We start from the raw sequence: 72,089 nt of genomic DNA on the forward strand, positions 1-72,089 counted from the left end.
AATTTTATTTCTATAGAAAATATTTTTCAAATATTTATTTCTAAAGGAAATTTTTACAATATTTTATTTCTATAGAAAATTTTTTCAAAATTTTATGTCTAAAGAAAAATTTGTCAAAATTTTACTGCTATAGGAATTTTTTGTCAAAATTCAATTCCATAGAAAATTTTGTCAACATTTTGTTTCTAGACAAAATTTTTGAAGTACCTCTTAGTTGGAGGGGAATATTTTGCTAAATCTACCTAGACATCAGGAATTCGACTAATCTACAAAACAGTATAAAATTTACCAATTTTGGTAGGGTTCTACCTACTGTGGCAACCGTGGTTACTACTCGTCCAAGATGTTGCCACACCAAACAACATCTGATCAAATGCATTGGTGTTAACCACCTTAAGAAATCAAAATAATGCGGTTGAATACCCCAAACCATATGACTGCTAAGATGAAGTCTTCCGTCTGGAATTAAAGAAGATTTTGTCTGCACATCAAGGATTGAGACGTCTGGCAATCATTCAAACACTGATGCCTCTATATGAAATCTCCTGTCGTTACCTCTCGCTTACCATCTCCAATGGGAAAAATATTGTCAGTGTGGGTTCTGAGAATGTGTCTACCGTTTGGAATTATATTTAGTGGATTTCGTCTGCACTTCAAGGACTGAGACGTCTGGCAACCGATTAAACACTGAGGTCTCGATCTGGCATCTCTAGTAATTACCTGTGGCTTAACAGCCCCTTAATTTTCTGTTCTTTGTGGTTAATCAACAATGCCCTTTGTCCATAGTGTTTGGTTTATTGAACAACCATTCCGCAGAAGAATACTAGCTATGTGGGTTCGGAGAGTGACGCTTTCGTCTAAATCTATAAAATCTCTCAAGTAATGGATTTGATCCTGAAAATTGTTTTCTTCATCAAGCTTTTGTGATATTTAAAGTAATAATCAAAAATTATTTCCTTTTACTGTTACGATAATAAAATTTTTTTGATTAATTTTAATAAAAATAAAACAATTTAAAATCTAAATTAAAAATGGACATATAATTTTTTTGGTCAAATATTTTTTTTTTGATTTTTTCTTGTTGTTGTTTATTTTTTGCAAAATTTCTCATATTGGAAGACTACAAATTGATAAATTATCTTAACCGAGTCTATAACAAAAATCCTATGGCATGGAAAACTTAAAATTAGGACTAACCTTAAGGTATGGTTATATTATCACGTATTGTTCGAACAGCCGCCGAAGAGGATAATGAAGAATTTGAATGACTTGAGGAATAATGATGGGGATCAATAAGGACACCAATACACTCATCATCGTCATCCTCAATATCCTCGTCATCATCGTCTAACGAAAGTTTACAAATTTCATCAACATCTTCCACTGTGGTTATTTGACTGGCCACACTCTGTCGTATTTCCAGTTTTTGGTGATTATGATGGATCTTATGGCCAGCTATTGTGCTGCTTGTGGTGGGGCTGGTACATGAGGAGCCTGCCAAAGGCGTTTCATCATAGACTTCCGGTGTTATTTTCCGTTCGGTAGGCGTTGTGGCTGCTGAACTCTTTGATGCTGAACTTGCCACTAGAGCGGTTGTGGTTGTAGTGCTCTGGGCGGCCATGGCGATATTTGAGGAACTATGGAATTTTGCTGTTGTCAAAAAGGACACCTTATTGGGCGGTGGAGGTATGGTTATGGGTGTCAAAGCAAATGTGCAATGTTTACTGGTGGGCGTAACAGCAGTCATGGGTGTTGTGGCTGCACTCAGGGATCCAGGCGAATTAATTGTGGTATGAGGCGAATGGCCAGAGTTCAAGGATAAACTTGTTATGGACGATGGTGTTAAGGCTGTAGCACTGGCTGAACCACCACCCCCGGATGGCATTGGAGGTGTTATGGTAACAATGGCTTTGGTTATATTGGCCATATTGGTGGCATTACCAAAATGAACACCCGATGATCTACGTCTTTGACGATGATTATGACGATGGAAACTTTGACAGCGAGTACAGGACCTTTCACGAGATAGCTGTGGATGATGATGGTGATGCTGCTGCTGATGCTGATGTTGTTGTTGTTGTTGCTGGTGATGATGATGATGATGTTGTAGAACACTGTTTCTACCGCAGTTGCTGCTCCCACTACAGGAACTGCAACTGCTAAGCTGCCGTCACATAATTGAGCGATTTGCATCGAATTGATTTACTGATGAGTAGCCAAAAGATGTTGAAGCAGCCACCATAGCAGCAGCCACATGACACTATAGCAGCAGGTAATGGAAGACAAAAAAAATCAATACGAAAAATTCAATAAACTTTTATTAATAAATTTCGCCATGGGCATATTTAATGGGAACAAAATATACACAGCAAAAAATAGACCATCAAAATTGATTTTTGTCTCTTTCTCATTCCATCATCCCCCCTTATCAAACACAACACAGGACTATTGGATTTTTTTACGATTGCTGAATGTTTAACAACATTGTTATGATTTTTATGGGCTATGAATAAATTTGATGGTATAAACGTGGTGCTGAACTGGGTGCTGTGATACAACAAGACCACATCACTCGTCGTTTCCGTTTCCTTCTGACGAGTACATTTATCAGTTTCCGTTTGAATTTTAACCACTTTGAAAATATTGTGGTTTAATTTTTCTCTCTTAATGCACACACAACGAATTTAAGGTCTAGTGTAATAATTGTTGTAAATTAATTATTTACCATTTATGGTTGGTGAACTATTAAAAGCAAATAGTTCATTGCCCAGTTATTTAATTTTTGGTTTTTTCGTTTTTTTTTATGGATAATAATTTGTCGTTGCCTGGTGAAATTATGATCGTGTGGTTGTTGTTATCTGCAAAATGTGTTTTCTGTGGTAATTTAATGGGCATTATGAATGTCCTATTTGTTTTTTTGCTATTGCTCAACCACATTTGGCCCAGTTTGCCAAAAGGATAATTGGCATTTTGTGTTCATAACAATTGCGCCTAATTGCTGTGTGTGGTATTTAATTGCGTGTGCATTTGTTTGCGTATGTGTGAGTTTGAGAGAGTGAATGGTTTTTTATGGTAAACTATATTTAGTTTCATTTAGTGGAATAATATGAAATGCAAAATACCAATTACATTAATAATTGCTATCTGTTTATTTTACAGCGTTGGGTTTGGTCGTATGGTAACGCTATACTAGATGAAAATTTACTATAAGAAAATTTGATTTGGCTAAACGGTTGGCCGGGTCATATCTTAAATACCCAACACCGTTGATCAAATTAAAGTAGATTTGATGAAACAGACTGAATCAAAACAAGTATATACGGCAGTAATTTCGGCCAGGCCGAATCTTATGTACCCTCCACCATGGTTTGCGTAGAAACTTCTATAGTAGGTAACGGATATAAGCACATCTCATATAAGAAAATTATGCATATAAGAAAGTCATTAAAACACGATACCCTTTTTCTTCTTGTGAATAATAATTGCCTATAAGAAGAAAAAACAAGTATATACGGCCGCAAGTTCGGCCAGGCCGAAGCTTATGTACCCTCCACCATGGATTGCATAGAAACTTCTACTGAAGCCGACGGCAAGGTATCTTAAAACTTCCTAACAACGTAATATATACCACATAGTCCATACGTGGTATATATTAAACTACAAAAGGGCCCATAAAATACGTATATAATTAAGTTTAAAGTTTCTTTAGAAATACAATTTTGACAAAATAACATTTTGACAACATTTTCTATAGAAGTAAAATTTTGAAAAAAAAAAATTTCTATAGAAATAAAATTTGGAAACATTTTTCTATAGAAAAAAAATTTTGACAAAATGTTCTATAGAAATAACATTTTGACAATGTTTTCTATAAAAATAAAATTTTGGTAGATTATTTTTGGCTCGAGTGGCAACCATGATTATGAACCGATATGGATTTTGTGTGATTGGGGATCGGCTATATATAACTATAGACCGATATAGACCAATTTTGGCATGGTTATAAGCGGCCTTATACTAACACCACGTTGCAAATTTCAACCGGATCGGATTAATTTTGCTCCTCCAAGAGGCTCCGGAGATCAAATCTGGGGAACGGTTTATATGGGGGCTATATATAATTATGGACCGATATGGACCAATTCTTGCGTGTTTGTTAGAGACCACATTCTAACACCATGTTGCAAATTTGAACCGGATCGGATGAATTTTGCTCCTCCAAGAGGCTCCGGTGGACAAATCTGGGGATAGATTTATATGGGGGCTATATATAATTATGGACCAATTCTTGCATGGTTGTTAGAGACCATATACTAACACCACGTACCAAATTTCAACCGGATCGGATGAATTTTGCTCCTCTAAGAGGCTCCGGAGGTCAAATCTGGGGATCGGTTTATATGGGGGCTATATATAATTATGGGTTGATGTGGACCAATTTTTGCATGGTCATTAGAGAACATATACCAACACCATGTACCAAATTTCAGCTGGATCGGATGAAATTTGCTTCTCTTAGCGCAAGCCAAATCGGGGGATCGGTTTATATGGGGGATATATATAATTATGGACAGATGTGGACCAATTTTTGCATGGTTGTTAGAGACCATATACTAACACCATGTACCAAATTTCAGCCTGATCGGATGAAATTTGCTTCTTTTAGAGCAATCGCAAGCCAAATTTGGGGGGCTATACGTAAAAGTGGACCGATATGGACCAATTTTTGCACGGTTGTTAGCGACCATATACTAACACCATGTACCAAATTTTAGGGGGATCGGATGAAATTTGCTTCTTTTAGAGCAATCGCAAGCCAAATTTGGGGGTCCGTTTATATGGGGGCTCTACGTAAAAGTGGACCGATATGGCCCATTGGCAATACCATCTGACCTACATCAATAACAACTACTTGCGCCAAGTTTCAAGTCGATAGCTTGTTTCGTTCGAAAGTTAGCGTGATTTCAACAGACGGACGGACGGACGGACATGCTCAGATCGACTCAGAATTTCACCACGACCCAGATTATATATACTTTATGGGGTCTTAGAGCACTATTTCGATGTGTTACAAACGGAATGACAGAGTTAATATACCCCCATCCTATGGTGGAGGGTATAAAAAAACGCATATAAGAAACAAAAATTGTGTATTTTACTGAGTTTCTAACACCCGTTATGGGAGCCACCGTGGTGCAATGGTTAGCATGCCCGCCTTGCATACACAAGGTCGTGGGTTCGATTCCTGCTTCGACCGAACACCAAAAGTTTTTCAGCGGTGGATTATCCTACCTCAGTAACGCTGGTGACATTTCTGAGGGTTACAAACTTCTTTAAGTGGTTTCACTGCAATGTGGAACGCCGTTCGGACTCGGCTATAAAAAGGAGGTCCCTTGTCATTGAGCTTAACATAGAATCGGGCAGCACTCAGTGATAAGAGAGAAGTTCACCAATGTGGTATCACAATGGACTGAATAGTCTAAGTGAGCCTGATACATCGGGCTGCCATCTAACCTAACCTAACCTAACACCCGTTATCCACTGTACTAAAGACTGCCATCCACAATCGAATCGGTAACACTTGACGATAGCAAGGTATCAAGGTATCTTGTTTAATATATATGGGGTATATATTAAACAAAAAACGACCGATTAAATACGTATATAATTCAGTTTGACAAAATTTTCTATAGAAATAAAATTTTGACAAAATTTTCTATAGAAATAAAATTTTGCAAAATTTTCTATAGAACTAAAATTTTGACAAAATTTTCTATAGAAATAAAATCTTGACAAAATTTTATTTCTTTAAAAAATTTTGTTAAAAATTTTATTTCTATAGAAAAAAAAATTTGTAAAGAAATAAAATTTTTCCAAAATTTTCTATAGAAATAAAATTTTGGTAGATTAATTTTGGCTCGAGTGGCAACCATGATGATGAACCGATATGTGACCAATTTTTGTATGATTGGGTATGGAGTATATATAACTAAAGACCGATATGGACCAATTTTGGCATGGTTGTTAGCGGCCATATACTAGCGCTATATACCAAATTTCAACCGAATAGGATGAATTTTATATGGGGGCTATATATAATTATGGATTGATATGGACCAATATTTGCATGGTTGATATAGACCATATACTAACACCACCTACCAAATTTCAACCGAATCGGATGAATTTTGCTCCTCCAAGAGGGTCCGGAGGTCAAAACTGGGATCGGTTTATATGGGGACTAGGTTAGGTATCAGGCTCATTTTGACTATTCAGTCCATTGTGATACCACAGTGGTGAACTTCTCTCTTATCACTGAGTACTGCCCGATTCCATGTTAAGCTCAATGATAAGGGACCTCACTTTTATAGCCGAGTCCGAACGGCGTTCCTCATTCCAGTGAAACCACTTAGAGAAGCTTTGAAACCCTTAGAAATGTCACCAGCATAACTGTGGTGGGATAATCCACCGCTGAAAAACTTTTTGGTGTTCGGTCGAAGCAGGAATCGAACCCACGACCTTGGGTATGCAAGGCGGGCATGCTAACCATTGCACCACGTTTGCGGCTATTTATAATTATGGACCGATGGTCCATGGCTGCATGGCTGTTAGATACCATATACTAACATCACGTACCAAATTTCATCCGGATCGAATGACATTTTCTCTTCCAAGAGGCTCCGGAGTTCAAATCGGGGGATCGGTTTATATGGGGGCTATAAATAAACGTGGGGGGTATACAATACCATCCGACCTACATCAATAACAATTACTTATGTCAAGTTTCAAGTCGTTAGCCTGTTTCGTTCGGAAGTTAGCAGAATTTCAACACACGGACGGACTTAGATCGACTCAGAATTTCACCACGACCCAGAGCAATACCATCCTATGGTGGAGGGTGTAAAAATTGCCAAAGTTTTCTTTATCACTCAATTTACCATGTACGAATATTAGTTATGAACAAAAAATTAAAATAGTTGCTTATTGTAGTTTGTAGTTAATTTATTTCATTAAAATCTATTTACCAGGTGTTGCAAAAACTTTAGGTTTTTGTTTCTTTTATCTTCAGAGTTTATGTAAATGTGTGTGTTACGTGTTATCTGTGTGTGCCTGGTGGTTGAATTATCAATGTAGCTGTATTAGTGACCCAATTTCCAAGTTGTGAAAAGTACACCTCAATAATTTGTGTTCAAGTCGAGCTGACCAAAGGCTAGTGACTCACTGGTAGAATAGGCCAAGGGCTTAAATGATTTCATAGAATAGGGAAAATAAAATTAAAAAATAACACGAAAAAGGTTGTTTTTGTTGAATTCTTTCAATTGTAACCAAACATCCATTTATTTTGCCAAAGTTACACGTAAAGCTAATTAACTTAATTTAGTGCAAAGCCAATATATCTTTTCACAAAAAAAAGCTACACAAAACACTCGTTGTAATTCAAATAATCGACAAAAGTTTTACAATAATTCTTGGAACAAGCTATAAAATAAAAATCACAACCATCAACACCTTTTGGCTATTGAAAAATAATCGAAATCATAAGAAAGAGGAAAACTGAAAAAGGAAGCAGAGTTAAAGGCAAACGAAAAAAAAACACGTAAAGCTATTTATTACATTTGTATATGGAGCATAAATGTGCGAAGGAATTTCTATTCCGTTCTTTTTTTTTTTTTTTTTGCTGTAATAACCTTGGTTGTGTGTGGTCATTCTGTAAGCAATAATTCAAATCCAATCTATACAAATCCCTCTTAGGTGGTTTGGTTTTTCCATTTCATTTTGTTTCTTTGTACTTTTTGCTCCCTTCGGGGTTTTTTCGTTTGATATACCTCTTGTCTCAAGTATCTGCCAAATACCATGGGTGGAAAAATTTTACCAACATAGGGAAAAACTTGTAGTTATTGTAGTAATCTTGTTACTTGGGGTGTAGCACATGATGCACAGTGGGTTGGTCAAGTGTATTTGGTCAATATTAAATTACAACAATTATATACGCCCAAAAGTTCGGGGGCATACCATCATTTTCTTTGAATATGTTACTACGATTTTTGCTGCGGATAAAACATGATGCCCATCCGGCTAATATCTAGCCTGTAGTAAATTTCATATACTTAGGGACTTTGTTAGGGAGCCACCGTGGTGCAATGGTCGATTCCTGCTTCGACCGAACACCAAAAAGTTTTTCAGCGGTGGATTATCCCACCTCAGCAATGCTGGTGACATTTCTGAGGGTTTTAAAGCTTCTCTAAATGGTTTCACTGCAATGTGGAACGCCGTTCGGACTCGGCTATAAAAAGGAGGTCCTTTGTCATTGGGCTTAACATGGAATCGGGCAGCACTCAGTGATAAGAGAGAAGTTCACCAATGTGGTATCACAATGAACTGAATAGTCTAAGTGAGCCTGATATATCAGGCTGCCACCTAACCTAACCTAACCTAACCTAGGGACATTAGAGACCATACATTTAATATAAGGAATTTAAAGCGAGTTTGATGGAATATACCCCTCTCGCAAGAAAATTGGTTCAAATGAAAGTTAAAGTTGGCAATTTGGTAGTGTCAAGACAAAAATCTGCTACTCTAATTTTTGGAAGAGGTTCTCCCCTCTTCACGACTGTTTTAATAAAATTAAACTTCTCCGAATTAAAATATATGTTACAGAGGACGTCGGCGGGGAAGTTATGAAATTAATCGGGTTCATTATTTTTTTAATATTTGCAATGGGAGGGTGACCTCCCCCTTGCCCGACATTTTAAAAATTAGACCAAAATTTTCCGATTCGCTTGATAATTTTCGGGGAAGATTGAAGGTGGCGTATAGACAAAGATCCGCTACTTTAACTTTCGTTATCTGGTCGGGGAGAACAACTCCCCTCTGCTGGGGGAGGTTATGAAGTTAATATGGGGTACCTGATTTTTTTTAATATTTAAAAGGAGAGGAGGGTTTCCTTCTTGTCCGACCTTTTTGAAAATTGGACCAATTTGGTTGAAAATTTTAGGGATGGCTGAAGGTGGAAAAATTGAAAAATTAGACCAAAATTCTCCGATTTGCTTAATCATTGTCGGAGAAGATTGGAGGTGGCGTATAGACAAAGATCAGCTACTTTAACTTTCGTTATCTGGTCGGGGAGGGGAACTCCCCTCTGCTGGGGGAGGTTATGAAGTTAATATGGCGTACCTGATTTTTTTAATATTTAAAAGGAGAGGATGGTTTCCTTCTTGTCCGACCTTTTTGAAAATTTCACGAATTCGGTTGGAAATTTCAGAGAAGGCTGAAAGTGGCGTCTGGACAAAGATCCGCTACGTTAGTTGGTCGTGAAGAAGGGAACATCTCATTTTCCCATTTTCTTCTCCTCCGATTTACGTGAAATTTGCTGAGGACGTGGGGGAGTATATGAGATTAATATGGGGTACCAGATTTTTTTTTTTTTTGAAAGGGAGAAGGATCTCCTCTTTGTCCGAATTTTTGAAAGTTGGACAAAGGTCCGCTAATGTGGGAGAAGGCGATAATAATTGAATATAGGGTACGTGGTTTATCGATATCTGATCGAGGAGTTGCACATTCTCCTTGCCCGGCTTTTTGAAAATTAAAAGTTTTCAGATTTTCTTGAAACTTCTCTACACACAAAAAAATTCTTCAACCACGAATAAATTTGATGTTTTAAATCACAGAAATGATTGTACACAGAAAAAAGTTCACGAAAATTTTTCCAATTAAAGTCTTAATTGAGTTTTAAAAATTAGTTAATTTAAAAAAAAAAAAAAAAAAAAAAACAATCATAAAAATTAATAGTATCAATTAATTTTCTTTAAAAAAAGGGCAAGGAGGATGTGCTCCTCTCTATCTTCCCAGTAAATTTCACATAAATTACACAGAAAAAATATCACCAACATTTTCCAGCTAAAAATTTAATTGGATTTAAAAAAAAATATTCAACTAAAAATTTAATTGGTTCAACACATTTTTTAATTGTAACAAAAATCAATCACAAAAATTGATTGTATAAATTAGTTTTTTAATTGGATCAATTAAAATTTTAATTGATTTTTGTGATTGAAGACATTTCAATTTAAAAATTAATTGGATCAATTAATTTCATGGTTGAATCAATTAAAAAATAATTGTTCGAATTAAAAGATTAATTGATACAATCAATTTTTGTGATTAATTTTTGTTTCAATTAAAAAAAATTGTTGAACCAATTAAATTTTTAATTGAATGTTTTTTAAAATCCAATTAAATTTTTAGCAGGAAAAATTTTGATGAGGCGATCCAGCGATAAAATCGGGGTAACACATTGTCGAAACAATGTTACTTTGAATTACCTAAATTATATTTTATCAAATTTTATTTTTAATAATACAATTCGGTAATTGCATTAGTAATACTATTTCCGTATTTAAAGTGGATTTCACCAAATACTGTCATGATTGAAACCAAAGAGCTATTTAATATCTGGGCAATGTAATTCCAATTTTGCCCATTGTGCAAAGGTAAATCAAGCAGAAAATCGAATGATTACAAGCCTTAAGTCATGTCCCAGATTATCGATAGCTTTTGTTTTTTTCTCCCTCTAGGATTTATTTTGGCAAAGTCATCGGCAATTCATTTGCAAGAATATATTTTGGAATCATCTCAGGTAAGCACAATTGAAAATGCTGGAAAATTTAATCACAAAGTAATATATCATTACGGCAATGATGATAGCAATCATGGAAATAAAAAAAATTTGTACTATATTTTGCTCCGAAATTATTTTGTTTTGTTAAAATAATAAAAATATTTTTTTTTTGTAGTAATCAATACGACTTTTCGACAAGGAAAAAAAGTTTATATTAGAGAATTACGTCTTCTATTCTAAGCAAAATATGCATTCATATTTTAAAGACATGAAATCTTTGACCTCATGACAATATTTTTTTCAGTGTATGTCAGACTCTTGACTTCTAAGAGCCTTTTATGTTTAAGTTTGAGAGGAATTTCAAACATTTCGTCAAAGCGTTCAAACAAGGTTTTTATAAATCAAAACTTCTTGTGAATTGAAAATTTGAATGTATATTAACAGTAATGACCCAGGAAAATTTTCTAAATTGTCTTTCTAGGTTCACTTTGGTGTTTTGACTTTGCATTGAAAAGGCGTCCTCAAGTATGATGGAATTATTGCATCGATATCCTTAAATTGCATCATCTTATGAGGATTTTTCAATGATAGCTACCCTCACAGTCATAAATCAATGATTTATTGAGTTTTAAATTGAGAACTCTTACTATACAAAGTCGAACAATGTAGTTTATAGTTTCCAATGGAAATATTGGTTTGGAGCCAAAGATGTGGTCACTATGAGAAGCAAGTAACCCAAATACCCAATAACCCATCCCAAATACCCAATAACCCATCCAGCTTCAGACACATAACCAAAACTCGCACCATGCACCTCAAGGATCTTTTTATGAGATTTTTATCCTTTGTGTAAGCAATACTTTTGATAAATGTGTGTGTGTTAGTCTGTGATAGTCACTTGACTAGTTCCTACTAATGAGAACTTGGACAATGTCGACAACTAACTACCCAAGAAAGCTCATATGAAGATGTATTCCTTCCTTCATTTGATGGATCGTTGCTATATTTTGGTCAATTTCCATTCCCCAATAAATGAAAAATTGCTTTTTAATGATGGGTTAAGTGGTGTAGTTAATTAAACGAGCTCTTGATGAAAATCCAACAAACATTATTTGAAGATATTCAAGCAGGATTGGGCAGACAATTGCGTTAATGGTTTTGACCTTGTGTGTGTGTGTGTACGAGTATAGATTTAATGTGCTCGAAATTGGAATAAGTGTGCAAGTATATTACACACTTGGCGCCGATAGTATTCATTTGAATCGTAGAAGCTAAGGTATTTCAATGGTCATAGAATTGAACACAATGAATAACTTTTTACAATGTACTTTAGAAACAATGGGTGAAATAAATTGTTGAAAATAAATTTGTACTCGTTTAATTAATTTCTTTAACTTCAGATTGACCTAGTCAGCAGAACAGGAGAATACTCCGTTCATTCCTTTCGTAACACATCGATTTCAGATGGTATAAAGTATATATGAATGTTCTTGATCAGGAAGATATTCTAAGACGATTAGACGATGTCCGTCTGGTTATCTGGATGTCTGTTGTAATGAGCCTTTGATAGTGAATTTATCGTGCTGAAAGTTTGTACAAACTCTTTTATCTGCAGGCAGATCGAAGATGGGTTATATAGACCGATCTAACCGATGGGACCGATGGGTTATATAGACCGATCTAACGATTTGACCCCTTCAGAGTATGGAAGCCCAATTTTCTTTGAATTTCGTACTTTAAACTCGCACATAGCTGTGCTGAATTTGGTAGATATCGGCCAATGGTTTGAAATGAGATCTTGATGGGAGCTGCAATTTTCATCCGATTTGTTTGAAATTTGCAATCTACAAATATTTTAGGCTCATATATGTAAAATAACCTAATTTATGTTGGACATATAAATGACACTAATTTGTTTTAAATTTTGATATAGCCCCTCTACCCAAAGGTATTTTCATTTTTGTTTCTTGAACGCTTAGACAGAAATTTAAGACTGCTTTAAGAAAGTAGAGAAATAATTTTTCTTGAAATCTAAAATCTTAAGTTACAAATCCACAATTGAACTTTGGAACCATATCCTATGGGAAATTGATGCAAATTGCCACTGACGGACCTATCACAGAACTAGTACCTGTGCTCCAGTTAGTTGCAATTTTTAAATAGTCGTAATTTATTTATTTCCGCACTCGTTTGATATTAAAATCTTAGAACCTTAAGATTTTAATATCAAGCATTTTCACATTTAGTGAAATAAAATTATCAGAATGACCTATTGTTCGACATATTTCAAAAGTTTTTTTTTATACCCTCCACCATAGGATGGGGGGTATATAAACTTTGTCATTCCGTTTGTAACACATCGAAATATTGCTCGAAGACCCCATAAAGTATATATATTCTGGGTCGTGGTGAAATTCTGAGTCGATCTGAGCATGTCCGTCCGTCCGTCTGTTGAAATCACGCTAACTTCCGAACGAAACAAGCTATCGACTTGAAACTTGGTACAAGTAGTTGCTATTGATGTAGGTCGGACGGTATTGCAAATCGGTCCACTTTTACGTATAGCCCCCATATAAACGGACCTCCAAATTTGGCTTGCAGACCCTCTAAGAGAAGCAAATTTCATCCGATCCGGCTGAAATTTGGTACGTGGTGTTAGTATATGGTCTCTAACAACCATGCAAAAATTGGTCCACATCGGTCCCTAATTATATATAGCCCCCATATAAACCGATCCCCCGATTTGGTTTTCGGAGCCTCTAAGAGAAGCAAATTTCATCCGATCCGGCTGAAATTTGGTACGTGGTGTTAGTATATGGTCTCTAACAACCATGCAAAAATTGGTCCACATCGGTCCCTAATTATATATAGCCCCCATATAAACCGATCCCCCGATTTGGTTTTCGGAGCCTCTAAGAGTATAAAAATTCATCCGATCCGGCTGAAATTTGGTACATGGTGTTGGTATATAGTATCTAACAACCATGCAAAAATTGATCCACATCGGTCCATAATTATATATAGCCCCCCTATTAACACATCCCCATAATCATGGTTGCCACTCGAGCCAAAAATAATCTACCAAAATTATATTTCTATAGATAATATTTTCAAAATTATATTTCTATAGAAATTTTTTTCAAAATTTTATTTCTATAGAAAATTTTGTCAAAATTTTATTTCTATAAAAAATTTTGTTAAAATTTTATTCGGTTCATAATCATGGTTGCCATTCAAGCCAAAAAAAAAAAAACTACCAAAATTTTATTTCTTTAGAAAATTTTGTCAAAATTTTATTTCTATAGAAAATTTTGTTAAAATTTTATTTCTATAGAAAATTTTGTTAACATTTTATTTCTGTAGAAAATTTTGTCAAAATTTTATTTCTAAAGAAAATGTTGTCAAAATTTTATTTCTATAAAAAAATTTTAAAATTTTATTTCTATAAAAAAATTTTAAAATTTTATTTCTATAGAAAATTTTGTCAAAATGTTATGTCTATAGAAAATTTTGTCAAACTGAATTATATACGTATTTGAGCGACCTTTTTTGATTTAATATATACGACGTATGGACTTACATACAATTTAGAAGACGGTGTTACCGCAACTTAAGTAATTCGATTGTGGATGGCAGTGTTTAGAAGAAGTTTCTACGCAATCCATGATGGAGGGTACATAAGCTTCGGCCTGGCCGAACTTACGGCCGTATATACATAATATACCCCATCATTAAATGGTGGTGGGTACAAAATTATAAACTATAGCTCTTTACTTTCTTACATTAAATATCAGCCGCTCTGTATTTTAATGCAACACTTAAGCTGTAGAAAATCCATGTTTCAAAATCTATAAGTTACATATGTGGTAGACAAATTTATAGAAGAATACTAATCCCCCAATGTGCTATCCGGCAAATTTTGGATAATTACTTCTTCTACTTAAATACTGACCAATTAATTACAGTATAGTAATTGCTTTTTTATCAAAAGAGTTTCATTGAATGATCTGATATGGTACCGTAGACATAATTAAAGTCCTATAAGTTAGTTCACCGCCTATACAGAGATGATATCTTTGTTAAATGTCTGATACATATTTGTGACATGAATTTATTAAAACAAAATGTCATGTGAGTATTTTAAATTAATTGCTTAGTAATCAGTATATAGCACATTATGATAAGGATGGCATAAGGAAGAGTTATAAGTGATTCTAAAGATATGTTATTGTGAGAATAAATTTTCAATGACTCATTTCCTCTTGCGAGGAATCGAGAGAAATACGCCAATAAAATGGTGCCCGCGCAAGCACTTGAGACCAAGTGCGCAAGCACTTGAGACCACGCAAAAAAATAATTCTTCTCCCAAACGAAATTTTAGACAAACAAAGTTCGTTTCTCATTTGCTTTTCGTTGAAAGGAAGTGTATTTGGAAGAAAAGTATATACTTTTTGTGATAAACGTTTATTCTTTTCCAGGATGTAAAAACAATTTCATAAAGACTAACTCAAAAAAAAAAAAAAAAAATTCTGGCTAATTGCATTTCCCCTCACATCTTTCTCACTTCCACGAAGTTTTTTAGTTTTTTGCACCTTTTTCTGTAATACAAACAATGTAGAAAAAATTATACGATTTTATAAATTTTTTATATTTTTTCATAATTTTGTTTTACCTTTCGCCTGGACGGAGAATCGAACCGCGGACCATGTACTTTGTAAGCCAACGCACTAACCACTGAGCTATGTACCTGTTATGTTATATCCATATAAGTTATATTTATATAGCATAGCTTGTGGCGCCCACGAACCGAATAAACAAAGTTTATTTAACAGGACAAACATTTAGTTTGGCACTGTGGAGCAGTGGTTGCTACGTCCGACTTGCATGCCAAGGGTCGTGGGTTCGATCCCTGCTTCGACCAAAGTTTTTTTTTTTTTTTTTAACATATATTCCAGATATGTTCGGAAGATTCCGAAAAAATGTTCAACATTACATTGTAGTATATTAAATTTTGAACTGTAAAATGTGTCTTATTAAAGACCTAAAGTCAGAAAAGAACAGTGTTTGATATAAACGAAATGGACTGTTTGTTGTTTCAAAAATAACTTTTTTTATTGAAAAAATAAAAATTTTGTAACAAACGAATTTTTTTGGTGATAAAAGTTTAAAATTTTCGAAGCAATTCAAAAAACTCTAACAAAAGAAAAACGTTTCCGGTACAAGTTTTCCAAACGTTTTTTTTTCTTTGCGTGTATATATTATGGGTCGTGGCGAAATTCTGAGTCGATCTAAGCTTGTCCGTCCGTCCGTCTGTTGAAATAACGCTAACTTCCGAACGAAACAAGCTATCGACTTCAAACTTGGAACAAGTAGTTGTTATTGATGTAGGTCGGATGGCATTGCAAATGGGCCATATCGGTCCACGGACCCCCAGACTTTGCTTGCGAAGCCTATAAGAGTAGCATATTTCATCCGATCCGGCTGAAATTTGGTACATGGTGTAAGTATATGGTCTCTAACAACCATGCAAAAATTGGTCTATATCGGCCCATAATTATATATAGCCCCCATATAAACCGATTCCCAGATTTGACCTCCGGAGCCTCTTAGAGGAGCAAAATTTATCCGATCTGATTGAAATTTGGTACGTTGTGTTCGTATATGATATCTAAAAACCATGCAAAAATTGTTCCATATTGGTCCATAATTATATATAGCCCCCATATAAACCGATCCCCAGATTTGACCTCCGGAGCCTCTTAGAGGAGCAAAATTCATCCGATCCGGTTGAAATTTGGTACGTGGTGTTAGTATATGATCTCTATCAACCATGCAAAAATTGGTCCATATTGGTCCATAATTATATATAGCCCCCAAATAAACCGATCCCCAGATTTGGTTTGCGGATCCTCTAAGAGAGCCAAATGTCATCCGATCCGGCTTAAATTTTGCACATGGTATTAGTATATGGTATCTAACTACCATGCCCAAATTGGTCCATATCGGTCCATAATTATATATAGCCCCATATAAACCGATCCCCAGATTTGACCTCTTAGAGGAGCAAAATTCATCCGATCCGGTTGAAATTTGGTACGTGGTGTTAGTATATGGTATCTAACAACCATGCCAAAATTGTTTTTTTATACCCTCCATCATAGGATGGGGGTATATTAACTTTGTCATTCCGTTTGTAACACATCGAAATATTGCTCTAAGACCCCATAAAGTATATATATTCTGGGTCGTGGTGAAATTCTGAGTCGATCTAAGCATGTCCGTCCGTTCGTCTGTGGAAATCACGCTAACTTCCGAACGAAACAAGCTATCGACTTGAAACTTGGCACAAGTAGTTGTTATCGATGTAGGTCGGACGGTATTGAAAATGGGCCATGTCGGTCCACTTTTACGTATAGCCCCCATATAAAGGGACCCTCAGATTTGGATTGTGGAGCCTCTAACAGAAGCATATTTCATCCGATCCGCCTGAAATTTGGTACATGGTGTTGGTATATGGTCTCTAACAACCATGCAACAATTGGTCCACATCGGTCCATAATTATATATAGCCCCCATATAAACCGATCCCCAGATTTGGCTTGCGGAACCTAAAAGAGAAGCAAATTTCATCCAATCCGGCTGAAATTTGGTACATGGTGTGCGTTATGTGCTCTATAAAAACCATACAAAAATTGGTCCACATCGGTCCATAATTATATATAGCCCCCATATAAACCGATCCACAGATTTGGCTTGCGGAGCCTCTAAGAGAAGCAAATTTCATCCGATCCGTCTGAAATGCGGTACATGATGTTGGTATATGGTCTCTAACAACCATGCAAAAATTGCTCCACATCGGTCCATAATTATATATAGACCCCATATAAACCGATCTCCAGATTTGGCCTCAAAGAGAAGCAAATTGCATCCGATCTGGCTAAGATTTGGTACATGGTGTTGGTATATGGTCTCTAACAACCGTGCAAAAATTGGTCCACATCGGTCCATAATTATATATAGCGCCCATATAAACCGATCCCCAGATTTGGGTTCCGGAGCCTCAAAGAGAAGCAAATTTCATCCGATCCGCCTAAAATTTGGTACATGATATTGGTATATGGTCACTAACAACCATGCAAAATTGGTCCACATCGGTTCATAATTATATATAGCCCCCATATAAACCAATTCCCAGATTTGGCTTGCGAAGTCTCCAAGAGAAGCAAATTTCATCCAATCCGGTTGTAATTTGGAACATGGTGTTAGTATATGATCTTTAACAAGCGTGCCAGAATTGGTCCATATCGGTCCATAATTATATATAGCCCCCATATAAAACGTTCTCCAGATTTGAGGAGCAAAATTCATCCGATCCGGTTCAAATTAGGAACGTGGTGTTAGTATATGGTCGCTAACAACCATACCAAAATTGGTCCAATCACACAAAAATTGGTCCATATCGGTTCATAATCATGGTTTCCACTAGAGCCAAAAATAGTCTACCAAAATTTTATTTCTATAGAAAATTTTGTCAAAATTTTATTTCTATAGAAAATTTTGTCAAAATTTTATTTCTACAGAAAATTTTGTCAAAATTTTATTTCTATAGAAAATTTTGTCAAAATTTTATTTCTAGAGAAAATTTTGTTAAAATTTTATTCGGTTCATAATAAAATTTTCATCATTGTCAAAATTTTATTTCTATAGAAAATTTTGTTCAAATTTTATTCATAATCATGGTTGCCACTCGAGCCAAAAATAATCTACCAAGATTTTATTTCTATAGAAAATTTTGTCAAAAGTTTATTTCTATAGAAAATTTTGTTAAAATTTTATTTCTGTAGAAAATTTTGTCAAAATTTTATGTCTACTTTGTCAAACTGAATTATATACGTATTGGATCGATCTTTTTTGATTTAATATATACCACGTTTGGACTTACATACAATTTAGAAGATGGTGTTAGGAGGTTTTAAGATACCTTGCCATCGGCAAGCGTTACCGCAACTTAAGTAATTCGATTGTGGATGGCAGTGTTTAGAAGTTTCTACGCAATCCATGATGGAGGGTACATAAGCTTCGGCCTGGCCGAACTTACGGCCGTATATACTTGTTTTTTTTTCTTTTGATTTGCAGTATGCCGATAAAGCCTTCGCGGGAACTTCCATCTAACTTCAACCGTCAGAATCATCTATATTCAGGAATAAGTCATCCGAGTCGGCACAATCTATAATCCTCCATCTCATACGAAATATCACATTCAATGGTCCTAGTCACTACGAATTCGGAGTTTGTAGATTTGGTTACTAACTCTACAGACACCGCATCAACCCGAGCTAATCATAACACTGAACAGTCACCGACGGATTATCAACGGATCGTCAACGACTACACAGAATCAACAAAACCGAAGAAGTACCGACTGTATCAACGAATCGACAGCGAACATTCCGATTCAAGGAACCGCATTATCGTTACTGAACAGTCACCGACGCATTATCAACGAATAGTCAATGGCAAACTTTAATCAACAACACCGAAAAACTTTTCCTGAATGAACAACATTCCCTACCAAGATCGTCAACAAATAAATTATTATCAACCGAGAAACCGACGACTTCGAATAGTGTTCAACTGTACCAAAACGAAAACTTCGCAGCAACAAGGCCCACACAATGAAAAAAACTAACTACCCTGAATATATTTTATGACAATTAAAACCATTATACGTATATAAGGCCAAATAAATAGAATTCGTACGAATTGTGTATTTAATTGAAGATTCGTGGGTCGTTAAAAATGATCCTGGACGACCACAGGTCTACCTCAGCCGACGACAAAACCACGGTAAAATTCCATCAAAGCAAAAACGTAAGCCAGCTACGTTTAGAAGATACTGGAATTATCACAAAAAAAGGTTGAGCTGTAAATAGATCAATATAGCATCGTACATATCCAGACAAGGAAACAAAACTCGACTATTGGTAATGACACAATTGTTTACAGGACATTTCATATGTTTGTGAAAGTATGAAAGATTTAATAAATCATCCGTGGCGACATATCGCCCAAAATGATTTTTGGGCGTTATGACCACCCTTGGGGCCGACAAATGCTAGTTTTACCTCTTCTTCCAGCATAAGAAATTAAAACAGGATTCGATATTTGTCAATAAGAAGCATATTTATCTATTAAATATTTAAAAAATTCCACAAATTGTATTATATGTAGAACCGTATATAGTTTTTAACAATTTAAAAAAAATATTTTTTATACCCTCCAACTGTTTGTAACACATCGAAAGATTGCTCTTAGACCCCAGAAAGTATATATTCTGGGTCGTGGGAAATTCTGAGTCGATCTAATGGTGATTTCGATTGGTCGAATCGAAATTTTTTGTTCGAAACTTTTTGTTCGATTGGAAATTTCAGTGCATTCAACCCAAAATGTGCACGTCGATTGACGGGGTGTAACCTATCGCAAGAGAAAAAGTGTAACCCATTTTACACCGTAGCTGATATACGGTGCACATGGTTACACTTTCAATCAGATGAATGCGCTTTTATTCTTCGATCTAAATAATAGCGTTGTTGAAAATACAAAAGAAAATGCGTGACGCGTGTATTGTGGTTGCTTTTCAATTTCTTCAATACAGCTGATTAATTTACCAAGAAGAAGAATATCAATTGTTTAGTGCCGCGGCAAAAAAAATGGATATTAAATATTTTTGATATAAGCAAAATGTAAAAATCAAATGCGTTTTATTTTTTGGCCGACACCATTGTAGATGCGCTATTGGAGAGTAGTTCTTCTGACGATGATGAAGAAGTTACAACATCATTGCTTGGACGAAACGACCAACGGTGAGTTAAAAACTTTGTTGAGGATGTAATTAATTTGTACTCTGAAGTAGAAGTAAGATCATTAAAAATATATAAAATCAAAAGTTTTAACAGTTTCCCTTAGTTCAAGAAAAATTTGCGTGTTAGTCGAGATTCAAAATATTTCCGCCAAATGTCTTTTGTTTTGATTTTATATCAGTGTTGCACCTTTTTTGTTCGTTTTCACACGCAAACGGTGTTGTCATTGCAAGGAGTTTCGGGAACACCATTAAATGTTCTACCATTTCTATGCAACACTTTTTTCCCAAACGGAATCACCATAAGCGTGTCCGTCCGTCCGTGTGTTGAAATCACGCTAACTGACGCCTCCATATAAACCAGCACCCAGATTTGCTAGATTTGTTAGTAAATGTTTTTTAACAACCATGCAACTACCATATCGGTTCATATTTTGTTGTTATTGATGTAGGTCGAATGGTATTGCAAATGGGCCATATCGGACCACTTTTACGTATAGCCTCCATATAAACCAACACCCAGATTTGCGGAGCCTCTTAGAGAAGCAAATTTCATTTCATCCGGTCGAAATTCGGTACGTGGTGTTAGTATATGGTCTCTAACAACCATGCAACCACCATATCGGTTCATAATTATATATAGCCTCCATATAAACCGATACCCAGATTTGATCTCCGGAGTCTCTTGGAGGAGCAAAATTTATCCGATCCAGTTGAAATTTGGTACGTGGTGTTAATATATGGTCTCTAACAACCATGCAAAAGTTGGTCCATATCGGTCCATAATTATATTTAGCCCCCATATAAACCGATTTGGATTTAGAGCCTTTTGGAGGAGCAAATTTCATCCGATTCAGTTGAAATTTTGTGTACGCTAACAACCGGGCCAAATTTGGTCCATATTGGTCTATAATTATATATATATATATATATATATATATATATATATATATATATATATATATATATATATATATATATATATATATATATATATAGCCCCCATATTTCAATTCTGGCTCTATAATTGCCGCGCAAAAGTTCATACCAGTTCGTAATTGTTTGTAGAATTCCCTATATATACCTTTTTTGCCTAGTATGGACTAACTTACCATTTAGAAGACGATATTAAGAAGTTTTAAAATACCTTGACATCGGTAAGTATTACTACAACCCAAGTAATTCGATTGTGGATGACAGTCTTTAGTTGAAGTTTCTACACAATCCATGGTGGAGGGTACATTAGATTCGGTCTGGTCTAACTTACGGCCGTATTTACTTGTTTACATTTAAAAACATTATTTATATTCAATTATATTCAAAGGGTCATAACACCCACATATCTTATGGGACTTTATGACCGCGATGCGGGATGACATAGAAGCCAAACTAAAATTGGGCGATTTTGCCGCCCCAAGAATAATTTTGGGCGATTTGTATGCTGAGGGATATGTCCGGTCGCCGACTAACGTTTATCACCAAAGAAAGTATTCCAGAGTAAAATCAAATTGTTCGCCATAGTTGTTATCACCAGAGTAAAATAAAATTGTTCGCCATAGTTGTTATCACTGGATCCCGTCGTAGTGGGGCCTTCGAAACTTTTCAATAAACTAGATGGATTCAATTCTGGAATTGTATGGTCAATATAGATTCATGTTTTTGTCATAACAACCATAAGATGAGAAACCATTTCTTTTTACATTTGCATTTGTTCGTTACCCTCTATATCCATAAGGTTTACACGAGTATGTTATGGCTGATGTCACTTGCCAAATTGTGTCTCTAAATAACTACGGTGTCATGAACGAGTTAGCAGATGATTTGTGTGGGTGCCACGGCAGGATATGAATTCGTGTTGGAGATACATTTTATTATAAGGTGAACGTTAATCTACTTGCTTAACACTACAAGAGCAACTTTATCAACAATCAAAACAACTAGAACATTATTAACAACAACAACAATATGAAGGTGAATCAAGGACAAACTCCACACCATTCAAATTTAAACCAGGAGTGAACGAAGTGCACTTAGCCAACAGTAGTGGGGTTAAAACTCGTACATACCTCATTGAAATACCTCAAGAATTTGTAGAAGTGGAAAATTCATGGAAACAAGTAAGGAGTTTAACCTCACTGGAATGACTTCTGAATCAGAGCGAATGATGTTTGCATTTCAATGTACAGTAGTAACTGTTCTAGGAAAGCAGCAAAAGAAATACTTCACAAATTCCATATTAGATGAAGTACCACGCAATGAGATACCACCACTTCACGGAAACAACAGTCAATGAACATTTCTGTGGAATTGTTTAAGTAATCAGCTTACATTTTCTCTGTAACATTCGCTACTTCTTCTGCCCAGGTTGCTATTGGGAGTAGGTGAACTGGATCGAGTACTCTTCTAAGTAGGAAACAGCATTACAGTTTCTTTCACATTTTCAATTAAACAAGTATTTCGTTAAATGCAAAGCAATTCGAAGATATGTTCCTTTGTCTATGAGGGAGAGAATTATGGAGGTGACGATGATAACTGTAAAATGTTCGAAGAGATTGTTACAAATGCAGCATTGTATATAGCAAGTGGAATGATTGTTGAAGTTCGCCAGAATTATTTTATAATTGCAACGAAAGTTCCATACTGTAGACTGATAATATTGGACATCCTCTTCTTATACTTTACCATCAATACTATGGTAGCCTCCCGAGGCGTAAAACAATCATTTAACATTGCCATTGTATTGTGGTATATATAACAACACACCTCTTCTCTTCACTTGATATGTTTCTCTTCAGTGCTGATGTTATTTTTTCTTCTCTGTTTGCATCATTATTATTAGATATAGGTCTGCTCACATGAATTGTGACGTACATGTTGGATGCCATGTAGAGAACATGTGGAGTAACATCGTCTGGTTGCAAATCTCTGTAAAGTACCATAGGTTAGAGATCAGTAATGAAATCAAGTAATGGACAAAAACACACACACACATATATAGTGATAAAGAAACCCATGGAGTTACACTCAATCAGGAACAATGGGACACAGACATATTGGTTTTTGGGAGAGAGAGAGTGTGATTGAGAAAATTGATAGGGAATAACGTTGACATCGTAAACATTTGGATGGTAGGAATCGAGAGACGTGATTTAATTCGGTTGAGTTATAAGTGCAGAAGAAACATTTAAAAATACAATTAAAAATACAAGAACTTTAAATTGCATAATTGTAACAGTTATTGGTATCGACGTGTTATGAGTAATTCCTAAACTTGATTGACTTTTTTTTAATCCACTATGCAGGCTGACGGACTCGTATCGGACTTATTTTCGTGAAAGAAATATAGCAATATCGGTTTGGTATTCAATTCTTCAAGGTAGGTCTGGTATGTGGCCAGGTTGCAAAGAGGTTTCTGGAAACCAGAGTTCTGGAATCTGGATCCAAAAAACGTAAAAATGCTGTTCGACTCCGACTGCGGCCAATCCAAAATTTCAAAAACATTTGTAACTAAATTAAAACAACATTCCATTGAGTTTTTCAATCGATAAACGAAAACGAAGTCGTGCACTTTCTACTTCCCATAAATAAGTTTCAGACGATATTACCGCATAATTTTACCCTTACAAATGCACTTTGTAGTAAGGGTGAAATTATATGGCAATTTAAAAATGACGAGGTGACACCACGATTCGTGCCAAAAATAATCTTCCAAAATTTTAGCAAAAAAAAGTTTAAAAAAAAATAGATTTTAAAGTTTTTGATGAAATTTTTGTCGCTAGTGAAAAATGTCTTTCCTTCAAATGAAATGTTTTATTATAATATTTCATTTTAAATTATGATATTAATTAAAGGAAGAGCCCACTCACAATGGATTTTTTTGTCACAATTTTATTTTTTTAGAAAATTTTCTCAAATTTTTTTCTACAGAAAATTTTGCTTGTATTGAAATTATTTGTCAACGTTTTATTTTTATGTAAAATGTTACATCTTTAGAAAATTTTGTCAAAATTTTATTTCTATAAAAAAATTTTTCAAAATTTTATTTCTATAGAAAATTTTGTCAAAATTTTATTTTTATGGAAAACTAGCGTAACCCGGACCGCTTCGCTGCGCCTTCCGAAGCGTATTTGTAGGAACATTTTGAGTTAACTTAGTCAACCATATCCTTCGTGTTGAAAACAAATTCGAAAAGATTTGAATTCTTTCAAACAAATCGGACTACGTGCTTTTTCGTTTAAATATAGGTACAAATACGGCGGTTCGTCTTAAAAAATGTCGGGGAGAGGGTGTACCCTTTCCTCCAAATTTTTTAAATAATGTTCCGTATTCAAGTAGTTGGACAATCTTCTATATTTCTTGTGAATTTTAAGTGTGGTTTGTCAAGGAAAGGTATCCTTCTCCTCAACATATCTGAAAATTAAGCACTATATTATAATAACATACAAAGAATTACTGTTTCCCATCCAATAAATCGGAAAAAGCAAAAGTTTTAAAAAATTTTACCACATTAACATTTGCTAAAATGTTGGAAAATGATGCACCCTCTACGTTGGCTGCCAATTTCATGTAAATTTAAGTTCTTTACTAAAAAGAAGTCTGGCAGAAGCCTGTGCAAAAATCATAAAATTATGTACCGAGTTCCCATTTACAGACAACCCTCTACTTTAAATTAAAAAAAAAAAAACGGACAAAAGGGAACCCTCTCCACACCTTCGCTCCACTCCGACCTGATATCGGACTATCACATACCCTATATTAATTTCACAACTACTCAATGGTCCCTATAAAATCTATCGAAGTAAATCGACAAAGTTTATTTCAATTTTCCCCTTCCCCAACCAGATATAGAAAAATCATATACCAATTTAAAAATCAGGGATAAATTTAATCACCTTCTCCCACGTTCCCTGTAAATGTCATGTAGATCGGATATGTGTAAATTTTGCTCTATTGTTTTAAAGGGACGTCACTTTCCCCGATACAATATCGAAAAACACCGTAGTAAATAGCACCCCTAACCTTCCCTGAAAATTTTTAAAATTTTCCAAGGAAGGTTGCCTCTTGATTCATAACCTTCCCCCACTGCCTTTGTAAATTTCATGAAAACTTAAGAATTTTTTTTTTTTTTTATAAGCCTATAGGGGCCTCTCTTCCGTCCAAATATCACAAAATCAGTTATCAACTGTTAATATCGTAACCTCTCCCCAGTCCTCTGTAAATTTCAACTAACTCGGTAAAGTTTAATTGTTTCTCTGTATGTACTTAAGAGAAGCGGATGTCTCCCTATGCCCTTTTATTTTTATTAAAAAATCAGGAACCTGATATAAATTTCATAACCTCACCTATTTTTTCCGTAACATTTCATTCGGGGGAGTTTAGTTTTGTTTTCACTGTACTTTAAATATAAAGTCGGTCAAAGGGGTGGTCCCCCTCCCCGACCAAATATCGAAAAATAATGTAGTGGATTTTTGTCTAGATGCCAACCCCAACATTCAATGAAAAGCAAATCGCATAAGTTTGTTCCAAGTTTCAAAAAGTAGGGCAAGGGGGAGGTCCCCCTCCCCATCCACATATGAAATCATCGGGTACCCCATATTAATTCCATAATCTTACCACATGTTCTCTGTAAATCTCAGATAATTTAAAGAATTTTAGTTGTTTCACTGTGCTTTAAAAAAAAGTCGAACAAAGGGGAGGCCCCCTCCGCCGCCAAATATCGAAATAAAAAGTAGCGGATCTTTGTCTAGATGCCAACCCCAATCTTCAATGAAAATTTCAAGCAAATCGGTCAACTTTGGTCCAATTTTCAAAAAGTCCGACGAAGGGGAGGTCCCCCTCCGCGACCAGGTGTCAACAAATGAGGTACCCCATTTTCACCGCATGAACGTCCCCTACGATCTCTGAAAGTTTCAAGTAAATAGGTTCAGCCGTTTCGGAGCCAACTCGGAACATACAAACAAACAAATAAACAAACATAGATTGAATTTTATATATATAGATTTTGGCAAAATTTTATTTCTATAGAATATTTTTTGTCAAACTTTATTTTTATGTAAAATTTTGTCAAAATTTTACTTCTTTAGAAAATTTTGTCAACATTTTATATCTATAGAAATTTTGACCTAATTTTATTTCTACAGAAAATTCGGACAAAATTTTATTTCTACACAAAAAAATTTTTGCTTTTTCCAACTTTCAAGGAGACTAATCGCTCCAAGTTCACTTCAAGATAACCTTCGATAAGAAGGGGCCCAAAATCAGTAATGGTTCTTAAAACCTTTGATGCTGTATACGACTTACAATCCAAGGTCACCATGTGACCTCGCGTGAAATTAAAGTAATCTTGGGTATTATTGGGGTCAGCATTTATTCAATATTGCTTAAATATATTAGGGTAGAAAATAAAAAAAAAATCGTTCTCGTTGCATAACTCAATTGACACATTTTTGAGACGTTGCTTAGGGTTGAGTAGTAGATCATGTTTTCTTTATGTCAATTATTGAACTCGTAACTATTTGTGTTATCAGGTGGACATGTATTTGTATCTCCGAAACTTTGTTCATTACACCGCATACAAAATGTCAATTTTTGTTAATACCCTAAACTTCACTTGACAACAACTTACGAAAACTGTCTGTTATCGTTAAAGTATATACCAGTATACTAAGATAATTTAATTTTCATTAATGTCAAAAGAGATTTCTTAACCAGTTCATTAAGATTTATTTATCCCAAACGAGGTTGGGTTACTTGTAAGGCTCCTATTCTTGGCCATCTATCTTCAATTATTTTCTCCCCTCCTAAAATACATCTCAAGTAACCAAAATGTAAACAAAAACAATGAAAAGGATACCACTGGTGTTGGAATATCAAGTGGGACACTCACAAATAAATTACATTGTGACATAAAAAAGGACACAAAGAGGGCTTCATGGAGTTTCCAGCTTCTTTGGTTTTTTTTTGTGTTTTGGGTAAATGCTGTGAAAAATTTGTTAACTTTTAAATTAAACGACATAATATATTTTTTTTGTTTCTTCAAAACCAAATAACATCAAACAGCGAAAACATGGAACGGAAATAATCAGAAAAAAATCCTAGATTAAGAAACATGACTGTTACCCCAAAAAATGATGGGCATTAATCAGGTGAAGCAAATGCAAATTTAATTAAAACTAAGGCAAAATGTCAAAACAAAGTTTAACCCAAAGATTTTCATGGTTGACTCAGTCTGACGTAAAATGAAGCGAAACCGGAGGAAAAATAAAAAAATGGAAAAAACGGACATTAAATTAGTTTACGAACAAAAATTCTAGACTCTGTGTTTAGCTCTCAAACGCACACACACCCACAAACATAAGCTCCCATAGGCAATAGCATATAGACACAAATACCAACAACAAACAAAAGAATGTAAATCAGTGTTGCCAATTTGGTGCTTTTAGCACCAAATTTAGTGCTTTTTGATTTCTAAAAAGCACCAAATTGCCTTTTTGGTGCCTTTTCAAAAAAAGCACCAACTTGGTGCTTTCTGGCATTTTCATTTAGTGCTTTTGGTGCTTTTTTATTTTGAACAGTATTAAGTTTAATTGATACAAAAATGTTGATTAGACTTTCAAGAGCCGAAGAAAATTTATTGCCAAATATAGAATTTGATTGTTATGAAGTTGGTATTGATTATTTTTTAATTAATATTGTTATTTAGGGTATTCTGTAGGAAAGTCGAGCGATGAGTGTCGAATTTTTGAATTTGGTAAAGATGTCATTAAAAACGTTTGTATTAAATCCACAAAAGCTCGCACAACTGAAATAAGCAATAGACTCCTTCCATATATTAATATTTTGAAAGTTGAAAAACATCACTGATCAAAATGAATTGGACGAAAGCATTAAAACTGATCAAGGTGTATACTTGAATAGCGGTTCATAATGGTGAGTACTAAGTTTGAGTTTTGCCGCTAAAGTGAAAACTATATCACTAAAAATGGGCATAAAATTTTGCATATTTGCTGCAAAGTTTATTATAAATTGATGGGGAATAGCCAAAAGCAAATTTTCACAAAGTTTGTATTCCTTAAAATGATTTATTAAAGAAAAGTAATTGTGAAAAAATGACTATTTTAGCAGCTAAACTCGATCTTAATACCCACCTTAACTTCTTGAAATTCAATTCACAATAGTTCTATAATACATCTTCCGAAGGTTTTTTTTTTTTTAGTAGAGCATTTAATTTTAGATTTTGTGGTGGAAGGTGGTATGTTAGAATTAATATTTTTTTTGTGCTTTTTGGCCTTGGGGAGTTGGCAACACTGATGTAAATAAGTTGTGAAGAGAGAGGTAAATATGAATTAAATAAACCATCGTGTTCTTCCAGCGATGGACAAAGGAAATTAATAATAAAATTTACAAAATAAAGACAGCCCGAAAAAGTTGAGTATCAAAAAACCCTCTTATCGGGACAATCAAGTATAATACATTGGGTTTAGTGAATTATCAGAATTTATTCAGATATTTGGTTGATAGTTTCGCGGCAAGTAGATGAAGATTGTGGCAGAGCAGAAACGATCGTCTATCCAATCAATTTTTTGTATACAGATCTATATTGCGACACCGGATGCAACACATATTGAATGCACGTAAAACGGCAAAAAAAAATATGTGTGAGCTATAATTACACTGAAACAAATATATATGTGATATTAAAGATTACGCAATAACATTTTAGGATGCCTAATTTATAAAATATTATGGGCAAAATTCTTAGAAAAAATTAAATTTTAATTAAAATAAAGTTAATAATCTTTTACTCAATTTTTTTTTTTAAATTGTGGACACAAAAATTGGTAATTTGCGTCCCTCCCTTAGGATATGTTTTTCAAAATTTTATTTCAAAGACGTTTCTTACTTGAAATAATTTCTACATAATAATAATTTCTACACACAAAGAACATTTCATTAACACTCAGTCATCGAAAAATTTTCATTGATATTACGAAACATTTTCATTAATAAAATTACAATATTATTACGAAACGTTACGTTAATTAACAGAAAATTCATTATAATCAGGGCTGTGAAACCGGAGTCGGAATCTGAAGATTTTGCTGGAGTCGGAGTCGTAAAAATTTTGCTCGACTCCGGCTAAACCAAATTTTTTAAAACACTTACAGAAAAACACACAAAGAAAATTTCATTAAAACTCAGTCAACGAAAAATTTTCATTGATATAACGAAACATTTTCATTAATAAAATGACAATATTAGTACGAAACGTTACGTTAATTAACAGAAAATTCATTATAATCACGGCTGTGAAACCGGAGTCGGAGTCTGAAGATTTTGCTGGAGTCGGAGTCGTAAAAATTTTGCTCGACTCCGGCTAAACCAAATTTTCTAAAACACTTCGCATTTTTGTAACTAAGCAAGTTTTTACGCAAATTAGTTTCCATTGCGTTATTCATTCGATCAATCTACAGCATGATTGTAAATGAAAATCAACTTCCAATTACGGCTTTCTTTTTATGTTTCCTAGAATGTTAGACTAGCAGATGGGCTGGATCGATCCATTTTAATGCCCATATCAATTTATTTGAAATATTTCGAACAATCGAAATTATTTTTTTTTTTTAATTTTATTTTAAGGTCATATACATATGTGGAATATTGACAGACAATTTTTTCAAAGTTGTTTTTTATAGAAAATTTTGTCAAAATATTATTTCTATAAAAAGTTTTGTCAACATTTTATTTCTATAGCAAATTTTGTCAAAATTTTATTTCTATAAAAATTTTATTCAAAATTTCATTACTATAGAAATATTGTTTTCTGTAGAAAATTTAGTCAAAATTTTATTTCTATAGAAAATTGAGTCAAAATTTTGTTTCTATAGAATAGTTTGCAAAATTTTATTTCTATAGAAAACTTTGCAAAATTTTGTTTGTTACACAAAATTTTTTTCAAAATTTTATTTCTATTGATAATTTTATTTCTATAAAAATTTAAGTCAAAATTTCATTTCTATAGAAAATTTTGTCAAAATTTTTTAGTAATAGATTTTTTTTAGAAAATTTGGTCAAAATTTTATTTCTATAGAAAATTTTGCCAAAATTTTATAATAATAGATTTTTTTATTAGAAAATTTGGTCAAAATTTTATTTCTATTTCTATTTTTTCAAAATTTTATTTCTGTAGAATATTTTGCAGAATTTTATTTACTAAACATTTTTCTAATATTGTATTTTTATTTATAATTTTTTCAAAATTTTATTCCTATAAGAAAAAATTTTCAAATTTTATTTCTATAGAAAATTTTTTCAAAATTTTTATTCTTACTGATGCTCACTGAAACTCACAGCTATAAAAAATGTATTCAAAATTTTATTACTATAGAAATATTTTTTTTCTATAGAAAATTTAGTCAAAATTTTGTTTCTATATTTGTCAATTTTTTTTTTCTATAGAAAATTTCGCTACACATTTTTTTTAATTGTATTTCTATTGATAACTTTTTTAAACGTTTTCTTTTCAATGACTCTATTAATCATGTTCCTTAATCTAAATCTGTCCATAAAGCTCGATTAATAGTTGTAAAATTAGATATAATGCATTTAGACGATAATTGCCTGTTTCGGTATCAGGCTAACATGAAATATAACTTTTTTAAACTTTTATTTCTATAAAAAATTTTGCCAAATTTTATTTCTATAAAAATTTTATTCAAAATTGTATTTCTATATATTTGGTTAAAATTTGATTTCTATAGAAAATTTTGCCAAAATATTATTTCTATAGGAAATTTAGTCAAAATTTAGTTTCTGTAGAAATTTTGCAAAATGTTATTTACTAGAAAAAATTTTTTCCAAAATTGTATGCTCACTGATACTCACTGCTAAGTCGAAAACTTGTAGAAATTACTCAAATTGTAAAACTTTTCAATGAATTAATCATAAATGCATTTTTGCGAAATTGTCTAAACTATTATAAATATTTCCCAAATATTGCTCGAGATTTTGTAGAAGACTGATTTGAGATTTTATCAAAACGTAGATCTAAATACAAAGTTGTGCAGAGTATATTATAATCGGCCCACCCGACTTGAGACTTTCCTTGCATTTTTATTTTTTGTTAAAATTGTGTTACGTCCCATAACGTTAGATTTAAATTTTAAGTACATAGATTTTGTAGAAGTATATACAATTTTGTCTAAATCGATTCAGATTCAAATTCATGCATATGGGAATATAAACCTTTATATAGCTCGCAACAAATTTAAAGGATTTAAGATAGTAACAATAATTTTGGTCCACAAATACATATACTGTTGGTATCTTCTAATATTATGATGGGTATTTATATCATTATTTTATTTATTATACATTGCCCTAAATTTGAAATATAGAGTTCAATTGGCATCTAATTTTTTTTGCTCACATAAATAAATACTAGAGGTCTGCACAATTCCATTTGTACATGCAGAGTACACGTGTACTTGCTACATGAGTACATCTATTTGAGAGAGTCGCAAAACTATTGGTACACATTTTGATGAACACCAAAAGCCACGAGTAACTTCTTGTTGCTACTCTGATGTCATCACTACCAACAAACACATATTCCTCTTTCTTTCTTATTGAAGTGTACTCAGAGTGATCACGTCAAGTATGTTGCGAGAACAAAACTTCATAGAGTACTCCATGTACCACGTGCAGTTTCAGAAATACAAAAAAACAGTTACTCTCCATAATATATGTTTTGGTTTGTTATAAAGAACAGCAAACGTTAAGGTAAGTGTGTGACATACATAAATATATGAAATATGTGAAATACATACATATCTATGATTAATAATAATGGAAAGTTTGCTTCGCACATAACTGAGAAATACTTGTGGTACCACGTGAAGTGAAGAGAATCCATGTTGTACTTTTTCTCAAGTACTTACATTTTTATTGTTCCTTTTTTTCGGAACACATATTGTTTCGGATAAGTATTTGGTGGTATTTGACAAGCAAGTGTTCTCTTCACTTCACTACTTGCACTCTGAGAGAAAGACAGTGTATGTACTATATTCGACAGCGAGTTGCATACATGTAGTGAAAAGTTATTCGATGCAGACCTCTAATAAATACGATACTTTATATCGATCCACTTACGATACCCCCACAATAGAACTACACATTAGTGGTATTAAAATGAGATTTAGTTATATTACCCGGAGTCGACTCCGGAGTCGGAGTCGAACTGATGAAAAATGCTGGAGTCGGAGTCGAGCAAAATTGGCTCGACTTCACAGCCCTGGTTATAATAACGAAAAATTTCATTGTAGTAACGAATTTGTTTCGTTGGCTGACTTTTAACGACACATTTCGTTAATATAACGAAACTTTTTCTATTAGTGTACTTAATATGGAGTCTGAATTTGGAAAAGTAAGTTTTCGTTGACACGTTTTTAGAGGACTTTGAATGCACATGACGAAAAGAGCGGAAAAACTAATAAATTAAAATTTCTTTCTTTATTTCAAGTACGCGAAACTCAATTTTTTAAAGAGAATTGTGTCCTAAATGTATCATTACTTCAATTCTCCGTTTCGATGGCTTGGAATCAATAGCAAAATAATTAGTGTAAAGACAAAATCTTTGGAACTGGGCAAGCTTTTTTTAGTGTACGCGCAATGGCCACCAAAATCTACGGATCTCATTCCGTTGCGCCTGTGGCATGTTCAAGATGAAAATAGGAAAAATTACCTTAGAGCCAATGTGTGATGCCTTGGTCGGCAGTTTCAAAGCTATAATTCGTGGCAAAGGTAGTCGATTCGAAGAATTCTAAAATTTGATGTTATTTTCGATATATTATTTATTAAAAAAATTACTTTCCTGAATTATATATCAACCACCTTGCATGTTATTATACCCTTATCATACACACAAAGAAAATTTCATTAAAATTGAGCCAACGAAAATTTTTCATTGATACAACGAAACATTTTCATTAAGACAATGAAAATGTTCGTTAATAGTACGAAACGTTTCGATGACTAACAGGAAATTCGTTATAATTACGATAAACTTCGTTATATCAATGCATTTGTTTTATTGGCTCAATTTTAATGACACATTTCATTAATATTACGAAACATTTTCTACCAGTGTAGGTTAAGTTATATACTAACTTCGTCATTCCGTTTCAAAGTGCTGAAATGCTACTATCCCGCCGCCTGTTAACCCTCTAATGCCCCAATTTTTTGTCAGCTGATTTAATATTCAATGCTAACGACACAAAAGCAAGAAAACTAATCAAGAAACAAGTATAAACGGCCGTAAGTTCGGCCAGGCCGAATCTTATGTACCCTCCACCATGGATTGCGTAGAAACTTCTACGAAAGACTGTTATACACAATCGAATTACTTGGGTTGTGGTATCTTAAATCGTTTTCCAAATTGTGAGTTAATCCACACGTGGTATATATTAGGCAAAAAGGTATGTAAGTCAACAAATAATAACGAATCGATATGGACTTTTGCACGGTACTTAGGGAGCCAGAATTGAAATATGGGGGTCGCTTATATTGGGTCTATATACAATTATGAACTTGATATGGACCAATTTTTGTGTGATTGGGGATCGATTTATCTGAGGGCTATATATAACTATAGACCGATATGGACCTAGCTAGGTATGGTTGTTAACGGCCATATATTAGCACAAAGTACCAAATTTCAACTGACTCCGAGGAAATTTACTCCTCCAAGGGGCTCCAAAACCAAATCTCGGGATCGGTTTATATAGAGGCTATATATAATTATGGACTGATATCAACCAATTCATGCATGGTTGTTGGATACCATATAGTAACATCACTTACCAAATTTCAACCGAATCCGATGAATTTTGCTCTTCCAAGGGGGTCCGGGGGTCAAATCTGAGGATCGGTTTATATGGGGGCTATACATAATTATGGACCGATTTCGACCAATTTTTGCATGGGTGTTTGAGGCCATATATTAACACCACGTACCAAATATCAACTGAATCAGATGAATTTTGGTCTTCCAAGAGGCTCCGGAGGTCAAATCTGGCGATCGGTTTATATGGAGCTATATATAATTATGCACCGATGTGGACCAATTTTTGCATGGTCATTAGATACCATATACTAACACCATGTACCAAACTTCAGCACCGGATAGGATGAAATTTGCTTCTCTTAGAGGCTCCACAAGCCAAATCTGGGGATCGGTTTATATGGGGGCTATATATAATTATGGACCGATATGGACCAATTTTTGTATGGTTGTTAAAGACCATATACTAACACCATGTACCAAATTTCAGCCGGATCGGATGAAATTTGCTTCTCTTATTGGCTCCGCAAGCCAAATCGGGGGATCGGTTTATATGGGGGCTATATATAATTATTGACCGATGTAGACCAATTTTTGCACAGTTATTAGAGACCATATACTAACATCATGTACCAAATTTCAGCCGGATCGGATGATATTTGCTTCTCTTAGAGACTCTGAAAGCCAAATCGGGGGATCGGTTTATATGGGGGCTATATATAATTATGGACCGATGTGGACCAATTTTTGCATGGTTGTTAGAGACCATATACTCACACTATGTACCAAATTTAAGCCGGATCGGATGAAATTTGCTTCTCTTAGAGGGTCTGCAAGCCAAATTTGGGGGTCCGTTTATATGGGGGCTATACGTAAAAGTGGACCGATATGGCCCATTTGCAATCCCATCCGACCTACGTCAATAACAACTACTTGTGCCAAGTTTCAAGTCGATAGCTTGTTTCGTTCGGAAGTTAGCGTGATTTCAACAGACGGACGGACGGACGGACATGCTCAGATCGACTCAGAATTTCACCACGACCCGGAATATATATACTTTATGGGGTCTTAGAGCAATATTTCGATGTGTTACAAACGGAATGACAAAGTTAATATACCCCCATCCTATGGTGGAGGGTATAAAAATTATACGGTAAAATTCAGTATATGCTGCAAAGGCTCTTGACCAGGTTCAACTAAGTTTTCTTTTTATTTTATAAAGTTTTGTTGTCTTTAACACATCTGTTTTACTAAAAGCTTCCTTATTTAATAAAGACGGCCTAAAGGCGGAATTGAGCATTAGAGGGTTAGAATCACACTAACTTCCGAATGAAACAAGCTATCGACTTGAAACAAAGTGTTGAAAATTTACAAAAACAAAATTAAGTCTATAAAAATGTTGATTTCAGTTATCATGTAAGTGTTTTTAAAAGTAGGGATAATTCGACCTGCAACAAACGATGATTGCTATCATTTCGCTTTAATACCTTATGTAGCACACATATCCATGAACAATTCCCTTGACATTTCATTCACTTTTTTTTATTATACATAAAAATACTTCCAATCATACACACACACTTAAACACACAAACGACACAACACCATTAAAGCCATGGTGTAGACATAGAAAGACACAAAAAACAATAACAAATAAATAAACACCAAAAAAATATATATGTCATCATCCGGAGGGGGGAGATAATATTTAAGGCGAACACAGAAACTTGAGCGGCAATAGCAATGATAACAGCATCAATAGCCTTAACAGCGTTTAAGGCAACAAAAACTCTTAGCAATGCAAGAAAAAAACTCCAAGAGAAAAGAGACTCACCTGTGACTTTGAACGCATTGTCGGCTGGTATTTCCGTCGTATCTTCCGCGGACAGCAAACACAGAGAATCCGCACAAAAGCCCTGCAATGAATGAGAAAAAAGAAGGAGAGAGGTAGAGAGAAGAATATGAGCCTTTATTTACATTGGCACGGTAAAGGAAAATTAGAAATCACTTTTTGTTTTTTTTTTTGTACTGAACAACAGAAATTTGAGGGTACCAGGATTGACAGGTGGTAGTTGACGTGTTTTTTTTATGTACCAGACTAAGCTGCAAAACCAATTATCAGACTGATGAAAAAAAACTGGGTCTTTCACCTGCTTTTCATATAACCTTAAATTAAAGACAAACACTAATCCTTAAGCTTTAAGGTATTTTGTAAATATTTCATTTACTTAGAGGGTTTTTTTATTTTGTTGTGGTATTACACCCTTGGATTATAAAAAGAGATTTCGTACAATACCAAGAGTATTAGACTATTTATGGTGTAGAGACAATTTATGCTAACGTTCAATACAACTGATTAAACGATATGATGGATTGGGTATTTAGGCTTCAAAATTTCTAGCAAAGTTATCTTAAATTACTAAAGTAGTTTACTTTCTGAGGAAAATCACTGGAGATGAACGTAGACTGTTTTCCACGACAATGTAAATTCGAATGCAAATTTTGCTTTGCTTTCCAGCAAAAAAAAAAAAAACGTCGCCAAAAAATAGTTAAACTGATTCTTTTTTGGATTTGGAAGTGGTGCAAAATTAGCGCTAAAGCGACGAATTTAATATGGGCGTGTGATCCGCACTCAGCGTGAATTAAAAAATTTTGTAATGTTTTGCCAAACAAATAATTTTTAAAATTTTTTTATGATTAAGTAGAAAGATCGAATAAAATTAAAATTATATATATATATATATATATATATATATATATATATATATATATATATATATATATATATATATATATATATATATATATATATATATATATATATATATATATATATATATATATATATATATATATATATATATATATATATATATATATATATATATATATTTTTTAGATTTTTAATCAATTTTATGATTTAGTGCATTTGAATTGACCTCGAATATTGCCAAACACATTCCAGTCCCTACAAAGCACTGTGCCACTGCCTCAAACCTACACGTGCCGCTAACTCAGCATTTTTCAATTCAGTGCAAAACTGCAATATGATACCTTCCCGTGGAGACCCTGTGCACCAGACGCACTGCCAGCATTATACACCTGTGGCAAAGATATTTGGCAGCTCTCTGCACTAAAAAAAAAAAAAAAATAATGTAGTGAGGCCAACGATTTCATGTCCTTTAATAATTCAGAAATATTCTTCAAAATGAATAAAATTGCCTTTAAGTTTGTTGACTTTTTGCATCTTGAATACAACGCAAAAATTCGTTCAAAATTAGGACATGTTTTTAAAAATTTTATTTTAGAGACTTTTTTGCTTGAAACATGGCATAATTTCTACTTGAAGACAAGTCTGAATTTGAAATGTTTTTTAAACAACTTTGGTAGCATTTGAAGACAAAAGTTAGAGAAACAAATAAAAAAAAAATTGTTTCCTAGAGACAAGTACGCAAAACTCAAATTTAAAAGAGAATTGTGTCTTAAAAGTATCCTTACTTCTATAAGCGTAGTAAGGTATGTGGGGGGAGGACTTAGCCCACTCCAGAAAAAAATTAGCCCCCCTAGAATGTGAAAACCTATATATGATTTTCCAATATGTATTGTTCCTGTAGTATAGATAGGGGGGATATAGCCTAGAAACGCTTAAAATGTCTAGAAACGGCAATGCTTAGTACAATTCTCCGCTTCTTTGGCTCGGAATCAATACCAAAATCGTTAGTTTAAATACGAAATCTTTGGAACAGGGCATGCATTTTTTTCAGTTTGCCATAAACTGCACGCTTGGAGACAACTAATGGAAATACCAGAATTCAGAGTTGTTCGGTATTGGATATGGAGCAGTCTAGTTTTAATTTCATTAAATGTATTTTTATACCCACCATTATAGAATGGTGCCGGGGGTATAATAAGTTTGTCATTCCGTTTGTAACACATCGAAATATCGATTACCTATCGGTCCATTTTTTGGTATAGCAACCAATTGACCGATTTCCCGATTTTGCTTCTTGGGCGTCTAGAAATTGTATTTTATATACGATTTGCCTGAAATTTGAAATCTAGAGGTATTCTAGAACCCTAAAGAGGTGAGTCGAAAATGGGGTGTATCGGTCCATTTTTTTGTATAGCCCCCATATAGACCGATCTCCCGATTTTACTTCTTGGGCTTCTATAATCCGCAATTTTTACCCACTTTGCCTCAAATCGGAAATCTAGGGCTATTATAGGACCTTAAAGAGGTGTGCCGAAAATGGTGAGTATCGGTCCATGTTTTCATATAGCCCCCATATAGACCGATCTCCCGATTTTACTTCTTGGGCGTCTAGAATCCATAGTTTTTGCACAATTTGCCTGAAATTGGAAATCTAGAGGTATTCTAGGAAAATAAAGAGATGTGCCGAAAATGGTGATTATCCGACCATGTTTTGATATAGCCCCCGTATAGACCGATCTCCCGATTTTACTTCTTGGGCTTATAGAATCCGTAGTTTTTACCCAAATTGCCTGAAATTGGAAATCTAGAGGTATTCTAGGACCATAAAGGGGCGTGCCGAATATATTGAGTATCGGTACAGTTTTTGATATAGCCCCCTTACAAACCGGCCCTGCGATTTGGGTCTAGATTCTAGAACTACAATTAAATGTCCTGAATACTGTGTGTATCCTTCCATGTTTTGGTATAGCCTCCATTACAACTCCCGATTTAACTCCTAGGGCTTCTAGAAATTTTAGTTTTTATCCGATTTGCTACAAATTGAAAATATAGTTACTGGCATTTTAGACCCATAACAAAGTGTATATGATTTAGTTTTATCGGTCCATTTGGTAAGGCCTCCATATAGACCGATTTCACTTATTGAGAGTATAGAAGGCACACTGATCATGAAAATTGCTTGAAACTGAATGCAAAATTTCCAGATTTTACTTCTCGTAGTCATTTAAATAATTTGGATGAAAATTCTCAGACTCTAGATTTCAAATCAAGGCGTTATTTCATCATTTTCTTGCACTTACAAGAGATGTTTATGATTCCTCTAAAACTCTAACAACAAATGGTTCTTATAAATTCAGAATCTGATCTAATCTTCAGGTACTGGTTAAACTGATCTGCTTGGGAAAATATCTGTCATCAACCCCCCCCTGAAATTTTCAAATGAAACTATTATATTTGGTTCATTGTGGTGGGTATTTAATATTCGACCCGTCCGAACTTACTACTGTATATACTTGTTTTTAATTTATTTTAATGTAATTCCATTGTATTTTAATTCTAACGGTACGGGCAAATATTTGACAGAAATTGAAAAAGAATTAGTCGCTCATTTTGAAAATATCACATTACGATAAAAATATCTTTCAAAAACGGTGTACAGATATTTCGAAAGTGTTCCTGAAAAGTTTGACACTCAATTTGGGCAAATATTTGCCTAGTGTGACAGTGGTGGCCGACTTAATATTTTCTTGGAAACAAAAGGACAACATACTTTAATTTGGATTTATCATGTTTTTCGACAAAATTTAAATAATTTGTTCCACATTATTAATTCTTGCTCTGTTTTTACTTTATTTGAAACAAAACACACCTTAAGTTCGGCTGGGCCGATTCTTGAATACCCATCACCATGAATCAAATATAATTGTTTCATTTGAAAACTCTTCGTAGTAGCTTGGGATTGGAGTTATCAAAACTGATCGGTGAAAACCGGTGGACCGATTTTTCATTTTGCACCGATTGTCGGTTTTGTATAAAATCCCATATTCGGTGGACCGATAGAATCGGTGTTTTTAATAACATAAAAACCGGTTTTAGGTTTTTTTACTTTCAATGTAAACTGAAATAATATGTTCTTTGCGCACTTCCAGCTCTTTTCTGAACACTTCTTACATAGTATTCGTCCAAATTGTGAAATAAAATAAGTTAGTTTTCTAAAGAAATTCCAGAGATAATTCAATGAAATATAAACAATTCGTGCTTGTTCACTTAGAAATGTACATTTTCTCAACAATATCTATGACATTAAGGTTGAGTTACATACCATGCGTTAATGCGTCCGTTGATTGAAGAGTTGAATTTTCTCTTTGAAAGCAACAGTTTTGTTAGAGTGCTTCAAACTGAAAAATATCAACCGTTCCATCAACGCACAGATTAACGCATGATATGTAACTCAACCTTTACTAACGTTATTATTATTATACTTAATTTGCGGTAGTTTTTTTTTGTAGAAAATGAGCTCCGTTTGTGAACAACAAAATGATTCTTCGAGAACCAAATGCAATAAAATATTTAGTTGTCGAGGCTCTTCAACATCGTCTCTAATATAACAGTTAAGAAATATTCATAAAAAGCATATGAAACCAAAAAAAAAAAAAATCAACATTTTAATATTTGCCTACGGTATTGTTACCGCAATTACACCCAAGGAATTTAATTTGTATACTAAAACATTGGAGTATTTTTATACTCTCCACCATAGGATGGGGTTATATTAACTTTGTCATTCCGTTTGTAACACATCGAAATATTTAAGACCCCATAAAGTATATATATTCTGGGTCGTGGTGAAATTCTGAGTCGATCTGAGCATGTCCGTCCGTCCGTCCGTACGTCTGTTGAAATCACGGTAACTTCCGAACGAAACAAGCTATCGACTTGAAACTTGGCACAAGTAGTTGTTATTGATGTAGGTCAGATGGTATTGCATATGGGCCATATCGGTCCACTTTTACGTACACTGAAAAAAATAGTGTCGTGAGGTCAAAAATTTCACGTCTTTAAAATACGAATACAAATTTTGCTTACCATAGAAGACGCATTTCTCTAAAATAAAGTTATTTTCCTTGTCCAAAAGTCGATAAACTTTTCAATGAAGTCGTATTGTCCTTATAATTAAGCGATTTTACTTAAAAATGGGTATCTTAACATGAAAGAAAAAATTTATAAGCTAAGGTCAATCTTTAAATTTAATGAAATTGTCTTTAAATTTTTTGTCTTTTTGCATCTTGACTACAAAGCAAAAAATCGTTCAAATATAGGACATGTTTTTCAAAACTTTATTTTAAAGAAGTTTTTTACTTCAAACATAGCATAATTTCTACTGGAAGTCGAGTCTTAATTTGGAAAATAAAGTTGCCGTTAACTCGTTTTTAAAGGACTTTGATAGCATATGATGAAAAAAAGCTGAGAAAGCGAAAAATTAATATTTGCTTTCTAGAAGCAAGTACACAAAACCTAAATTTAAAAGAGAATTGTGTCTTAAAAGTATCCTTACTTGTATTCTCCGCTTCTTTGGCTCGGAATCAATACCAAATTTTTTACAGTAAAGACAAAATCGATGCGACTGAAATTTGGTACATGGTGTCAGCATATGATCTCTAACAACCATGCAAAAATTGGTCCACATCGGTCCATAATTATATATAGCCCCCATATAAACCGATCCCCAGATTTGACCTCCGAAGCCTCGTGGGAGAGCAAAATTCAACCGATTCGGTTGAAATTTGGTACGTTGTGTTAATATATGGCTTCAAACACCCATGCAAAAATTGGTCGAAATCAGTCCATAATTATATATAGCCCTTATGTAAACCGATCCCCAGATTTGATCTCCGGAGCCCCTTGGAAGAGCAAAATTCATCCGATTCGGTTGAAATTTGGTACGTGATGTTAGTATATGATATTTAATAACCATGCCAAAAGTGGTTCATATCAGTCCATAATCATATATAAAGGGTGATTTGTTAAGAGCTTGATAACTTTTTTTTAAAAAAAAACGCATAAAATTTGCAAAATCTCATCGGTTCTTTATTTGAAACGTTAGATTGGTCCATGACATTTACTTTTTGAAGATAATTTCATTTAAATGTTGACCGCGGCTGCGTCTTAGGTGGTCCATTCGGAAAGTCCAATTTTGGGCAACTTTTTCGAGCATTTCGGCCGGAATAGCCCGAATTTCTTCGGAAATGTTGTCTTCCAAAGCTGGAATAGTTGCTGGCTTATTTCTGTAGACTTTAGACTTGACGTAGCCCCACAAAAAATAGTCTAAAGGCGTCAAATCGCATGATCTTGGTGGCCAACTTACCGGTCCATTTCTTGAGATGAATTGTTCTCCGAAGTTTTCCCTCAAAATGGCCATAGAATCGCGAGCTGTGTGGCATGTAGCGCCATCTTGTTGAAACCACATGTCAACCAAGTTCAGTTCTTCCATTTTTGGCAACAAAAAGTTTGTTAGCATCGAACGATAGCGATCGCCATTCACCGTAACGTTGCGTCCAACAGCATCTTTGAAAAAATACGGTCCAATGATTCCACCAGCGTACAAACCACACCAAACAGTGCATTTTTCGGGATGCATGGGCAGTTCTTGAACGGCTTCTGGTTGCTCTTCACTCCAAATGCGGCAATTTTGCTTATTTACGTAGCCATTCAACCAGAAATGAGCGTCATCGCTGAACAAAATTTGTCGATAAAAAAGCGGATTTTCTGCCAACTTTTCTAGGGCCCATTCACTGAAAATTCGACGTTGTGGCTCGTTAGTAAGTCTATTCATGATGAAATGTCAAAGCATACTGAGCATCTTTCTCTTTGACACCATGTCTGAAATCCCACGTGATCTGTCAAATACTAATGCATGAAAATCCTAACCTCAAAAGAATCACCCTTTAGCTATATATAGCCCTCAGATAAATAGATCCCCAATCACATAATAATTGGTCCATATCAAGTTCATAATTGTATATAGCCCACATATAAGCGATCTCTATATTTCAATTCTGGGTCTCTACGTACCGTGCAAAAGTCCATATCGATTCGTAATTATTTGTAGTCTTACCTATACATACCTTGTTTGTCTAATATATACCACGTATGGACTAACTCACAATTTAGAAAACGATGTTAAGAAGTTTTAAGATACACTGATAGAAAAAGTTTCGTTATATTAACGAAATGTGTCATTAAAACTGAGCTAATGAAACAAATTCGTTAATACAATGAAATTTTTCGTTATTATAACGATATTTGTGTTAATCAACGTAACGTTTCGTACTGTTAACGAATATTTTAATTGTATTGATGAGAATGTTTCGTTATATCAACGAAAATTTTTCGTTGGCTCAATTTTAATGAAATTTTCTTTGTGTGTACCACAACCAAATTAATTCGATTGTGCACTGGTAGAAAAACGTTTCGTACTATTAACGAACGGGCGTCGTCGATTATTTTTCGTTAATATTACGAAATGTTTCGTTATAAGAACGAAAGTGATCGTTAATACAACGAAATCAATCGTTAAAAGACAATTTTGTGTTTTGGTTTTTCGTTATATTAATGAAACACGTTTCGTTAATATTACGAATATTAACTTTGTAATTTTTTCAAGAATTAGAATAAAAATTTTTCCAAGATGGAATTATTATAATCATTTGCACATAGAGAGTAACTTTTGGAAACTTTTAGCCTTTAAAATAGTCGTTTTATATACTCCGAAACTGGAATTGAAAATTTCATTTGTAAAACGAAAGCGATCGTTAATATATGGATCGTTAAAAAATAAATTTTAAATTGTCATATTTCGTCATATTAATGAAATATGTTCATTAATAATACGAATGGGAGTTTGAGTATTTCTGCCTCTCCTTACTCTCTCTATCTAAAACGTCTCTCCATACTCTCTCTCTCTAATACGTTTGTAGCGTCTATGTAATTTGTACATACACATGTAAGCATGGCAATAAGCACATGTTTGCGTGTGCGTATTGAAAAACAAACGGTAAAAAGTTCAACAGAAAACTTGTCTGATGGGCAAACCTTAACAACATTTACGTTCTTTTCGCTGAAGAGTGCACAGGCTCATTACAGTTTCGTTGTGAATAATAAACATAGATGGTGGGTGAGTTAAATTGGTGTTTTTTGTATATTCGCAAGAAATTTAGTATAAATTTTTAATCTTTAGTGAAAATGCCCCGGGGGAAGTGAACTTTCAGATGAAGAAGGCGGAACAATTGCAAAAAATTGGATAAATGGACACGGCGATACGATTATCATTTGGTCTAAGAAATACATAAAGGGCTTTTTTTCTTAAGTGAAAGTCACACTATATGATTATTAAATTACTTAATTTATCAATAAATATTATTTCCTAGTGTATATAAATCATATTTCAAAGATCTTAACAAAAAATAATACACTACCAATGACTACATTCATATGCAATAATTGGTTGGGTTTCATTAATATAACGTTTGTGTTCATTTATACAACGTTCGCCTTTCATTCATACAATGAAAAAACTGGGTTCATCCATCCATACAAAAAATAAATTTCATTCATACAACGAATAATATTCATTAATACAACGAAAAGGCTACGTAATAGCAACGTAATTATTCGTTAATACTACGAAATGTATTCCATAAATGGTTTCGTAAATATAACGTAAAATTACGTTGTTCTAACGAAATGCTTCGTTGGCTGACTTTTAATGAAGAATTTCGTTAATACAACATAGAAATTCATCGTATTAACGAAACTTTTTCTACCAGTGTGGATGATAGTCTTTCGTAGAAGTCTCTACGCAATCCATGGTGGAGGGTACATAAGATTCGGCCTGGCCGAACTTACCGCCGTATATACTTGTTTTTCTTCATTTATATTAAACTAAGCATTTTTGCTACCTTTGCGAAAAACAACCGGTCTAACCAGGTTGTGCTGGTTATTTATTTTTTAAAACAACGCCCGCCGGTTATAAAAAAGGGTCCGATTTTTTAGAACCGAGAAAAACCGATTTCCCAAAACAAACAGTGTTTTGATCACTCTACTTGGAATTTACTCTCCCAAGTAGATCAGTTGAAATAGTACTACCCGAAGATAAATTAAAAGTTTCCTCACGGACACATCAGATTCTGCATTTATGTTATAGCCAATCATTATATCCTAAACCACATAGTGTTCAATGGTATATAATAACTTTGATCTGCGAAAAAATGTGCCTACCAGAAATATTGATTTTAGATCCCACAAAATATATACCGATCGACTGAGAATCACCTCCTGAGTCGATCTAGCGCTTGGTGTCCGTCCGTCTGTCCATGTATTTGTTGTTCACAGGATTCCGGTCGCAATTATTAACCGATTTTGATGAAATTTGGGACAGGGAGTGTTTTGGGCACAAGGACGAACGCTGTTGAATTTGAAAGAAATCGGATCAAATTTAGATATAGCTTCCATGTATATGTATCGCCCGATTTCGACAAATTGGGTAACGTTGCGCGTTTTTTTCAAACGGATCGTCACCAAATTTGGCAAAAGGTAATCTTTTCCATCGCCCTTCAAGTCTGCAAAATTTCATCCAAATCGGTTCAGATTTAGATATAGATCTCATATATATGTATCGCCCGATTTTCCCAAATTTGGCCACAAAACCTTTATTTATCAACCGATCTTACTCAAAGTTGGCTAAATATAATCTTCTATAGCACTTACTATATGTGCAAAAAATCATCGAAATCGGTTCAGATTTAGCTATAGCTCCCATATATATGTACGCCCGATTTTTTTAAATTTGGCCATAAAACCCTTATTTATCAACCGATCTTACCCAAATTTGGCTAAATGTAGTCTTCTATAGCACTAACTATATGTGCAAAAAATCATCGAAATCGGTTCAGATTTAGATATAGCTCTCATATATATGTATCGCCCGATTTTCCCAAATTTGGCCACAAAACCTTTATTTATCAACCGATCTTACTCAAAGTTGGCTAAATATAATCTTCTATAGCACTTACTATGTGTGCAAAAAATCATCGAAATCGGTTCAGATTTAGCTATAGCTCCCATATATATGTACCGCCCGATTTTTTTAAATTTGGCCATAAAACCTTTATTTATCAACCGATCTTACCCAAATTTGGCTAAATGTAGTCTTCTATAGCACTAACTATATGTGCAAAAAATCATCGAAATCGGTTTAGAGTTAGATATAGCTCCCATATATATGTATAGACCGATTTTCCCAAATTTGGCCATAGAACCCTTATTTATTAACCGCTCTTACTCAAAGTTGGCTAGATCCAGTCCCCTATAGTTCTAACGGTATGTGCAAAAAATCATCGAAATCAGTTCAGATTTGGCTATAGCTCCCATATATATGTATCGCCCGATTTTGCCAAATTTGGCCATAATAATCTTATTTTTGACCATAGAGACCTCATTTATTACCTAATCGTACTCAAATTTTGCACAAGGTAACCTTTTGTGGTATTAATCAAACCCGCAAAATATTATGCAAATTGGTTCAGATTTAGATATAGCTTCCATATATATGCATCGCTCCATTTTCCCAAAATTTGACCATAGTACTCTTATTTATTAACCAATGTTACTCAAATTTCAAATTTTGATGTACTACCCGACCCTATTTATACGTACTTGTAGCTCTTTCATAAGAATATTGCTCGATTTTTACAAATTTGGATTTATTACCCACACTAATTGAACGATTTTCTCTTTTTTAATAATGGGCTCAATATTAGTGACATACTAACTCCGTAGGTGCAATATCAACAAAGCCAGTGTTGCTAGAAGTAGGAGAAATTCCCTATATGTACTGTTTTTCTAATATTTAGCGTCTTGTAGGGACGTAGGGCCACAATGTAGGGACAGTTTCACTCAACAGAATTTGTAATAATTTTTACATTTTGGTGGCTCTAGAGTAGGAAATTAGAAGCCGGCAAGGCTTGATCTTTAACAACATTTACCACTCGTGCCAAAAAGATCTAACAAAATTTGAAGATTACCACAAATTACCACAAATCTACCAAACAAATATTTCTATAGAAATTTTTGTCAAAACTTTATTCCTGTAGAAAATTTTGTCAACATTTTATTTCTATAGAAAATTTTGTCAAAATTGTAATTCTTTAGCAATTCTATTATACACAATTTTTTTATACAAATATGTTACAATACAAAATATTATTTCTATAAAAAAATTTTTATTTTTATGGAATTTTTTCTCAAAATTTTATTTCTATAGAATTTATTGTCAAAATTTTATTTCTATAGAAAATTTTCTCACAAAAATTTGTTTATAGAAACTTTTTCCAAAATTTTATTTTTATAGACATTTAACAAGAAAAAATACTATTTTGGGTAGAATTCTACCAACTGTGGCAACCGTGGTGGTAATACAAATTTATATTCTAAGTTATATAAGTTGGATATTCATGTTTTAAGATAATAAAGCACTTAGAACCGCTTTTGTTTTGTAAATTTTTTTAAATTTAACGAAAAATATTGTAGGGAAAATTGTTTGGGAATGTATGGGAAAGTAGGGAACTTTTTTTGTCCTTGTAGGGTAAACCGAACATTTTCCCTGGCAACAGTGACTATGAGCAATAGTCAGATTGACACAAAGCACCCATAGACATGTACCCCTTAATTTTCTTAAATATGCAACTGCGGTTTATCTCCCAGACCTATATGTTACCCCACAAATGCTTATGATTACTAATTATGTAATGGTGGTTAAGGGTATGATATAGTCGGCCCCGCCCGACTTTCTACTTTAATTACTTGTTTAATAATGAACTCAATATTAGTGAACTACTAACTCTGTAGGTGGGGGCCACAGTGGTGCAATGGTTAGCATGCCCGCCTTGCATACACGAGGTCGTGGGTTCGATTCCTGCTTCGACCGAACACCAAAAAGTTTTTCAGCGGTGGATTATCCCACCTCAGTAATGCTGGTGACATTTCTGAGGGTTTCAAAGCTTCTCTAAGTGGTTTGACTGCAATGTGGAACGCCGTTCGGACTCGGCTATAAAAAGGAGGTCCCTTGTCATTGAGCTTAACATGGAATAGGGCAGCACTCAGTGATACGAGAGAAGTTCAACAAGGGTCGTGGGTTCAATCCCTGCTCCGACCAAACACCAATTTTTTTTTTTAATTTACACATTTATATTTATACTATATTAAATTTTTATAATGAAACTTCGAAATGTGGGTTATTAAAGATTTACAGTCAGAAACAGTGTTTGATATAAACGAAATGGACTGAGCTTTTGGCTAAGATATTATTTTTTTATTTTGTAATAAAAAACTGGTTTTGGTATAAAAGTTTGAAATTTTGGAAGGAATTCAAAAATTCTAACAAAGGAAGAACGTGGAGTCGAGTATAAACATGCATAAATAATTTTATAATATAGACAAATTAAATAATAATTAGGCTTAAATTAAATAATATTTAGACTTAAGCATATACAACTTTTGGCCTTATCATAAAGCAGTTTCCGAAACAACATATAAGCGGTTTCACAGAAATTGCTCTCTTTTGATTCTCTCGCTGTGTTAATTTGATATCTTTCGTCGACCCTCCCGGTTTTTATCTCTATTTCTTTCTCTATACTCTCTCTCTCTCTCTCTCTCTCTGTCGCTCTCTGAATAAAATATCACAATATATATATGTTTACTCGAAATTTGTAAATTTATATATGTTTACATTCACACATATAATTTTTATGAAACATGCATGCCCCAAACATAATATATTCTAACATATTAACATATGTATTCCAAACATTTAGTGTTAGTTAGAGAATATTACATGTTTGCACTTAAATATATTGTGTTTAAAAATTGTGCTCGAAACACATTTTGTTTATATCGAAACATATGAAAAACAAATTTTTCTAACAGTGTATAGAAGAAAATACATAAAATAACGTTATTATATATATTGATGATATTTTATTTTGCAAGTCTCTTGGGCCTTTATATAAAACTGGACCATTATCCCAGTCCCAGTAAAGTAATCACAGGCGATAATCTCATTATTGAATTATCATCTTGCCATAAATAGGCTTCAAGCCATATTCTTCTAAGCATTATGACAAAGCCGCACAACAATCCCCACAAATTTTCCCATTAAACCAAGATTACATTTAATAATCTGAAGCATAAGTAAAAACGAGAAAAAAAAAACACGGAGTAATGTAATTTCATAATTCAAAATATTTTGCATAGATAGCCCATGGCAGTACTACGTAGCAGCTTCATTCTGCAACCACCTACCTGATGCTGCTGCTGCTTTGAGCTCGTAGCTAGGACCTTGTTGAAAAAACACTCCCATTTGAAAACCATAATCATAATGCTACAATTAGCTTAGTGCTCCACCTCCTCCTTCAGTTAAAAACCACACCAAAGAGTGGGCGATTCATTCCATGAATACGTGAGAAAGGAAATGTGGTCAACACTTCGTTTGCTGGCCACTTTACCTCAGCCATTTAAGGAGAATGATGTTGGCATAGAATAATTTCAATGAAATTGACCCCACCACAATTGCCTGGGTCTTGGATGAGGGGTAGAGAAGTTTTTTTTTTCTTCAGCCAGAAGAGAGAGAGAGCCAAGAACTCTAATATTGACTAGCATAACAATAAAACTGAAATCCCATTCCCATAACCCAAAGCATGCCATTAGACGACACATTTCGGAATTATGCAAATGCCAGAGAAAATTTGTTCTTTTTTTGTGCTGTTGATGTTGAGGACTTACAAAGGACTAGCGAATCACCATCAACCAAAAGCAGCAAAACCGCAGCAGCTCCCATGGTGAAATGATTTTTTTTGTTTGCAGGCCACGACTGAGATTAGGCAACAGTATACCCATAAAAACAGTCTATCCATTTTGCCTAAAATAGAATCATGGTTATATGAAAGGTTCTCACGCATCCCATTGAAGATAAAAATATGTGAAGCTGGGAGAACATTTTGTGTTTTTCTATATGCAAGACATGACTCTGTATTATGGTTGGGATATGTTGTTTTGCTTCAATCTTGTAGAAAGTCTTCCGTATGATATCAATATCAACCTACGAAAAGCCACGTTATAGATTTGATGTATAAAAATGTCAGTGATAATTATTTCTGTCTCTCCTAACCCTATTTTAACCATTTCCATTTTAATGAATGAAGAATGACCCTTAATAGCAATACTTTTTATATTTTTGTGCTACCTTTTACACAGTTTGTGTCATTTTTATCCAGTTCATATGTCGACTGTCTTATAAACTCATATGTATATAACGCCTAAAAGTATGCAACTATCTCTATGAGAATTTTCTATAGCAGGTAAACTGGGGGATTCCCCAAAAGTTTGGTTTTCAAACATGGATATCTTATTCCTCTTTTTTATGCCCATCGCCACAGCACATCATTCTGTGGGTAATATATCGAATTATCTATTTCCAACTACATAAAGCATACCATATATATTCTTGATCAGGGAGGAAAATTGTAAGAACAATGTCAACCTGTCTGTTGTAGTCATGCTACAGAGTTTAATAATGAAGCTATCGTTCTGAAATTTTGCATAAAATCGTCTTTTGTCTGCAGACAGGTCAAGTTCGAAGATGGGCCAGATTTTGATATAGCCCCTAAAACTAACCCAGCCCCCGATTTGGGCTTCTAGACATGACAATTTATCAGATTTACCCGAAATTAAAAATTGGGAAGTATTTTGGATTCATAAACAAGTGTGCGGAAGATGGTGTGCATCTGTCCATGTTTCGGTATAGCCCCATATAGGCCGATCCCTTGAGTAGGTTTGGGATTTTGGGTTACCCAAAAAAAAAAAACAAGTAAGGAAAGTCCAAAGTCGGGCGGGGCCGACTATATTGTACCCTGCACCAATTTGTAGATCTAAATTTTCGATACCATATCACATCCGTCAAATGTGTTGGGTGCTATATATAAAGGTTTGTCCCAAATACATACATTTAATAATAAATATCACTCTGTCTGGACAGAATTGGATAGACTTCCACAAAATCTATATACTCAAAATTTAAGTCGGCTAATGCACTAGGGTGGAACACAGTGTTAGTAAAAAAAAATATTTAAATCTGAAGCAATTTTAAGGAAAATTCGCAAAAGTTTATTTATGGTTTATCGCTCGATATATATGTGTTAGAAGTTTAGGAAAATTAGAGTCATTTTTAAAACTTTTCGACTAAGCAGTGGCGATTTTACAAGGAAAATGTTGGTATTTTGACCATTTTTGTCGAAATCAAAAAAACATATATATAGGGGCTATATCTAAATCTGAACCGATTTCAACCAAATTTGGCACGCATAGCATAAATGCTAATTCTACTCCCTGTGCAAAATTTCAATTAAATCGGATTAAAAGATTGACCACTGTGGTCATATGAGTTTAAATCGGGCGAACAATATATATGGGAGCTATATCTAAATCTGAACCGATTTCAACCAAATTTGGCACGCATAGCTACAATGCTAATTCTACTCCCTGTGCAAAATTTCAATTAAATTGGAGTAAAAGATTGGCCACTGTGGTCATATGAGTTTAAATCGGGCGAACAATATATATGGGAGCTATATCTAAATCTGAACCGATTTCAATAAAATTTGGCACACTTGACTACACTACTAATTGTACTCCTACACGCAAAAAAATAATTCTTTCCTCCCAAACGAAATTTTAGACAAACAAAGTTCGTTTCTCATTTGCTTTTCGCTGTAAGGATGTGTATTTGGAAGAAAAGTATATACTTTTTGTGATAAACGTTTATTCTTTTCCAGGATGTAAAAACAATTTCATAAAGACAAACTTAAAAAAAAATTTTTTTCTTGCTAATTGCATTTTCCCTCACATCTTTCTCACATCCACGAGGTTATTTAGTTCTTAACGCCTTTTCCTGTAATACCAACAATGTAGAAGAAATTATACGATTTTATAAATTTTTAAAATTTTTTACCTTTCGCCTGGACGGAGAATCGAACCGCGGGCCATGCACTTTGTAAGCCAACACACTAACCACTGAGCTATGTACCTGTTATGGTCATCAATAGATAAATATCCATATAAGTTATATTTATATAGCATAGCTTGCGGCGCCCACGAACCGAATAAACAAAGTTTATTTAACAGAAACAAACATTTAGTTTGGCACCGTGGAGCAGTGGTTTCTACGTCCGACTTGCATGCCAAGGGTCGTGGGTTCGATCCCTGCTTCGACCAAAGTTTTTTTTTTTTACATATATTCCAGATATGTTCGGAAGATTCCGAAAACATGTTCAACATTACATTGTAGTATATTAAATTTTGAACTGTAAAATGTGTCTTATTAAAAACCTAAAGTCAGAAAAGAACAGTGTTTGATATAAACGAAATGAAGTGTGTTGTTGTTTCAAAAATAACTTTTTTTATTGAAAAGATAAAAATTTTGTAACAAACGAATTTTTTTGGTGATAAAAGTTTAAAATTTTCGAAGCAATTCAAAAATCTCTAACAAAAGAAAAACGTTTTCGGTACACGTTTTCCAAACGTTTTTTTGCGTGTAGTGCAAAATTTCCACCAAATTGGAGTAAAGCTCTGGCTTCTATTAGTCCATATCGGGCGAAAGATATATATGGGAGCTATATATAAATCTGAACCGATTTCAATTAAATTTGGCACACTTGACTATAGTACTAATTGTTCTTCTTGTACAAAATATTAAGCAAATTAGGGTAAAACTCTGGCTTCTGGGGCCATATAAGTCCATATCGGGCGAAATGTATATATATATATATATATATATATATATATATATATATATATATATATATATATATATATATATATATATATATATATATATATATATATATATATATATATATATATATATATATATATATATATATATATATATATATATATATATATATATATATATATGGGAGCTATATCTAAATCTGAACCGATTTCTTCCAAAATCAAGAGGGTTCTATTCTGATCCAAAACACATTCTTGTGCCAAATTTGAAGGCGATTGGACTAAAACTGCGACCTACACTTTCATTACAAAAATGTGTTCACGGACAGACGGACATGGCTATATCGATTCAGGAGTCAAACAAATTTTATTGCCAAAATGTCATACAACTGTTCAATTCACTCCCAAAACACTGAATTCGAATCACACCTTAAGAAGTGATGCAAATTCACTACAACGACTGTTGAAGAGGTGGACATCCTCCTATGACAACCCAGCAAAAAAATTTGAAAGTTCTTCTAAAGGCACAACTTTAAAAGCACTTCCAAAAATGTCCTCCCAAAGATGTTCTTTATTTAAAGTGCACAGGAAGTTCATTTGAGTAAATTTTTGTATAACTCGCTTTTTTCATATTTTTAATAGGAAATTTAAAATCTTATTTTTTTCAAGTAAGTTAAAAACAGATTAACAATTAATAAAGTAGTGCATATTATTTAAATTTTGCCGAAAAAAATGCTAAATCCTTTCTAGAAAAATTGCGAATTTTTGAATATATTTCATTTCAAAAAATTTTAAAAACTATTTATTCGTCAAAATATCACAAAATATCTTAATTCACATCCACAACACTGGATTCGCATCGAACTTTAAGAAGTGATGCAAATTCAATGCAACGGCTGTTGAAATGGTGGACAACCGTCCTATGACAAGTCCATGTTAAACTCATCCAAAAAGAACATTTCACTATTTTTTTGGCGATGCTTTTTTTGCTGGGATGTTCATATTTAATTTATCTGGGCCAATCTTGCACCACTTCCGGGTCCAAAAAGAACATTTTCACTACTTTTTTGGTGGCACTTATTTTGCTGTGGCGATTCGGTCCACATTTGGATGTAACCCCCATATAGCCCTATCTCTCGATTTGTCTTCTTGAGCGACTAGGCATCCGAATCGTTATTCGATTTTTCTGAAATTCATAATCTAGAGGTATCTAGAGCCCAGACATAAGTAAGCCCAACATGGGGCGTATCGATCCACATGTTGATCTCCCGACTTGACACACTACACCATATCGCCACACCAGCAAAAAAGCGTTGCCAAGTGCAATTAATAGTGTCGTAAATAGTTCTGAATTTGGTTGAAATCGGTTCAGATTTAGATATAACTCTCATATATATAATTTGCCCTATATACACATATATGACCTCTGAAGGCAGAGTTTTATCCTGATAGGCTTTAAATTTTGTACAGGGAGTAGAATTAATTAGTTCATATGGGAAGATCGGTCTTTATGAGGGAAATACCGATACACATCATATTCGGCGTATTTCTGTATGGAACCAAAATACCTCTAGATTTGAATTTCAGTCAAATCATAAAAAAATTGCGGTGTCTAGAAGCCGAAGAAGTCAAACTATGGCGCTATACCAAAACAAAAACCGATTCACACCATCTTCCGCACACTTGTTGATGATCTCAAAATACCTCTATATTTTGAATTTCGGGCAAACCGAATTAAAACATAGATATCTCGAGAAGGCAAATCGCGAGATCGGGCTATATGGGGTCTGTGTCAAAACGTAGACAGATACGCATTCGGCGTTCTGATGTGTAGACCCAAACTGCTTCTATAGTTTGAATTTCAAGAAGACAAATCGGGAGATAGGGCTATATCAAAGGGTGTTACAAGCATCACCCCATCACCATTCTTTGGTGGTGGGTATAAAAATTTACAGAAAACCATGCGGTATAAAATGAACTAATTAAAATGTGGCACAACTTGACAAAAACGTGGCACAAAAATTCAAAAGTATATCATTCAGGGGCACAAAATACCGCCACTTGAAAAATGTGGGGCAACGGTAACACTTATTGGCATATTTCTCAAACTTCCATTCAATTCTCGCCATGGAACTACTGTATTCAAATATACTATCCAAATTTTCAATAGCGAGTGATGATATCAGTGTTCTAAATAAGTTCATGATCATTCGTTTTATTGAAATGAACAATTATATCAGCGCTATGTAGAAGTTGCTTCAAACGGGGCATCGCCCATAAAAATCAGCGCTGATTCGGTTGATTTTTAAAAAGCTGGTACTGCCTCTCTCCTTTACAATCCTGCTGAAATATTGATCCTGTCATATTCAGTCCTTATACCACTTGGAGCTTTGAACCAACAGTTTCCAAACATACTCCAGCGTCCCCAGTACCCCCATTGAGACTTTTGGCACTAAAATTCCACACGGAGACTTTCGAGAGATATAAACACTGAGACTTCATTCAGTTCAACTTTTTTGCTGGATATTTGGTATTATGAAATGAGACGTTCTTGCTGATTAACGCTAGAATCGATAGCAAAATAATTGGTCTGGTTTTTGGTACTGGAGACTTTAAACCATGACGGACTAAAAGAAAACAGACTACTCGTTCATCCAGGACATCTTCAAAAATATGCAACACAGTTGTAATTATTTATGACACTGAACAATTTTGAATACCATATTATTCGACAAATTAGTCAAAATAAGTTGTTATTGTGAATGAAAAAAAAGTCATTTTATCAAAATGCAAAGTGGCAACACCGACACGACTTGCACTGATGAGATGTTCTGGATAGAACACCGGTGCAACCAGTGTTCAGGATCACTCATACAAATGTTCCATCCAAAACTAAAGGAGGCAGGTCCAATATTGATATTTTCGAAGCTTGCATTAAATTCTCTCGTAAATTTGCGGTTAAAATTTCAATGGTGTATGACCAAACACATTTTACATTTTTGTCTTGTCCATCGCAATAACACTCATCCACAGTTTGTGACATTTGTACCAGCAGGATATGGTTCGATTATATGACACAAAATTCCAAAGAAAAACCCAAGAACCATTTCAATACGAAATGAAACATTTCATAATAAATCACCAAGGAAAACATCGTGGCCATTTAAGTGGGAGAGGGGAGCAATAAAATATATTAGCTAATGAATAATTTAAATATGCAAATCTCTTTTCCCTCTTCCATTAGACCATATTCCTCCAAAAGTACTCTCTACGATTTCCTCCACTTACCTTCTAAAGTCTCTACTCCAGCAAGCATAAATTACAGGGTTCATGCACGAGTTAATCCAGCCCAACCAAGTGACCACTGCTGAGACAATTTCCTCATGCTCTATGCATTCCATGCAGAAGCCCGACAGAAGATTTACAACGAAAAATGGTAACCAGCAGACAATGAAGACGCCCATTACAATACCCAAAGTCTTGGCAGCTTTCTTTTCCTTGGCGAATTTGGCCAATTTGCGAGACCATGAAAAATTCTTGCCACCCATATGGCGGTGACGAGCCAGACCATTGTTGTGCAAAGCCGATAGGGGTTCATCATCTGGTTCCTCGGGCGTAGAGGTGGTGGTACCCGCATTGCTGTGATTGTGGTGTGAGGTCCGATGGTGATGATGGGCATGCGGATGATGTTGCGACCCTCCACTCGGCCCACCGCCCAATGAGCCGTGCAGCGCCTGATGGTGAGAGCTGGTCGAGGGTTCTCGTGTGGTACCCCCACGATGTATACGCAATGTCAGCTGCAATTCACCGGAGGCCATGAGCACCTGTTTGGTGCCGATCTTCAGTGAACGCGTCTGTATCACTGCCGCTCGATAAATACGGCAATAGGTGAATACCATCACGAGGAGCGGCAGGTAAAATGATATTGTCGAAGAGAACACCAGATAGCCCAAGTGTTCCGTAAAGGTACACTTGTAGGCTGGCATCTCACCATCACGGGCTGCCCGCCACCACACTATGGCGGGAAAACTAATGGCACTCGAACACACCCACACCGCACAAATCAATGCGGCCGCCCGTTTCACAGTCATACGCATGGGATATGAAAAGGGATCTGTTATGGCCCAATAGCGGTCCAGTGATATGACACAAAGATTCAGTATGGAAGCCGTGCTGAAGAGCACATCTAGGGATCTCCAGATATCACACCAGTCCGTTCCAAAAAACCACGTATTCTCCAGTACCTCATATAGGGCGGAGAAGGGCATCACAACCAAACCGACTAGACAATCGGCCACAGCAAGACTGGTTATGAAATAATTTGTGGCCGTATGCAAATATCGCTCTCTTATGACGGCCAAGATGACCAACGAGTTACCGAACACTGTGGCAAATGAGAAGAGGAACAGGAACGACAATAGACTGACCCGGTCATTGGGCAGAGAGCTGAGGAACTCGGACAGATCGGGATCTTGAGGTATGCTGGTGCTATTGAATGTATCCGCAGGGGTTGTAGTGTATGTATCGATGGCTGGGTTAGTAGGTGCAGTGCTTGATATGGGTCCCGCAATGGCATCTCCGCGCTCCAGGAAGCCATTGAAATAGTAGAACAGGTCATCGGAGATATTGAAGCTCGAATAGAATTGAGTCGGAGGTGTAACTGGCGCTGTGCTATTGTGATTGTCGTTTCGTGTAATGGCGGGAGAGTGTGGAACTGCTGCTGCAGCTGCTGCTGATTGGGGATATTGTTGAGGCGAGAGATTCTGGTGTGGCGATTCCTCATTTTGAGCAGACGCCTGTTCCATGCTGCCAAACGCTCTCGGTATGGAAGCGGCCAATGGCTGTAGGAGGGCGGCATATTCCCAATATGGTAGGGTTCTATTGACTGAGCTGGCGCTGGCAAGGTTTGATGACGTAACGTTTCCAAAGTGGCCGATTGCATTATTCATTATCATTTGTCATTTAGGTTAAGAACCAAAAATGTTTTTCTCTTCGTCGTCGTGGTATTGGACTGGTGTACACATTGATGTGTGTGCAGTGGTAGACCTTACTGATGTCGGGGACAACTTATTCGTATTGTCCTATTCCATAAAGTTTCAAATATCAGAGGGAACATCATCATCATCACTAGTTCAAAGAGAAGTGTAGTCTGAAACGACAATAAAGAATTCATACGATGTATTAGAAATTTTATTTTAATTTGAAAACTAAAAGGTTTTAAATTTTTTTTTTTTATCTCAGAATCGAAATTTTCGTGTATATTCGTTGCAAATATCTTCTCTTTATCTCGTAAAGCTTGTCAGTTTAGAGGTTATACGTACTCAGACCGTTTGACATACGAGAGCTATTTGTGTGGTTTGCAGCAACAAATCGCCTAAAAAATGAAATTAAATCGTGAACATTTTCAAAGTCGTCAACTATAGGGTATCGTTGAACTTTATTTTTTAGCGATGAAGCTCCGCTAAGGATCACTGTTTATCGATGATATGGTGAATTCGATCAAGGTCGTGGTTTACTTTAAAACGAATTTCGTATAGTTGGACGACCTTCAGTCAATTGTTGTTCCGGAAACCATTGATGCTGTACACCAACTGATATTTTTTTGACGGTCAAATGTTCGTGCAATATTAAATGTATGCATTCCCATAAATGCCAAAGGTCGTAAGATTGGGACAACCTTTGGCATTAATGGCATCAGCATACATTCAATATTGCTCGAACATTTCATCGTCAAAAAAATCTCGCGTCGGATCCCACGCAATTTGTTAAGTACTCAAAAAAGCTCATGTGGATTGGTTGAAAGAAGTGCTCCAAAAATACAATCACGATGTTTCGAAACTTGTCTATGGCATCGTGAAAGGTGATGCATTTTTCGGGTTACATGTTTCAAGATAAGCCAAATCCAACAACAGTTGCTTGAGCGCGAAGCACTTCCAAGTAGAGGTATGTACGTGACACGAAATTGTCGTGAGTCACGCTCATGTCAACGGCGTGAGTGTGCGTGAGCGTGTTTAACAAACCAAAATGTCGTGCGTGAGCGTGAGTCACGAAAACAATATCTTCGTGAGTGCGCGTGAGTAACGAATTACGCAAACGAAAATAATCCCACTCTCCAACATAAAACGCTTAAAAGTTAAATTCATTTGCAATTTTAGTGACACCTAGGATGTTAAGAGTTTAATAACGCTCCCGATTTTAATCGTGCTCATGATTGCAGACACGTCCCTCCGGTAAATTACTCATAAAATTATTCGTGAGTCACGATATTTTTCGTGATTCACGGTATTTTTCGCGAGTCACGACATTTTCGTACGCGAGTGTGCGTGAGTAAGATTTTTCCATCGTGAGTGTGCGTGAGCGTGAGTAAAATATTACTAACGTGCACACCTCTATTGCAGACACGTCCCTCAGGTAAATTACTCATAAAATTATTCGTGAGTCATGACATATTTCGTGAGTCACGATATTTTTCGTGATTCACGGTATTTTTCGCGAGTCACGACATTTTCGTACGCGAGTGTGCGTGAGTAAGATTTTTCCATCGTGAGTGTGCGTGAGCGTGAGTAAAATATTACTAACGTGCACACCTCTATTGCAGACACGTCCCTCAGGTAAATTACTCATAAAATTATTCGTGAGTCATGACATATTTCGTGAGTCACGATATTTTTCGCGAGTCACGGTATTTTTCGTGAGTCACGACATTTTCGTGCGTGAGTGTGCGTGAGTAAGATTTTTCCGTCGTGAGTGTGCGTGAGTAAAATATTACTCACGTGCACACCTCTACTTCCAAGCAAATAATCATCTATTTCTTTCGCAAAAACAAGACATGTAGCACTAGAATAAGGCAGAACAGTCAAATATGAGTGGTAACATACAGAGCCATTTGTTTGCCAGTTTTCTTCCAAAAACCCAAGATCACGCAATCTCCGAAAACGGATCATTCTTTATCACGACAATGCGACCTCCAACACATCGACTCAAACAACCAAATCGTCTGCCGTATTGTCCTAACTTGGCAACAGGGCTGTGGAGTTCAGTCAACTCCGACTCCAAAATTTCTCACTACTATGGATTCCGACTCGGGAGTCGATTTCGGGTAATGGCAAATCTGTGGTGAAGGGTCCAACAATGGACCCATATATATTTGCTTTTGGAATCTAATTTGTGCAAATATTTGTTTAGTTACAAATGTATGAAGTGAAGTGTCTACTCCGGCTTCGACTCCCACAAAATCTTCAAACTCTGACTCCGGCTCCAACCACACAGACCTGATTGGCACCGAATGACGTAGTTAATTACCAGATCGGTGATAAATACGTATGACAGCCAGGGTTGGCTGTGACTTTTGCGACATACATTTGCGACGGTATAATACGTATGTCACAAAAGTCGTAAACCTACTGTAGAAAACCAAATTTTGAATAGAAGAAATCCTGAACATTTTTTAATTTAGTTTGACAGCATTCGCTGTGAGTTTCTGCAGAAATTTGTGAAAGTTTTCCCATGGTCAAGCCTATTATCTTAGGTGGTATCGAAATTCCCGTTGGTGAGTGTGCAAAATACCTTGGAGTTATATTGGACAGGAGACTGAACTTAAAGCTAAGAAAGGACGAGAAAATCCACGGTTACCCTGTAGTCGTGCAAAAGGCAATAGGGAAAATGTGGGGACTAAAACCGAAAATTGTGAACATTCCTAAGAATTGAAACTTCTTCGTCTTGGATATCATCGAATTCGCTGCCTAGCTGACGCGACTAAAGTATTTTCAGTTTGCGACTTTTTTTTACTTTTTCTACATTTACGACGCTTATGTGACGTTTACGACGTTTACAACTTTGCGACAGTCGCAAACCTAAAAAAGTTTGATACAGACCATCTCTGATGACAGCTATATATGTAAATCTGAACCGATTTTCTTTGAGCTAAGGTTAGACCCTTTGACAAATTTGAGGACAATCGGTCTTAAACTCCGAACTGTAGTTGGCACTCAAAAACACTTGGACACACAGACGGACATTGCTAACCGACTCAGAATTTAATTCTAAGACGATCGGTATATTAAACGATGGGTCTCAGATAGGATGTCGAAGTAACCGGTTTTGTTTTTTTTTATTTGCCTAAAACCAAAACAATTAAAAATCAATGAAAATAATTTTTAAACACTTGGTTTGTTGTAAAAATCAATTCATTGCACATTGGGCCAAATGACCGAACTCTCACGCATAAAATCAATTTTTGAACTTGTGAAAATTAAATATTTGGTGGTACGAAAAAGTTGACAACACATTACGAAAAACAAATCCAAAATGGTAAAACAATATGGCAACCCGTTTGGCCGTCTCAGGCCGACGAAGTGGCAACTCTTTGCCATTGATTTTTTTCTTGAATTCATAGTTTAGCAAGGTGCTTTAGAGATTTTGCTGGTAAAAAAAGTGTTTAAAGTTATAAACTTAATTTAAAATGTAAAATTTAAGTCAAAATATGTACTTTTAGTAAAAATTAACAGCGATGGTAAATATTGTTTGGTTGTTTACGAAAAATGTGTGACAAAAAGCATATTTTTTCTTTGCTAAATATAACGTATGTCCCATGTTTTCTGGAGTAGAACTTACTATATTGGAACGTATTGGTTGAGTTTTATACTGCGTTAGAAAGGTTGAGGTGTTGTCTTGCAAACATAAATTTGTCTGCTTATAAGTGCTAATAAAGCTACCCTGTTATAATTATGGTGTTACAATCAAAACGCAGAAATTGTTAAATATTGGATAGAAAACAACTCCCAGTGCTGTAATAATAATGCAAAAAAATTTAAAAATGATAAGTCTACCATCAAGAAAAAAGTAAAATAATTGTGCAGGGAAATAGAATGAAGTAGCGTTACTTTGTTTAGTAGAAATATCTGGACAAAACAATGGTAACGAATGAGAAATTTAGGTAAATCTGCAATATCTACCATATCATTAATAATAGGTATATAAAATAAAATGTCGTCCTGGGTGTCTTACTGCAACTGATTCGTCGATACAAGTTCAGTTACAAAACATGCTTAATCATAAAGCTAATATTTACATATAGACTTACATATAGCAGAGTGTCAAGGTAGTGACACGTACAGAAGTAGTATGATCACTGCAAACATGTTTCAAGAACAAAATGTTATTTTTTAACGAATATGTTCCCATTTCAACATAGTGTTGCAGAAATGATGGTATTTGAAACTTTTAGCTCAAATGAGCGATTGAATTAAACTAAAATTGCTGAAATCATATACACTTTAAGGCAGTGATCAAGATGGAGTAACAGTGAGCATCAGTTCTAATCTAGATTTTCAGTTTCCAATGTTACTACATATTGAAATATTTGATTTGGTGTATGATAAATGTGGTTGAGATACATCCTACACTAGAAAGTGGGCGTGGCAGTGGCCGGATCGGTCCGAAATGTTGATTATACTTTATTCTCATCCCCAGTGGTACATGTACAAAAATTTAGAGCTCTAAGCGCTTCCTTTGGGTTGAAATACGCCCTTCATTTTAAAGTGGGCGTGGCAATGGGCGGATCGGTCAAAATTTTTTATCATAATTTATTCTCATCCCCAGTGGTACATGTACAAAATTTCAGAGCTCTAGGCGCTTCCTTTGGGTTGAAATAGGCCTTCATTTTAAAGTGGGCGTGGCAGTGGGCGGATCGGTCCAAAATTTTAATCGTACTTTATTCTCATCCCCAGTGGTATATGTACAAAATTTCAGAGCTCTGGGTGTTTCCGTTGATTTAATGCGTCAAAAACCTCTCATTTGGCCCACTGCACTCAAAAAAAAGTGAAGTCTCTATTTCACTAAAGCCAATTTAACTTTATATTAGTTCATAGAATCATTATGTTTGGAAAAAGTTTACTTTACTCAAATAATTTTTTGCGTACGTTAGTTAAATGAACTAAAACACAGGAAAAAATTATACAAAAATAAAGCATAAAGGTTTCCTAATTTCGTATTACTCACAAAATAGTTCATTATTTCCTTAAATTTGTAAATTTTACCAAAAATGTGTCCATCATGAACTTCGTATGGCACTAAAGACATTCTTGCAATTTTTAACTCCAAGATTTCTCTTAAAACTACAGAATTTTCTTTAACAAGTGCAAAAACTTAGTTATGTCTAATAAATTTTCTTGAATTTGTCGAAAAATATTTACTTATTTTTTCCATATCGGAGTGATGCCAGCGCTTGTAATACTGTTTAGTTAAAATTTTCTAAAAAAATTCAAAATTTTCTAAAATTAATCGAAAGTTATCTTTCCTGGTGGGTTCACTGTTTTTTCAGTGTGTGCATTGTAAGAAAATGAATAAGAAACATTTAAAAATGGACTAAACCCAGAGAAGGAATATAATCACCCCACGCATGTTTTAAGAGTACCATGTTACTTTTTCACATGGAACATTTTAGTCGCAAAAATATTCTTTTCTCGTTAAGCATGACATGCTTGCCGAAATCAGATACAAAATTGCCGAGAAAATACCATGGTTGAGACCAGGGATCCGGAGCGGAGCGGAGCAAGCCCTTTTTTTGCCGGAGCGGGAGCGGCATTTCTAAAATCCGGAGCGGAGCGGGAGCGGAGCGGTTTCCAAATGAAAAACCGCTCCGCTCCGAATAAAATATTACTTGAATGAAATGTGCAACTTTGAAATTACACTGTGTAGGTGATTTAAAATTATAGCTAGTACTTAGCGTAGTGTGAGTAAACGTTTAAAATGTACGATATGTATTTTTGTACGTACGTACATTGGGGAAAACAGAACGTGTTTTTTCAGTATTTGTTTTCAAAAACGGCAAATGTCAAAATATATCTCTAGTATGTGTTGTAAAAGTAACAACAGTACTTTCGATCAATTTCATCCCGTATTACTATAAGAATGTTTGTAATGAACGTCATATAAATGCAATTAAACGATCTTATTTATATTTAATTTTTTAGTTTTCTACACTGAAAAAAATATTGTCGTGAAGTCAAAGATTTCATGGCCTTAGAATAAGAATGCAAATTTTGCTTAACATGCAAGACGTATTTCTCTAAAATAAAGTTTTTTCCTTGTCCAAAAGTCAATAAACTTTTGAATGAAGTTGTAATGTCCTTATAATTAAGTGATTTTACTTAAAAATGTATATCATAACATGAAAGATAAAATTTTTGAGGTAAGGTCAACGTGACTTTAATAATTAAGAAAAATTCTTTAAAATTAATAAAATTTTCTTTAAATTTGTTTCCTTTTTGCATCTTGCCTACAAAGCAAAAAATCGTTAAAAAATAAGACATGTTTATCAAAACACTTTATTTTAAAGACGCTTTTTTTTAGCATAATTTCTACTGGAAGTCGAGTCTTAATATGGAAAATAAAATTGTCGTTAACTCACTTTTAAAGGATTTTGATAACAAATGACGAAAAAATCTAAAAAAATGAAAAATTAACATTTGCTTCCTAGAAGCAAGTACATAACCCCCAAATTTAAAAGAGAATTGCGTCTTTAAAGTATCCTTACTTGTATTCTCCGCTTCTTTGGCTCGGAATTAATACCCAAACTGTTAAAGTTAATACAAAATCTTTGGAACCGGGCATGCTTTTTTTCAGTGTAAGGACATTCATATTTGCTTTACTATTGTACTATATCCTAGCAGTCTCTTATTTCTGATATTAGTTCTCGAAAATTTAATTAAAACTATGGATAGTTTCAATTTTGGCTGAAAAATGCATACCCGGTTCCAAAGATTTTGTCTTTACTTTAAAAAATTTGGTATTGATTCCGAGCCAAAGAAGCGGAGAATACAAGTAAGGATACTTTTAAGACACAATTCTCTTTTAAAATCGGGTTTTGTGTACTTGCTTCTAGGAAGCAAATTTTAATTGTTCGCTTTTTCAGCTTTTTTTCTTCATATGCTATCAAAGTCCTTTAAAAACAAGTTAACGACGACTTTATTTTCCAAATTAAGACTCGACTTCTTGTAGAAATTATGCTGTGTTTCAAGTAAAAAACGTCTTTAAAATAAAGTGTTGAAAAACATGTCCTATATTTGAACGATTTTTTGCTTTGTAGGTAAGATGCAAAAAGGCAACAAATTTAAAGACAATTTCATTAAATTTAAAGATTTTTTCTAAATTATTAAAGTCAAGTTGACCTTAGCCCAAACATTTTTTTTTCATATTATGATATCCATTTTTAAATGATTATAAGGACAATACGACTTCATTGAAAAGTTTATCGACCTTTGGTCAAGGAAAAAACTTTATACTAGAGAATGCGTCTTCTATGCTAAGCAAAATTTGCATTCGTATTTTAAAGACATGAAATCTTTGACCTCACGACAATATTTTTTTCAGTGCATTTATTTTAATTTTTTTCTCACATTGAAAACTAATGACTTGATTTGTATTATTGCATGTTATCTACTTTTTTTGAGAACGAACATTTCTTAAAAACGCTGTTCAAAAATGTATTTTTACAATAAAGGGGAAAAAGCGAAATTAGGTAACACTAGATCTGAGTAAGAATATTCATAGGTATACCACGGACTGATTTCAATGGAGGTTGTTGCAAACATAAACATACACACACACACACACATTACAAATATAACAAAACCTCTTCTCTGCGTCTGTTGCAAAACAAACAAAAAAAAAACTTTCGGAGAGTAGTTACTTCTACTCTGTATATAGACTTTCAATTCCAATCAGCTTTGCCGGTTTGGTCCGATCGGACCAAAATTGGTCCAAAAGATTTCTAATTTTTAAATTTGGTCCGATGGTCAGAATTTGGTCCATTTTGGTCCATTTTCATAAATTTGGTTTCTATCACACATTAAATAGTAGATGGTGCACCGCAAAGAATATTGTCGGGAGGCCAAATATTTCACATGCTTAAAATACGAATACGAATTTTGCTTAGAATAGAAGACGTATTTCTCTGAAATAAAGTTTTTTCCTTGTCTAAAAGTTTCTAAACTTTTCAATGAAGTCTTTTTGTCCTTATAGCTAAGTGATTCGGCATAAAAATGTGTATCCTAACATGAATGAAAATTTCGTTTTAATGAAGTCAAAATGGATTTAATATTTCTGAAAAAATCTTCAAAATTAATAAAATGTTTCAAAACATTGTTTTAAAGCCATTATACCCTAAACCACATAGTGGTTAGGGTATAATAAGTTTGTCCGAAGTTTGATCTGCCAAAAAATGTGCCTACCAGAAATATTGATTTTAGACCCCATAAAATATATACCGATCGACTCAGAATCACATCCTGAGTCGATCTAGCGCTTGGTGTCCGTCCGTCTGTCCATGTATTTGTTGTTCACAGGATTCCGGTCGCAATTATTAACCGATTTTGATGAAATTTGGTACAGGGAGTTTTTTGGGCACAAGGACGAACGCTATTGAATTTGGAAGAAATCGGATCAAATTTAGATATAGTTCCAATATATATGTATCGTCCGATTTCGACAAATGGGGTCACGCTGTGCCCCCATAAAATAAAACTCAATTGAACAAATAATACAATGTTTGTACTATAATTTTTTCGAAGAGGAGCGGAGCGATTTATTTTTTCTCGGAGCGGAGCGATTTTTTTTCTCCGGAGCGGGAGCGGAGCAGAGCGAAAAAAATGGACCGCTCCGGATCCCTGGTTGAGACCAACATGTTACATGGTCCCAGTGAAAAATTAACATGGTGTTCTTGAAACATGTTTGGGGTGACCATATTCCTTCTCTGCGTGTAGGTACTCAGCAAAATATTTAGCTTTAAAAGCACTCCCAAAATGTTCTCCCAAAGATGTTCTTTATTTTAACTACATAGGAAGTTCTTTTAATTAAAATTTTTACAACTCTATTTTTTATACCCACCACCATAGAATGGTGACTCGTTTGTCATTCCGTTTGTAACACATCGAGATATCGATTTCCGACTATATAAAGTATATATATATATATATTCTTGATCAAGGTGAAATTCTAAGACGATATAACTATGTCCGTCTGTCTGTCCGTCTGTCTGTTGTAATCACGCTACAGTCTTCATTAATGAAGCCATCGTGCTAAAATTTTGCACAAACTCGTCTTTTGTCTGCAGGCAGGTCAAGTTCGAAGATGGGCTATATCGGTCCAAGTTTTGATATAGTCCCCATATAAACCGACCTCCCAATTTGGCGTCTTGGGCTTATAAAAACCGTAGCCTGATATTGGAAGTCTAGAGGTATTGAAGAACCACAAATAAATGTACCGAAAATGGCGTGTATTGCTCAATACTTTGGTATATTCCCCATATTGACCGATCTCCCGAGTTTACTTCTTGGGCTTATTTGAAATCTAGAATTATTTTAGGACCATAAAGAGGTGCACCGAAAATGGTAAGTGTCAGCCACAAATGGCAAATATTTGTGATGTGATCGTAATATGACACAAGGCATAACATTCTACTTCTCTATATGTTAGTTATTAGTATGCAAGTGCAAAGTGCAAGTCTCACCGGAGCCACCGTGGTGCAATGGTTAGCATGCCCGCCTTGCATACACAAGGTCGTGGGTTCGATTCCTGCTAGGACCGAACACCAAAAAGTTTTTCAGCGGTGGATTATCCCACCTCAGTAATGCTGGTGACATTTCTGAGGGTTTCAAAGCTTCTCTAAGAGGTTTCACTGGAATGTGGAACGCCGTTCGGACTCAGTTATAAAAAGGAGGTCCCTTGTCATTGAGCTTAACAAGGAATCGGGCAGCACTCAGTGATAAGAGAGAAGTTCACCACTGTGGTATCACAATGGACTGAATAGTCTAAGTGAGCCTGATACATCGGGCTGCCACATAACCTAACCTAACCTAAGTCTCACCGGCAGCATTTTTTTCAAATATTTTTTTTTTAAATCGTTTTGTTGTACCTCACTATTATTTTTTTGGCGTATATTTTTATACCCTCCACCATAGGATGGGGGTATATTAACTTTGTCATTCCGTTTGTAACACATCGAAATATTGCTCTAAGACCCCATAAAGTATATATATTCTGGGTCGTGGTGAAATTCTGAGTCGATCTAAGCATGTCCGTCCGTCCGTCCGTCTGTCCGTCTGTCCGTCCGTCCGTCTGTCCGGCTGTCCGTCCGTCTGTGGAAATCACGCTAACTTCCGAACGAAACAAGCTATCGACTTGAAACTAGGCACAAGTAGTTGTTATTGATGTAGGTCGGATGGTATTGAAAATGGGCCATATCGGACCACGTTTACGTATAGCCCCCATATAAACCGATCCCAAATTTGGCTTGGGGAGCCTCCCGGAGCAGCAAAATTCATCCGATCCGGTTCAAATTTGGTACCTGATGTTAGTATATGGTCTCTAACAACCATGCAAAAATTGGCCCACATCGGTCCATAATTATATATAGCCCCCATATAAACCGATCCCCAGATTTGACCTCCGGAGACTTTTGGAGGGGCAAAATTCATCCGATCCGGTTGAAATTTGGTACCTGATGTTAGTATACGGCCTCTAACAACCATGCAAAAATTGGTCCATATCGGTCCATAATTATATATAGCTCCCATATAAACCGATCCCCAGATTTGACCACCGGAGCCTCCTGGAGGAGCAAAATTCATCCGATCCGGTTGAAATTTAGTACGTGGTCTTAGTATACGGTTTTTAACAACCATGCAAAAATTGGTCCATATCGGTCCATAATTATATATAGCCCCCACATAAACCGATCCCCAGATTTGACCTCCGGAGCCTCTTGGAGGGGCAAAATTCATCCGATCCGGTTGAAATTTGGTACCTGATGTTAGTTTACGGCCTCTAATAACCATGCAAAAATTGGTCCATATCGCTCCATAATTATATATAGCCCCCATATAAACCGATCCCCAGATTTGACCTCCGGAGCCTCTTGGAAGAGCAAAATTCATCCGATCCAGTTGAAATTTGGTACATGGTGTTAGTATATGGTCTCTAACAACCATGCAAAAATTGGTCCATATCGGTCCATAATTATATATAGTTCCCATATAAACCGTCCCCAGATTTGACGTCCGGAAACTCTTGGAGGAGCAAAAGTCATCCGATACGGTTGAAATTTGGTACATTTTGTCAATATATGGCCTCTAACAGCCATGTAAAAATTGGTCCATATCGGTCTTTAGTTATATATAGCCGATGACTTATTACACAAAAATTGGTCCATATCGCCAAAAATAATCTACCAAAACTTTATTTTCATAGAAAATTTTGTCAAATTTTATTACTATAGAAAGTTTTGTCAAAATTTCATTTCTATAGAAAGTTTTGTCAAAAGTTTATTTCTATACAAATGTTTGTCAAAATTTTATTTCCATAGAAAATTTTGTCAAAATTTTATTTCTATAGAAAATTTTGTAATCTACCTAAACTTTATTTCCATAGAAAATTTTGTCAAATTTTATTACTATAGAAAGTTTTGTTAAAATTTCATTTCTATAGAAAGTTTTGTCAAAAGTTTATTTATATAGAAATGTTTGTCAAAATTTTATTTCTATAGAAAATTTTGTCAACATTTTATTTCTATACAAAATTTTGTCAAAATTTTATTTCTATACAATATTTTGTCAACATTTTATTTCTATAGAAATTTTTGTCAAAATTGTATTGCTATAGAAAATTTTGTCAACATTTTACTTCCATAGAAAATTTTGTCAACATTTTATTTCTATAGAAAATTTTGTCAAGTTTTTATTTCTATAGAAAATTTTGTCAAATTTTTATTTCTATAGAAAATTTTGTCAAAATTTTATTTCTATAGAAAATTTTGTCAAGGTTTCATTTCTATAGAAAATTTTGTCAAAATTTTATTTCTATAGAAAATTTTGTCAAACTAGATTATATACGTATTTAATCGGCCTTTTTATACCCTCCACCATAGGATGGGGGTATATTAACTTTGTCATTCCGTTTGTAACACATCGAAATATTGCTCTAAGACCCCATAAAGTATATATATTCTGGGTCGTGGTGAAATTCTGAGTCGATCTAAGCATGTCCGTCCGTCCGTCCGTCTGTCCGTCTGTCCGTCCGTCCGTCTGTCCGGCTGTCCGTCCGTCTGTGGAAATCACGCTAACTTCCGAACGAAACAAGCTATCGACTTGAAACTAGGCACAAGTAGTTGTTATTGATGTAGGTCGGATGGTATTGAAAATGGGCCATATCGGACCACGTTTACGTATAGCCCCCATATAAACCGATCCCAAATTTGGCTTGGGGAGCCTCCCGGAGCAGCAAAATTCATCCGATCCGGTTCAAATTTGGTACCTGATGTTAGTATATGGTCTCTAACAACCATGCAAAAATTGGCCCACATCGGTCCATAATTATATATAGCCCCCATATAAACCGATCCCCAGATTTGACCTCCGGAGACTTTTGGAAGGGCAAAATTCATCCGATCCGGTTGAAATTTGGTACCTGATGTTAGTATACGGCCTCTAACAACCATGCAAAAATTGGTCCATATCGGTCCATAATTATATATAGCTCCCATATAAACCGATCCCCAGATTTGACCACCGGAGCCTCCTGGAGGAGCAAAATTCATCCGATCCGGTTGAAATTTAGTACGTGGTCTTAGTATACGGTTTTTAACAACCATGCAAAAATTGGTCCATATCGGTCCATAATTATATATATAGCCCCCACATAAACCGATCCCCAGATTTGACCTCCGGAGCCTCTTGGAGGGGCAAAATTCATCCGATCCGGTTGAAATTTGGTACCTGATGTTAGTTTACGGCCTCTAATAACCATGCAAAAATTGGTCCATATCGGTCCATAATTATATATAGCCCCCATATAAACCGATCCCCAGATTTGACCTCCGGAGCCTCTTGGAAGAGCAAAATTCATCCGATCCAGTTGAAATTTGGTACATGGTGTTAGTATATGGTCTCTAACAACCATGCAAAAATTGGTCCATATCGGTCCATAATTATATATAGTTCCCATATAAACCGTCCCCAGATTTGACGTCCGGAACCTCTTGGAGGAGCACAAGTCATCCGATACGGTTGAAATTTGGTACATTTTGTCAATATATGGCCTTTAACAGCCATGTAAAAATTGGTCCATATCGCCAAAAATAATCTACCAAAACTTTATTTCGATAGAAAATTTTGTCAAATTTTATTACTATAGAAAGTTTTGTCAAAATTTCATTTCTATAGAAAGTTTTGTCAAAAGTTTATTTCTATTCAAATGTTTGTCAAAATTTTATTTCCATAGAAAATTTTGTCAAAATTTTATTTCTATAGAAAATTTTGTAATCTACCAAAACTTTATTTCCATAGAAAATTTTGTCAAATTTTATTACTATAGAAAGTTTTGTTAAAATTTCATTTCTATAGAAAGTTTTGTCAAAAGTTTATTTCTATAGAAATGTTTGTCAAAATTTTATTTCTATAGAAAATTTTGTAAAAAATTTATTTCTGTAGAAAATGTTGTCAACATTTTATTTCTATACAAAATTTTGTCAAAATTTCATTTCTACACAAAATTTTGTCAACATTTTATTTCTATAGAAATTTTTGTCAAAATTGTATTGCTATAGAAAATTTTGTCAACATTTTACTTCCTTAGAAAATTTTGTCAACATTTTATTTCTATAGAAAATTTTGTCAAGTTTTTATTTCTATAGAAAATTTTGTCAAATTTTTATTTCTATAGAAAATTTTGTCAAAATTTTATTTCTATAGAAAATTTTGTCAAGGTTTCATTTCTATATAAAATTTTGTCAAAATTTTATTTCTATAGAAAATTTTGTCAAACTAGATTATATACGTATTTAATCGGCCTTTTTTTGTTTAATATATACCCCGTATGGGCTAACTTACAATTTAGAAGACAGTGTTAAAAAGTTTTACGATACCTTGCCATCGGCAAGAGTTATCGCAACCCAAGTAATTCGATTGTGGATGACAGCCTTTAGTAGAAGTTCCTACGCAATCCATGGTGGAGGGTACATAAGATTCGGCCTGGCCGAACTTACGGCCGTATATACTTGTTTCTATTTAAAAATAAAAAAAAAAAAAAAATTCTCATACTATGCAAAATATTCTCAAAGGAACTTCCATGGAAGTGAACAGTCACAGGTTCTAATCTCAACGAGGTTGATTTTTAATTTATTTTTTTGCGTTTTTTTTTAATTTTCTTTTATGTTTTTCGA

The 72,089-nt window shown here is 34.6% G+C and overlaps 1 protein-coding gene across 2 annotated transcripts; it reads right to left on the reverse strand.

The window, feature by feature from the left end:
* Positions 1–2,105: 2,105 nt before the first annotated feature.
* On the reverse strand, positions 2,106–57,945 carry Dop1R2 (dopamine receptor 2). 2 transcript variants are annotated; one of them, XM_075288577.1, is made up of 3 exons: positions 56,162–57,945; positions 36,152–36,233; positions 2,106–2,260 (listed from the first exon to the last, which is right to left on the reverse strand). In XM_075288577.1, the coding sequence occupies exons 1-3, from the start codon at positions 57,826–57,828 to the stop codon at positions 2,171–2,173; spliced, it is 1,839 nt and encodes a 612-aa protein (XP_075144692.1). In that variant the 5' UTR covers positions 57,829–57,945; the 3' UTR covers positions 2,106–2,170. The 2 variants fall into 2 exon arrangements, with proteins under 2 accessions (XP_075144692.1, XP_075144691.1); XM_075288576.1 differs by lacking the exon at positions 2,106–2,260 and adding an exon at positions 23,313–23,402.
* Positions 57,946–72,089: the final 14,144 nt, after the last annotated feature.

This window comes from Haematobia irritans, chromosome 1 (genome assembly GCF_050003625.1).
Source record: "Haematobia irritans isolate KBUSLIRL chromosome 1, ASM5000362v1, whole genome shotgun sequence".
NCBI lineage: Eukaryota > Metazoa > Arthropoda > Insecta > Diptera > Muscidae > Haematobia > Haematobia irritans.

Bases quoted from the DNA above. Each gene is read 5' to 3' on its own strand.
- Dop1R2 (XM_075288577.1), bottom strand. From the start codon at position 57,828: ATGATAATGAATAATGCAATCGGCCACTTTGGAAACGTTACGTCATCA. The intron at 36,234-56,161 runs GTAAGTGGAGGA...CATTCATTGCAG, and splicing joins TGGAGTAGAGACTTTAGAAG to GGCTTTTGTGCGGATTCTCT. The intron at 2,261-36,151 runs GTGAGTCTCTTT...CTGCTGCTATAG, and splicing joins CAATGCGTTCAAAGTCACAG to TGTCATGTGGCTGCTGCTAT.